Here is a 72,089-nt window from a genome sequence, read left to right as displayed (position 1 = left end):
GTGCCTGGAACATCCACTGTCCATGTAACATAAGTCATTACTATTCAAGGACTGTTCCTGCACATACATATAAAACAGAATTAGTTGGAATCTGAGTCACAAACTGCATCAGTTTGTAATTCAGTGTCAGGTGAAGATTCATCAGGAGTTGGAACTGGAACTGGAAATGGGTCTTCATACACAACTTCACATTCTTCTTCTGAGTCTGAATCTGACCCATTCTTCACAACTTGTGACTTGATTAATTCATCAGCTTGCTCAATCACATAGTTCTTCTTTTCAGTCACCTCCTTCTTAGTCTTCCATTGGAACCCTTTTGGTTCATATCCCTGCTTCATCAAAAATTTCTCATCCCCATTAAGAACACCAGGTCTAATATTTTCTTTTCCTTTGTCACTTGACCTTCTGTTCTTTGTAGGTTTGCTTGATATTCTTGCATCATCCTTGATCTTTAAGACTTGTTTCAGTCTCTTTTCTATCACTGACCTTTTCTCTTCATCATCTGAACTGCCTTTTTCTTCACTTAAGTATCTTTGATACATTTTCTTGTATCCTTTCATATCAAAGCCACATACCACATCAGGAACTTCAACTCTTCTTCTTCAAACCAGCAAGAGTCAGTGTGATGACCATAGGCATCACACTTCTTGCACCAGACCTTTGCATAGCTCCCCATATCTTCAAGAAGTTGCTTGTCTGTAATTTTGTCACTGGGTTTGGTGAGGTCAAAGCCTAGGGAGGTTTTGGGACATAAAGAATTGCTGAAGTCCATTTTGATTGGTTTGTTCAGATCAGGTTCCAGATGATATTTTTCTTTGATAAACACTACAGGCTTCAATTTGAATGAGGTTCTTGAACTGCTTCCTTTTCCTTCTCTAACAGATATTCTTATTGGCACATACTCCACATCTCCAATGTCAAATAGTTCATGGTTTGAGAAGACTAGATAGATTGGAGGATGTGACTGATCATAAGAAGATTTCATTGAAGCTTCATCTCTTTTCTTGATTTCAGACTATGGTCTAGCACAAATATCAAACACTACATGTTCTTTTCTCATTCTTTCATAGTGCTTCTTCAACTTTGGAGTCATCTTTGGTAGAAGAGGAATCCTTTCACTTTTCTTCTTGCTGGATCCCTTTTTCTTCCTTCCCTTTGATGATTTAGTGCTTCCACAGCTGCAATTACTGTCTTCACTTGAGTACTCACTCCACTTCTTTTTCTCACTTTCCATCTTATCAGTCTTCTTAATCTCTGATTCCTCACTCTGTCTTACTACAAACTCTCCATTCTTATCCACAAACACATCATCATATTGCTTCACAAACTCAGCTTTATCATCAAACACATTCTTGAATTGTTTCAGATATTCATTTCTGCTCTCCTTATCTACTTTCAGTGGGTAGCTATCACAGAAAGGTGGTGGCACCTTTTTGTACTTCTCTTCCTCAGTCATTTTATCCATATAACCCACTATATTTCCTGTAGAAACAAGGTCCTTCAAGAATTCCATCTGAATCAACAATTCAGCATTTTTCAATTTCTCTTCAGCATACATCTTCTTCAACCCCTCAATTTCAATTGTCATTTTTGATTGGGTTTGGTATGCCATCATACAATCCTCTTCAAGCCCCTTAATTTGATTTTCATAAGTTGCTTCACTGGCTTCATATGCATTCAAGATACTCAGTTTTCCATTTTCCAATCTCCTGATTTAGTTCATTAATGGTAATAAGAAGATCAGAAATTGAAATATCAGATTGTACCTGTGCATTTGAATATTCAGGCTTGTCCTGCACTTTTGCCATAAAAGCAACATTTTCCTTCTCAATCTCAGCTGCATGGTTGCTCCAATCAAAATCCCCATCCTGTGGCGCCCTTTTTACTGCAATATTTCCTTGATCTCTCAGCTGGTTCACATTATTCTGATTAGCTCTATTTTGATTAGTGTGAGCCTGCATTTGATTGTTTCTTTGGGGTTGAAAGGTTTGTTGCTGGGGTCTGTTTGGATTTAGATAGGAGTTTTGGTTGGTAATCTGATTTTTCTGGTGCTGGAAATTCTGATTCTAGTTCTGATAGAATTGGTTCTGATTCACTTGATTACCTACTTGCTTTGGCATGTTGCACTCTCTAGCAAAATATCCGGGTTGTTGACAATTATAACAGATGGCCTTTGATTTGTCAAATCCAATTCTTTCATTGGTCCATTAAAGCTTGTTCTTCCAGTTCTGTTATACAACCTTGTAAGGCCCCAAACCCCGGGAACCCCACAGTTGGTAATCATACAAAACACTTAAGAAAATAATTAAACTTGAAAACAGTTTCTCCCATTAAAACAAACATCTCAGAGTATAATTCAGCGGAAAACATAAATAATAAAATAAGTTCCCAAAACCCGGGAATTTTGCCCAAAATCAACATAGTTATCTTTAAATATAAACTTTTAATAATAAATGTTTAATAGTAAAACTTCAGTTCCCGTATGCCCTTCATCGTCCAAGTAGCTTCGTGCACGTCCAAGCGATAAGGCATCCTCTTCCTAACCTGAAACTCACACTAACATGCACACAAAATCAGCTTGAGCTGAGTGAGTTCAAGTTTTAAGTAAATAACATCAGTAGTAATAGTTAAGCTAGTCAAACCAAAAGTTTTAAAAAGTAAAAGGGTACATTCATCAAATCCTCATTACCGAAAACTAAACATCCTCATAGATACATATAAAAAATGTATATGTAAACATCCTTTCAATTACATCTCTATATATATCACAGTATATATATATAACATCCACGTATAACATCAGGGTTGAGCAAACTTACAACCCAAACACGTAACATCAGTGCATGCAAACACAAAGTAGGCATACACAACATCAGTAGTCGAAACGACTACAACATCGCCAGATATAGGCCAAGCAATAATGTATATACATATATATATATATATATATATATATAACATCCCAAGGCCTACCATATGCTAGCAAGCCTATATAAATCATTTAAAACATTTAATCCAGTAGGAAAACACTTAGGTGTGCATGCTAGCCCAAAAGTTAAAAGAGTTAAAAAGGGGCATCATGAACTCACCTGAAATCAAACGAACACCTACAACGAGCTAGGAAATTCCTAAGTGCATGATCACAAGCAAGGGTCTGTAAATTATACACAACACATTACTAGACTAGACCGTAAGAACACTCTTGCCTAATGGGCCGTTCAAGCCCAACAACTTGGCCCGAGGCCCAACCACTTGGCCCGAGGCCCAACCCTTGGCCCAAGGCCCAACAACTTGGCCCAAGGCCCAACCACATGGCCCAAGGCCCAACCACTTGGCCCAAGGCCCAACACTTGGCCCAAGGCCCAACCACTTATCAAATCGAGTCGAATACGCGCGTAATAAACCATAAAACCATTGGTTAAACGAATCAGCCCCGAATGGACCAAATTCCATTTTAAATCTTTTCATTCATCAAGATTATGTCACCCAAGTTGTAGGGTTGACGGTTCCTTTTTACAACTCTTACTTTAACGTTTAAACGAAAATTCGCGCACCGCCGACTCGATTGATGAAGCACTAACCACGACAGCCCCGAGCATCAAAAAATTAATTTTTCCACAGCCCTTAAACCCCCCCCCCCTAGGGCTGTACAAACTGATTCAGTCAGTCACCCGATCAATTAACGCATCAAACTCAACAATTTGCAATTCTACACCCGCTAAACCCTAGTTTTCGAACTAAAATCGATTGACCGACCTAAACAACTCCAATGACCACGAAATTTTAATATGATGTAAATGCCATACCTGGGGATCTTTCTACACTAGAAACTCTAATTTTTATCCACGGGAAGTGGGTCAATTGCACCTTGGCCGAAAATCTGTCCAACGAAGAGTTTCGGCAAAATTGAGCATCAAAACGATTAGGGGTGAACAAAAAGAGTGTTGTGGTTTGTAGTACATACCTTGAACTACTTCTAGGAGCTTGGAATCGATTAAAAAGTCGAAGCACGGAAGGGGGGGTGGCTGGAACCTGCCGATCACAAACAGCAGCAAAGGTTCCATCTTTTTTTTTTGTTTAATGTTATATCACAAATATGTTTCATCCAAGTCCCTTAAATTTGCAAGATTTGGTGACTTGAAAGGAAGGTTAAGTGTTTTAACGTAGCGGGGGTTACATAAAGGTCCTCGAGAAACGTCGGTTAAGTCCCGAGAGTTATACATATTTTACACGTGCTAAATCATTGAACCGGAAGTTTGATGGGCGTTACCAACCTTTTGCTCCTCACTGCTAACATAGCTGCCTGTCACTTTATGTCCATGTCTTCCAAGTCATAAGCATCGATTTGTTCAAGATCCTCCTGCACAATACTTGTGTTGATCAGGTTCTTGGCGACAAAGGCATGGTATGACTCAGTAAACATAGAGAACAATGCTTGATAGTCTATTCCTTGAGTATTGTTGTTATGCATAAATGTTGACTACCCATTTGTTGTAGAGGTAGTATCATCTTCAATCAGCTGAACATTAAACCTTGACTGGCCGCTACATGTTGAACTTGTTTCTGATGGCTCTTCAATAATCGGCTGCTGGTTCTTGATTGAGAGATTGCCTATTGGTGCTACAAGAGCATTGTTCACTTGAAAACATGGTTTGTCCTCTCTAATCATATGATTTTCGATCATCTCTTGTTCTGCAGCTTTAAGAAATGCAAACACATCATCCAGCTTAAAATTGGGGAAACTGACCTTCTCCTTAATAAACTTGCTGGTAGTGTACCATTCACCGGACAAGGATGTAAGAGCTTCTTGTTCAGCTCAATGTCAGAGATCTACAGATCTGTTGTTCTTATGTCATTTACAATCATCATAAACCTCTGCAATACTGATTTTAATCTCTCTCCGTCTTTAAACTTGAACCTGTCTAGCTGTTGCTTCAGTCTATCTTTCTTAATATCTCTTAGTTCAGTATTTCCTTCAAACATGTCGATGACCGCATCAAACATACCCTTTGCAGTTTTGTGATGATTGACAGTTGTCAAGATTTCCCAAGAAAGACCTAATTTCAGCATAGACAAAGCCTTATCGTCCCGCTTCTTCATTTTTAGCTCAACAGTGGTATTGTTGTTCGGAGCTGTTGAAGGAACATAGTTTCCTTCAGTGATGGAAGTCCAAAGCTCTGGGTCATTATAGTTTACAAATGCTTCGAAGAGCACCTTCCATTTGACGAAGTTTTCTTGTCCAAGCAATCTTGGAATCTTGTTGGTAGAGACTTCTTGGTCTTCTATTTCAGCAGATCTGGAGTTTGCAGTAGTGAAATAGAGTAAACCTTCAAGCTTTTTCACAAACCTTCTGTCCTGTGGCCTTTAGCGAGCTTCCAAAGCTTTGATACCACTTGTCAGGACCGTGAATCGGGTAAACATTCGAAAGGTTGACAAGAACACACCGACTCTGTAACCCAAAGGCCTGTTGAATATCCCGGCGGAATCAGGATATCCAACAAGTGGGAACGAAGGAGTGAAAATAACAAGCATGAAACGACAAAACATAATCAATAAAAGCACATTCAAAGACAAAGATTCACTGTATTAAATGAGTCTTTAATGAAACAGTGAAAGGAATGTCTAGGGTTTTGTGTATGATGGCGGCGGCTGTACATGGAAACAAATAGAATATTCCTTTAGAATGTTTCTCTATTCCGTGTGTGCCAACCTTATCTGAATCCGTCGCCTAAATGGAAACCTAGGATCCTATTTATAGACCTTGACATTTCTTCTAGAAATTCCTAATCATTACATAATGAAATACAAAATAATACAAGTGTTGAGTCCTTGAGCAAGGTAACAATCTTGCTTAAGCAGACTCACTATGCTAGGTATGCTCGATGAATGTCCTCGAGCATACTTTACTTAGAATATCTTCAGTGAAGATATTCTCCTCCAGCAGGCTTCATTCTCTTGACTAATCCATGCTTTGCTCGAACTCGTCCATCGAGCAGGCTTATTCTTCTTGATGTCTTCAATCTTCTTATTCAGCAATCTTTAGCACGCTCGAATGTAAATCTTGCTCGGGGAACTAAACTGTGCTTGAAGTCCTTGCTTTGATCACATGACATCTTCTTATTACGTACATGCTTGTCTCCATGTGCTCGATCATCCTGTGCTCGTAACACTTGGTTAAAACTTGTATGATCAAGCTGTTTGCTCGATTGGCAATCCTTTCTTGATAGAAGAACTCTCTTGCTCGTTGAAGTGTAGCTTGCTCGAAGCCTTAACACCTAGAAGAATCAACCATTTAAGGCTCTGAAGACCTTGCTCGAAGTAGTAAAACCATGCTCGATCGTCTAGGCTTGCTCGAAGTCCATACTTAGCCGTTTTCTGAGGAGGTTGAGAAGATTCCAATCTTCCTTATCAAAAATCCGACTCAACATCTCTTGAATGCTAACTTGTTCAATGAATCTCTATACCCCATCCTAAGCATACAGCCTTTTACCATCATCTCATCTAAATCAACAGGATCTGTTGATTCATCACCGAATTCCAAAACCTTCCTAATCAAAGCTTCATTTACTACAATCTTCTGCCCTTGTACAGTGGCCTGAATATCCGTACCAAACACTTTAGCAGTACTCCAGAACTCAGTCACAATGCTTTCGTAAGGATCAACAAAGTGTGTAATAGCCTTGTAAATTCTTGATCTTTTTAGAAACGGCATGATTACTTTGAACTTCTCTGCTTTAGGATCCTCTTCGTTCAAATAGTCACATATGTTGTGTTTTGGATATGTAATGTTTGTTTTCTTACCCATCTGCAAACACAAAACCAAAAATACATGTTAGTATCTTTGTTTCATCGTATATGTCCATTTCAACGTATATGTATACTAGCAACGTATATGTTCTATTAGCGGATAAGTCTAACACAACGTATAAGTATATCTCAACGTATATGTCCTGCACCGCGTATATGTCACATTAACGTATATTATTGGATTAACGGATAAGTTCTCTCAACGCATATGTCAAAAACCATTGACTAAAGTCAACGCATAGCATGTACTCCACATATGTCATAACATATGTGGCGTATATGTCCATGTTTTGACCAAAATCAATTATCAAGATCTACCACCAGATTTAACAATCTAACAAACACACAATCATCGTTAAAGTCTGTTTATTGCAAATTTGAATTCAATTTTAAGATTTATCAATGTTCAACAGGTCAAATATCATATTAAACACACGGATATGTTTGGCTTTTCAGATCTTGACACTATGAACCCATTATTATCTAATTAACACTCATCATTGAACTCGTATTATCAAATCTAATCTAGTACGATGATTATTTGGTTCAAACTTTGTGTATTCTAATCAAATATGACTTATATGTAAACTCAGCTACTATCGATCTGATATGAAACAATAATCTCACCTTTCAGATTTGAGTTGGTGTGTGAATCACCAAATCAAATATCCACAAACAATCGTAACATCAAGATTTTGTGTGAAAAGTGAATCAAGGCAGAGAGAATTTAGAAAGCCAGACGCATAAGTATAAACTTATGTGCCGTATATCCTCCTAAATATATACAGACTTATGAGGCGTATAAGTTAGTGAACTTATGCGGCGCATAAATTATGCGCCGTATAAGCTCAAAAACTTATACGTTGCATAAGTATTTCCTGCCTAAATCTTATAATTTGTCCATTTCACACCAACGTAATATAACAAGTACAACTTAATGTCCTTACACATTAAAATAATAAATTAAATAAGCTTAATTTTCAAAAATCACTATTTTACCAAGTCTAAATTAATGACCTCTGAGTAAAACAGATAAATTTTTGATCTTTTGTTCTTGATTTAGTAAACACAAGATTTGTTGCTTTCATGAAAACACCAGAGAGATAGTTTACCTGTACATCAAGAGTCAAAAACTAAATCAGAAAGAAAATCTTTTTGGTTTTTCAATAGAAACAAATATCAACTCAAAAACTAGAAATCAATACAGAAATCACATATTTTTGTGAGTCTAAGTAGGGAATCATATTGACCAAATTTTCCTTACATCACAGTTTTATTTTCAGCGATTATTATGACTAGTGTTAAGTCAGTCATTGGTATTGTTGTCCATCTAAATCTTTTGAACAAATGATTCAGGAATTTCTGTGATACTTTTAATTGGTTCAATTAAGCACAAAATATCAGGAAATTATTAGTTCTAATCTTGATTCAGGCTTAATTTGATTTTTACTTAGTCACCCCAACTTGGCTTAAACCTTAGAATAAGAAGATAAAAAGACTTTTAGTTATAAGCAAATCAGCAAGCAATCCTCACTACAAGACATACCCACGTTATCAAGCAATACCCTAAGGTCCTTTACCACGGATGAGTATGCACGATTTCATCTGTCGGCTTGCAAACGTTGTGTCCCTTGTGGCCCGTTTCTTAATGGTAATAAGACGCGAGCAAGGGGACAACGTGTGTCTAACAGCGGATTTTGATCAAGTCAGTAATGAGTTTAGTACATATGTACTTGTGCGATCAAGTTTAATGACTTATAAAGCAGTTTAGTCTGCAGGTTTGCTTTTTAAAGCTTGTTTAAATATTCATCGAAATGAATACCAAGATGATAAACCGCATAAAGACCCGATGGATCCAAGAACCTTAAAGCATCCCATTAATACAGGATTTAAGGTCATAAAACCATACATCATTGAAGCGTTAACCACTTACTGATAGCTATGTTTTATCAAATTTAAACAATCATTCTGATTAAAAGGCTTGAGTATGACCAGCTATTACATTTCTGTCATCATTATCAAGACTTTTGTTAGAAACTAACACCCCATCAATTAGGCAATTTTAGGTTTATATCACTTACTTTTCCCTACTTGTTTGTTTTAAAGGCCTACCAAGACACTAATTCAGTTAAGCACACAGCCTTTTATGCCTACTTTTTACTGGATTTGGGACCAGAAGATCAATGTACTATCATCTTCCCTTTTTTCTTCAAAAACTTATTTTCTGAGGGGCAACATTTTTTAATGTTTTTGAAATTTTTGAATTTTTACTGTTTTTGGCTTTTTCAAATTTTTCAATTTTTTTGGTTTTTCTTTAAAATTTTCTCCCGCTAAAATCTAAAACTATATGAAAAACTATTTACAAAAAGGAAATTTGACTCTGATGTTCAGGATCACAAGATATCCAACACACCTGTAATCTCTGTAACCCCCTTTTCAACACCGTCCAAAACTTTTAAACCAATTAGTTTTAATAAGTAATGAAATCTTGACTTATCAAAAGCTTTGGTGAAAAGAACTGCCTTATGTTCATCGGTGTGAATTTTGTCTACCGTGATCAACTTCTTTTCATAGCAATTACAAATGAAGTGATACCGTATTTCTATATGTTTAGTTTTAGAGTGGTTTACCGGATTCCTAGTTATAGAAATAGCTGCATTATTATCTACGAAGATAGGGTAATAAGAAAATTCAAACCGTAGTCCCGCATCTGTTGTTGTATCCAAAGAACCTGAGAGTAGCAACTGGAAGCAGCTACGTACTCAGCTTCACAGGTAGATAACGAAACTGTGGTTTGTTTCTTGCATTGCCAGGTGACAAGTCGCTTGCCAAAGAATGTGACACCCTGCCGTTGTAGATTTGGCATTCAGCTTACAGCTTCCATAATCTGAATCAGAATAAGCCCTTAACACAAACTCATCATATTTTGGATACCAGAGACCGACCCCTAGACATCCCTTTTGATAGTGTAGAATTCTTTTGACGATCATGAGATGTGAAACCTTCAGATTTGACTGATATCGGGTGCAAAAACAGGTAGCATACATGATTTAAGCAGTCAAATACATCAATGAGCCTATCATGAATCGGTATAAAGTTTGATCAACCTTCTCCCCGTTGGGATTAGGACCGTTACCATGATTCAATGGTATAGGAGTGCTGATAGCCAATGCATCAGTCATGTTGAACTTTGTCAAAACGTCATTGACATACTTTGTCTGATGGATAAAGATACCATCTGACAACTGTTCGACTTGAAGTCCAAGAAAGAACTTCATCTCCCACATGGCACTCATTTCAAATTTCTTCTTCATGACTTCTTCAAACTGCTTGCACAGAACATCATTTGTCGATCCAAAATTTATATCATCAACGTAAATTTGCACGATCAGTAGATATCCATCAACAAGCTTAGTGAAAAGTGTACAGTCGACAGTTCCTCTAATAAACTCGTTGTCCAAAAGATGTTGGGACAACGTCTCATACCAGGCTCTCGGGGCCTGATGAAGACCGTAAAGGGCTTTATCAAGTAAGTACACTTTGTCTTTGTGGATCGGATCGACAAACCCCGATGGTTGTCCCACATAGACTTCTTCACTAATCTTCCCGTTAAGGAATGCTGACTTCACATCCAACTGATAAACTTAAAGCCTTTCCAAGAAGCAAATGCTAGAAAGATCCGAATTGCTTCTAGCCTTGCAACTGGAGCATAAACCTCATTGTAGTCGACACCTTCTCTCTGATTAAATCCCAATACAACAAGTCTTGCTGTGTTTCTAACAATGATTCCATTCTCATCTCTTTTGCCTTTGAACACCCACTTGGTGTTAATCTGTTTCTTGTCTTCAGGTAAGTCAACCAATTTCCAGACCCCGAGCTTCTCAAACTGCATAAGCTCCTCTTGCATAGCATTCACCCAGCTTTCATCTGTTAGGGCCTCTTTATGCGTTTTGGATCAAACTGAGAAATAAAACATTTAAATTAGAACTGATTTTGTAAAGGGGAAACACGAGAGTAGAAACACTGGAGATTCTGTTCAATTTGACTTCTTGTTCGCACCCCAGTATTCAGATCTCCAATTATATTATCCTCGGGATGGTAGAATAATGTTCTCGGCACCACATCGGTAGGTACTAACACTTCATATTGGAGATTGTTCTCACACACTTCAGTAGCAACAGTGGATGGAGAAATAGCTTCAATAATCTCCTCATCTGATTCACCATCGTCATCAAAAACTGGATTAGTTTCTGGAACATCATCAGATTGCACATGGTCAGGTACATCCTAAGGAACAGACACAGGTTCTTCAGGCATAGGCACTTGATTTTCCGACAATTTTTTATTGTAAATCATCGTCAAAGTTTCTTCCGAAAAATCTTCCTCAAGGAGTTTAAAACTCTCCCAAAGACTCTCATAATCAAAGAGCCTAGAATCCTCTGGTCGTTGGATGGTAGGAATATATCGTTGACAATCGACATTTTAGACTTGAATGATCTTGTGGAGGCTAGGAATGTAGACACGTCTAAGTGGACTAGCATACCCCACAAAAAAACCTTTGACAAATTTGGGACCAAATTTCCCACTTGGGTCAAGAACGGTACACATTGATCCAAACAGTTCAAGCCACTTCAAATTTGGTTTTCGATGATTAAGTAGCTCAAAACACGTCTTGCCAAATTTCTTTATTCTAAGCACTCGGTTGAGTGTATAACAAGCTGTCGCCACTGCTTTGGATAAAAAATTAACTGGTAATTTTGAATCTAAAAGCATAATTCAAACTGTTTCAATCAAGGTTCGATTTTTTCGTTTAGCGACCCCATTTTGTTGTGGAGTGTAGGGCGCACTGAATTCATGAAGATTCCCCTGGTCATTATAGTACTCAAGCATCCTGTTATTCTTGAACTCCGTCCCATTGTCACTTCTTATTCGCCGGATTGGTAGATTATACAAATTCTCCAGCTTCTTGAATAGGATCATGAGGGAATCATATGTCTCATCTTTTGATTCCAAAAACATCACTCGTTAAAATCTTGAATAGTCATCAGTAACCACAAGACAGTAAAATTCTCCTGTGATACTTATGACATTCACTGGACCAAAAATATCCATATGAAGACGTTCAAAAGGTAAGTTGATGGAGTTGACAAGTTTCTTTGGATGAGATTTCTTTGTTTGCTTTCCCTTCTTACGGTCCAAGCATTCTTCGCTTAACTGAAAATTCCTCAATTTAACTCCTTCTACCGGATACTTGTGAACCAGATGGTTCATTTTCCTCAAACCTATATGTCCCATCCTCTACTGCCATAAAATGGATTCCCGTTCAGATGCTCTTGAGATGAAACACTGAGCAGATCATGAAGACGTTGATGCAGTGCTCATGTTCGTGACGTAAAGATCATTCACTCGAGGAGCACGCATAATGATCCATTCATCAGGCATTTTGAAACTCGGTTTCAAAATCAAACACTCTCGGTCCGTAAAGTGTGTAGAGAAGTGTTTATCACAAATTTGTGATATACTGAGCAAATTATTCTCCAACTCTGAAATGTAGTTGACATTTTCGAACGTAACCATTCCATTTGTTAATGTGCCCTCACCAACCATCTGTCCTCCTTGGTTTCCAGCAAAACCACATACCCTCCTCTTATTGATTTGACATCATTCAGCAAGTAGAGAGTACCTGTTATGTGCCTAGATGCTCCACTATTCATTATCCAACGAGAGTCGTGGGATCTTAGAAGCCCCTGCACATATAGTTAACGGATTAGTGAAACAAGAAAACCCAAGCTTTCTTGGTCTTGGGTTGTTTGAATTTCTTGTATAACAACTTAATTTCATCATTATCTGAATCACACGAGAAAGAATCTTCACTAGTTACATGTGTCTCAGACTCAGTATTTATCTTTTCAACAACCTCTGGTGGTTTAACAACAGTTTTTACCACCCAGTTTTGACCTGCAGCTTGCCTTATGTTGTAAAACGGTGTTTGAATTGATTTTGAAATTTTTGATTTTGAAACATCAGTTTTAACAACCTTTTCATCAATTTTAACCGGTTCATTTCGTCTTAAAATTTTCACATTTTCTGAAACACTCATTTGTTTCTTTTCATTCACATAACCTAAGCCAGGTCATAGCTCTGATACCACTTGAAATGACCTGGAATCTTGATGTAGATTGCAATTAGGATCTCTAGATATTACAGCCTATAACTCAATGTGCGCAATCCATTGAGAATGAACACATTCAAGTAAGCATTAAGCTCATATTCATTGATAAGTTGAAAGATTACAAGATATGATACTTTAGCTACTTTCTCTCTCTACTCTCTCACTCTGACAAATCACCAAAAGTCTCCTGAATAACGCATAAGTCCCCTATTTATAGGAAAGAACATGTAAGACCTCAAGCCACATATACGGCGCATAAGTTATGCGTCGCATAACATATGCGGTGCTTGTAGACTTATGCGTTAAACATAATACAAAACATACATTTGACATTTCTAGCCCTATACAATCATATCTAATACATCTAAGACCCTATCAATAGACATTATGCTCTAACAGACTCATCATCAGCAAACTTTGAATTATCAAGATGTGGAGTGTTAAGTTCCACATTCAGTGCCTTTTTGAAACCTTTTGGTTTCTTGGCAATATAAGCATTCCACATTGGTGGAGGCACAGCATGATAATCCTCTTTTATGTTCTCAATCTCATTATCTTTTGGTTTTGTTGATTGTTTTGGGATAATGTGATCAAGAACATATGATGATGAATCATAGCTCACTAATTTCAAATTCACCCTTTCCGTCTCAATCTTGAGTGTTTGAAGCTCAAGTTTGAGTGTTGCATTTTCATCTATGTGTCTGTTAATGGCAATTTGTTTATCTTCAACCGTGTGTTTTAACATTGAAATGGTTTTCTGATCTTGTAAAATCCTTTCCCATAAATTCTTTTCACACGATTTAAGTTTCAAATATGCCTCATTAACCACATTCAAATAAAATTATGCTTTGTCATAGTGTCTTTTCAACTCTTTATTTTCAAGAGTCTTAAAGTCACATTCATTACAAGGCAATTCACATTTTTCACAAAAATATGAGTTTAGAATTACCTCATTTGCCATAAATGCTTGTTCGGTTGGTTCATCACTTGAAATTTCTGATTCTTCATCAGTGATTTCTTTCACCACACCTTCAACAAACTTTTCCTCAACAATAGCTGATTTGTTGACTTCTGGAATTTCCTCATCCTCTTCCACTCTAAAGTCAATCTTACCTTGAGGTACATCTTCTTCATAGAACCATCCTGCAAAAATCTCTATAATATCAGGAGGAAATAATGAAATAAGATAGTCAGAAGGAACCTCATGAATCTTATCATATGTTCGAGGAAGTTCTTCATCGGAAGTATCAACTTCTTGCACGACCTTGTTGATTTATTCATCCTTCAACACCTTGTCCAAGCCCTCATCTTTAACCACTTCAACTTCAATCAAATCATCTATCATCTCATCAAACTCTTTAATCACAGTCACAATCTCAACCTTATCCTCAACCTCACTCTCATCAATATCCTTTTGTTTATCTTCATCAACCACATGAGCCACATTAGCTTGGAACACCGAGTTCCAATTGAAACCTTCATCAACTTGAGCTGTAGCTACCTTTTGTTGTGAAGTTGATGCTTCAGTAGGTTTCTTTCCCTTTGATGATTCTCCCTCTGGACGGTGATATATTTCCTGCTTGTAGTAATCCCGTCCAAAAGGATTAGCAGCATTATCCTCCACATTTTTGCTAGTGAATTCCCTCTTGAAATGTCCTTTCTCTTTGCAGCAAAAACATCTTACTTTAGACCTATCAAAGCCTAACTTTGATGTTGTACCATCAAGCATATTTCTATCAGTGATTTCTTTGAATCTCTGAGCTCGTCTTATGACACTTGCCATGCACAACCTTATGTCAATCATCTCCATCTCTTCTGGGTCGATCTAATCATAATCTTCTTTTGTCATATTGTAGTTGCCAATCCGTCCAGCAACCAAACATTCATAGGATTCTAGAACTGATCCCAGAAAAGCCATGTGTTCCTTGATAGTGCTAGTGGTCATGTTTCCCGTACTCTTCAGGTTCACAGCTATGTTACACTGTATAACATCAGAATCTTGTGTACTTGAAACTTGAGAAACTACTATTGTTCTTGAGTAACTATTGCTATAATGTGGAGTAGCAGAAGTAGTAGGTACACTGGTAACAAATGCTTAACCAGTTTGTTCAGCATAGAATGCAGTAGGAATCTTGGGATTTGAAGAAACATTCGATTGAGAACCCTTGTAATATAATCCCACATCTTGTGATACGGCTGTAGATTTCATCTTTTATTTCTTTCTTAATTCCAGATCATGAGCTTCCAACTTCTCGATAAAACTTGCAAGATTCAGACGGGCATAAGCAATAGGGTTTGATTGTTGAATCATGATAAAAGTACCCCCATTCTTCAGGTAAAGCATCAGCAAGCTTATCAATGTACTCATACTCTGGCTTATCAATCTTCAGTCTCTTCATTTCATTCACCAGATAGCAGTATCTTTCAATCAACTATGCGAAAGACTCACTCTTGACTTGAGTAAATATATCGAATTCTTTCTTGAGCAGTGCTATTTTACTCTTTCTCATGTCAGGGTTTCCACAATCTTTGTTCAACAATGCATTCCATATTGAATAACAAGAACCATTATGCTACAATAGTTGAAAGATCTTGGCATTGATTGCTTGTTGAAAGAGATTCAACATTTTCTTTTCTTTCAGAAACAAATTTTTATCTACCTCAGAAATTTGTGATAATCGGTATTTTCCCCATTCTCATTCTTGGGAATTATGTACTCTTCCTCCACGGCAGTCCATGTTTCGTAGTTCAAAGCTTGAACATACGTCTCAAACTTATCAGCCCATGAAGGATAATCTTCCATTCTAAGTAGCTTAGGAGGCTTGTTTGTTATCCCCATTTCATTTTCCAAATTAATGTTTTCAAGTAGGATAGACGGCTATGACACAAAAGCACTTAGGTTTTCCATTTTGGTCTAAGTCAACGTATATCTCTTCTGGTCAACGGATATGTATGAAAACAAGGTAATTCAACGTATAAGTTATGGTCCACAGATATGTTATGAGGTCAAATAATGGTCAACGTATAAGTATTGAAGTATGGTCAACGTATATGTAGATGGTCAACGTATAAGTGCTCACCTTATAACATATGTGGTGTATATGTTATACTCCGTATATGTTATACGTGAAGAACATATACGTTTCATGAACATATACGGTGAAAATCTCCATTTTGGTATTTTGGCAATTTGAGGCTTCAAATGATGATGAAATTTGATGTAAACTTGAAGGATTTGTCACGGATGTGTAAGGAAGGTCTTGTGAAAGTTTGAAGGACTTTTGACTGTTGAATTTGAATGTAGAGAGAAAACCTTAACAAACTTGAAGTATCCAAGCTAGTAATGAGCCATAAAGCTCTTATACCACTTGAAATGACCTGGAATCTTGATGTAGATTGCAATTAGAATCTCTAGATATTACAGCCTATAACTCAATGTGCGGAAGCCATTGAGAATGAACACATTCAAGTAAACATTAAGCTAATATTCATTGAGAAGTTGAAAGATTACAAGATATGACACTTTAGCTACTTTCTCTCTCTACTCTCTCACTCTGACAAATCACCAAAAGTCCCCTGAATAACGCATAAGTCCCCTATTTATAGGAAACAACATGTTAGACCTCAAGCTCGCATAACAAATGCGGTGCTTGTAGACTTATGCATTAAACATAATACAAAACATACATTTGACATTTCTAGCCCTATAAAATCATATCTATTACATCTAAGACCCTAGAAATAGACATTATGCTCTAACATGGCCAGGTGGTACTTCTGCATCATCCTCATCTATGTTCTGACTACTATCAATGTAACCGAATTTGGACCCGTTCTTCCTGTACTTGATCGCGTAACTCGCCTTTTTTTCAAATATCTCAATATGTGTCGTATTGCCATACAATGATAATCTCGTGGGCTTTGCATGTATCGACTAACATTACCCATGGAGTACGCCATATTCGGACGGGTGTGTAATAAATACCGTAAGCAACCCACCACCTTTTGGTACTCGGTTGCATTGAGTTCGACTTCATTCTCAGCTTTCAAGTATTTCACACCATGATCCATCGGGACTTTAGACGGATTACAGTTTTGCATACCGGTCTCCTTCAGAATTCTTTAGGCGTATCCTTCTTGTGTAATTACTAGCCCTTCCTCTCGTTGAAATACTTTGATTCCGAGATAGTAGATTAGCTTCCCGAAATCCGACATATCAAACTTGGTCTCCATACCCTTCTTGAGATCGGAAATTATACTCGAGGGTGTGTCTATCACAAACAAATCATCCGCATGCAGAAGTACAATCAAAAAATGTTTCTCATGCGTCTTTCAGTAAACCGATTGTTTCTTTGAACATTTTTGAAACTTCATATCTTGTAGGATGTTATCGAGCTATGTATTCCAAGCTCGGGGAGCTTTCCTTAACCTGTACAAGGCCTTTGACAACTTGTAAACTTTTGCCTCCTCGTCCTTTTTTCTCGTACCCTTCGGGTTGTGTAACAAACACAACTTCTTTCAATTCTTCATGCAAGAAAGCCACTTTTACATCAAGATGGTGGATTTCCCACTCGTTAGATACGGCTAAGGCGATTAGTAGCTGAATGGTCTTAACTCGGGCTACCGAAGCGAAAACATCGTCAAAGTCAATCTATGGCTGTTGCATGTAACCCTTTGCAACCAACCGAGTTTTGTACATGCTAATCATCCCATCTGCATTTTTTTTATTTTGAACACCCACTTCAACCTGATACATTTTGTACCCTTTGGAAGTTCGACTAACTTCCATGTTTCATTCTTATTTATTGAATCGATCTAGGTATTCATAGCACGGACCCATTCTTGGTTCAACTTAGCCTCAAAATAGCTACTTAGTTCACCACTTGTTGTAAAAAAGTAGTTGCTCTTAGCCAGAGTCAACATGTAACACATAATCTTCTTGTAATATTCTTGGTAAAACCGAGACTCGGGTTGAACGTCTTAGACCTGTTTGGGACTCATTTTCACCCGAATGGACATGTGCCTCATTACTCGTCGACTGAACTTGAGAGCAAGTTGAGGAATTAGGCCTGATATGACCCATTTGTCGATTCGTTGGACTTGGGTTGAATCGATGATGCAGGTTCGGAGCTTGGGCTTCCCGGGTTGCTTTCAAGTGTTTCTTCAATAGTGGGTTCGATTTGACCAGTTCCATTGTTAACCGCACCTCCCCAAACCATAGAAAACATACTCGGCTCGTATTCAGTCTTATCAACTTTCTCTACCCAATTTCACCCTTTATTTTCGTCCAACACAACGTCCCGACTAACAAGTATTTTTCGGGTGTTCAGATCGAAGATACGGTATGCTTTTGAACCCATCTCCGACCTCAGATAAACAAGTCGTCTTGACCTGTCATCTAGTTTCATTAGATGTACACTATCAACTTTACCATACACCATGCACCCAAATACTCGAGCGTGTTCAATAATCGGTTTCTTTTTTTTGAATCGTTCATACGGAGTTTTATCAACCAAAATCGTGCCATTATAATTCGATACCAGCATCGAATGTCGGACCACTTCTCCCCACATATAATTCGGTACCAGCATCGCCTTTAGAACACTCCGTGCCAACCCCATTAAAGTTCGGTTTCGCCTTTCTACCACACTATTTTGTTTTGGTGTACGGGGCGGTTAAATGCCGAATAATTTCACTTTCATCGCAGAACTGATTGAAATCACATGAAGTGAATTCTCCACCTTTATTGGTTCGGAGAGTTTTCATTGGTAAACCCGCCTCCATCTCGATTAGGGCTTTAACCTCTTAAAGCTTTCAAACGCTTCACCTTTTTCTGTCAATAAAAATGTCCACATATATCGTGAGTAATCGTCTATAATAACAAAGACATACCTATTACCAGAGGTAGTGGGTGGGGTTATTGGACCACATAAATTGCCATGAACCAACTCCAGAGGTTGTGTTGCTCTAAACTAGTTATGGTCAGAAGCGAACGCCTCGTTTGTTTACCCATCAAACACGATCCACACAACTGATTTTCGTGTTCAACATGTGGTAAACCTCGTACTAGATCCTTATTTTCCATTGATTTCATTAACTCGAAATTGATGTGCCCAATCCTTGCATGCCATCGCCATGCATCATCTTGGATCTTCAAGTGCAAACACACGAGAGCTCCAATCTTCATTCGTATTTTATAGAGTCGGTTTGCGGATCTTATGGACTTCATGAGTAACCTCCCGTTCTCATCGTGCATGATCAAAAGATTGTGTTTCATCCGAATGTCGCATCCAGACTCTGTTGCTTGACTGAGACTTACTATATTACTTTTTACTCTAGAGTATAATAAACCTCGGTTAGCAAGTCTTGTTCACCCAATTTTCCTTGGAAAAGAATTGAGCTTTCCCTTGATTTGAACAAATGACCCATCTCCAAACTTAACCCTCACTTTTATGTTCTCGTTTAATTTCAAAAAATATGACCGGTTTCCCGTCATGTGATTTTTCTCCCCATTATCCAAATACCATACATCATCTTCGACCCGCTCAGTCACATATTTCTTTGGTATTAGGTTTTGTTCATTTAAGAACATGGTCTAATGCACATATGCTGCATCATCAAAAGTTTCACGAGCTTCGGTTTTGTTTGCTTCTTGACCCTTTTGAACTCAGTCCGAGAAACCGGATGCAAAGTGACCAAATTGGTTACATCGGTAACATAAAATCTTTGACCGATCTTTCTTCACCTTTTATTTTCCCCAACTCAATGACCTTTGTTCGATACTAGGGGTTCAGTCTTGGCCATTAAATCGGCCTCGACCTCGACCTCTTTGTTCTCGTCATTGTCCCCTATTAGATTCAATTCTTCTATGACTTGATGAATCATATTTACCAAATAAAAGTTTAGCTTGATCGCCCCCTTGTATTTCATCTTCTCGGATTCGCTCCTCATAGGCTCGAAGTTAGCCTACAACATCTTCAAATCCCAATTTGAGATCCAACACTTGCTCAAACGAAGCAACCATCTGAATATACTTTGATCTTGGGAGACTTTTGAGAAACTTCTTTACCAACCATGCTTCACCTATAACTTCACGAGAGCCACGGACTTCGAATTAATTCTCGATAACTTGCCCGCAAAGTTATCTGTGGAATCTGACTAGTTCATCTTCATATTGTCAAATTCCATTGAAAAGGTTTGGTGACGTGCTTCCCTAACCCATTCAGTACCTAAGTTTCAGGTTTTAATCGAATGCCACATGGCTTTAGTAGTTTCTTGATCTCCAATTTGCATGATCAAGGTTTCGGCTATGGATTCAAACAACAAGGCCATAGCCATGTCATTTTTGTCTTCATCAGAGACACCCGGGTTGATGATGTCCCAAACTTTATGAACTCTTAAGATTACTTCCATCCTCATAGCCCACACGGAACAGTTAGTGGTAGTTAACATTGGGCATTGAATGAAAGACGACCCGTTCTCTTTCCCCTTTGGCGGCAGCCGTGGAGTCGAGTCACCCATGGCTACTTAAACCCAACTTATTTGAACAGAGCATCAACTGAACGAACCAAAATAAAACAAAAGTCAAACCCCACTAAAAGAGCTTTAGTAATTTCTAATCAAAATGATTCGGGAGATCAAACCAACTTGTTTGAGCGATAATGACAACAACTTCTTCGGGAGATCAAACCAACTTTTTCGATCGAAGCACCTTCTTTGTTGGCCGAAATTATCGCGTTCTTGAACCAGGCTCTGATACCAATTCAAGAATGGTAAATGATAATTAACAAAAAAAACTTGTAAATAACTGACTTATGTTATAACCATAAAAATATAGCAAAAAAAACTTATTACAATAGCTTTGGTAGTGATGGTGGTGATTGTTGTGTTGATTTCTAACACTAACTTTGTGCATGTGTTTATACTAGTAACCCAACTTGGTCACTAAGCATAATTATGTGTCAACCACTCAACTTGGCCAACAAGGTGAAGTTGATCACTAAGGAAATGGAAGAAAGTTTCGTAATACAACCTTAGACTTTAGCCGCCTTGTTAAAACCTCTTGGGCCTGGTTCACCGACTTGTGGCCTGGAATAAAAATTAATCCAACATTGTGTATTTTGTAGCAGTCACGGCATTTAAATGTCGTTCTCAAAAAAATAACATCATTTATAAATGCATTTAAATATAATAATGGTTTTGTTTAACCTGTGAATATTTAAACTGCAAAATGCTTGGAATATTAGATGTAAGTTGAGTTGTGTGACATGTATAATCTTAGCATCAACAAATATTGTCCTAAATGACAAAATGTTTAATCTTTTTAATGAATTTAGTAATTAGTAACTTTATATAAAATGAATAGTTGATTTTATATATATGGTTACTTTCAAAATACTTAATAAAAATATAAAGTGACGGGTTAGGTTCAAATAAGAAGTATTGTTTTGCAAGGAATGCTAGGAATACGGCATTTTTGTCCATCTAAATTTTTACCCCGCATATCAATATAACACCCAGCCACACCATCGCTCTCTCCATCCTCAACATCTTCCACCCAGCCACCCACCTCTGCCACCCGTTGCCACCACCTACAACCTAAACAACCGCCGCACCCAACCACCAATGTCCGATCATAACCCTAAGCATGACGGTCAGTCGGGAAATTGGTCAACGATGCAACACCTCCATAGTCTGAGTTGCAGGTTTCAACACCTCCTACAACCAAAAAACCCTAAAACGCAATAATCAATTCATATCGTCTGATTAAACAATGACACAACATATCAGTCAATTACCTCTATTTAAGTGGTGACTATGGCGGCGTTAACACCTACGTGCTCGTTGCGTTAATTGAATCCGTTAAATATCCGGTGATTGAATTGTGCCCTAGCCATGTATACTGTTTTGCTTTTTGGAATAAAGTTAGGTTTGTGGTGGTGAACGGTGACAGGGAAGGTTCAAATTGATTTGTTGCTATACTTGATCTGGTGTAATGGATCCATTGTGACCTTGCTTAAAACACAACGATGTGTGCCTACAATAGTGAGATTTTAAAACACGATAACGGGATGAAATAAAACACTATCATTAAAAACATAATAAGATTAATAACACAATGAAAATAACTATGCTAATAACACTATGCTAAAAACACAATTGTGTTTTTCGCATTAATCAAAAGACACAATAAATCACTATGAAAAAACACAATAAAAAACATAATGGAAAAACGTTATTTTGGTATTAATAAAAACACTATTGTTAAAACACAATGGGGAAAAAATAAAAAAAAATAAATAAAAGCACTACACTAAAAAATACTTGGGTAAAACATAATAAAGAAAAAACACCATGCTCATAACCTGTAACACAATGTATTAGAAAACCTACTAAATATTTTTAATTTTTTTATAATAATATGATACTCGTATTAAAGATATAAAAAACACTTGTTATTATCGTGATTTGTTTTTTAATTATGAAAATTGGTTTTTATTGGTCCCAACTATCCCATTTTGGTCGGCGCTCGTCCCAACTTTCATTTTGGCTGGCAACGGTCCCAACTTTCACATTCCTTTCTTCCATCAGTCCGCGACTAACCGAGTACTAACTTCATTATCTCATTGTTGGCATGTCCATCCTACTTGTCAAAAACATATGATATGGCAGCCTAAGTGGATATTAGTTTATACTTAACAATTTTTCATTCATAATCCCCAATTCTCCAACCGTTCATCCATAATTAAAATCCCGAACTCTCTCAAACCCTAATCACATCTCACTCCAATCAATCGAACGACAAACAAACCCTAGTCTTTACAGTGGATAATCAAATACGGATTTACTTCCACACTAATGGGGAATTTGAAGTTGCACCCCCCCCCCCCCCGATATTAAGGTATGTTGGTAGAAAAAAGCTTCATTAATGTTAGATGTTGACAAACTTTCATACTTTGAGCTACTAGATTATGTAAAGGAGTATGGTTCATACAAATCGAAAGATAGTCTTTGGTTGTATTGAAAGATTCCTGATAATGGCCGTTTAAAACTATTAGATAGTGATAAAGTCTTTGAGGTGTTGTCTTTGATTGGTTCCAATTCTAGGTCTGCACAATGTATGGTTTTATACGTTCAAATTGATAAGGTAACCCACAACCAATACCAGCAACCCTCAGCCCAGCCCATTATGTCTCAAGCCCAGTCTATTATCTCTCAAGCCCAGCCATTACCCAACCAGAATCTTTCTTGAGCCCTAGTTCAAAGGTTAAGAGGTACTCCAAGCTTACAGCTAGAAAAACAAGTTCCACTAGTTAAGGATATATGTACAAAACTTAAATCACCAGCTAAGGTTACTAGTTTATCACTTGGATCACCAGTTAAGGTTACAGACACAACACTTAATTTTCCACCAACTGTCACAAATTAAGATGAAATAGATAGTGGTTGGTTAGATTCAGAGAGTTCAGTAAATGAAGATTCTGATGATGAGTCTTATAAATATGATTTGGATGATGATGGATCTGACAAAGATGATGCAGAGTGGATGGGTTTAGTAGCTAACTTATAACAAGTGAATGTGCAAGATGTTGAATCAAAAAAGAAGTTACTTGAAGAGTGTCTAAAACAATTTGTTGATGCAATTAAAGAAGCATCTAGTAGTTATGAAGATTCTAATGCTGATGTTGACACACTTGAAGAGAGTGAAGATGATGACATAAGAGGGAAGAAGCACAAAAAAGATGTTTCAGTTGTAAGTGAAGAAACTAATTGGTCTAAGTTTAAATGGGTTGTTGGGATAGAGTTCCCCACTAGGGATGCTTTCAAAGAAGAGGTTAGAAATTATGCTGTCTCAAATGGTAAAAATGTTTACATTGCTATAAGTAACAAGAGTAGAAGAGGACATGTAGGTGTCAAATGTGTGGAAGGGTATCCATTTAGTCTGCATTGTTCATTTCACAAGGGCAAGAGTTTCTATATGGTTAAGACTGTTAATAGGAAGCATAACTATTAGAGAAACATGACAAAGAATAGACAATTGACTGCTAAGTTTATAGTTAAAGACTTCTTGCCTTTATTCAAAGCTTAACCTCTACGGAGTGGTAAAGAGATCCAAGATGCAGTTAAAGAGAAACATAAGGTGCTTATATGTAAATGGTTGGCTTACAATGCAAAAAATTGCACATTTAAGACGCTTCATGGGTCAATGAGGGAGCACTAAAGTAAAATTAGGTCTTACTTGGCAGCTTTGAAAAAAATAAATCCAACTTCAACCTTTGATTTGGTAACTACCCCACCAGGGTTCAATATCAAGGACCCAAATTCAAAGTTAGAGGCATTCTTTAGATTGTTTGTGTGTTTTGATGGGATGAAGAGAGGTTTTTTGGCTGGTTATAGGAAATTGTTGTGTTTGGATGGTTGTTTTCTGAAAACCTTTTAGGGGGTATGTTGCTGGCCACAATTGGGAGAGATGCTAATGACCAAATGTGCCCTGTGGCATGGTTGTTGTTGAAGGTAAGTCTAATGATAGTTGGAAATGGTTCATGGAAGAACTAAGAAAATGCCTAGAAGTTCAAGATAGTGGAAAGGGTTGGGCACTTATCTTTGACCAACAAAAGGTATGACTTTACTTTGTTAATATCTAAGTTATAAGTTGTAAGTTCTAGATGTCTAAAGTTTCTCTATTATTATATGACATGGATTAGTGAATGTTGTGTCTTTGATTTGGAAAAATGCAGAGCATAGAAACTGTGCAAGGCACATCTATGCAAACTGGAATAAGAAGTTCAAGGGTGAATAGTTAAAGATGTATTTTTGGCAGGCATGTAGGGTTTATAATGAGCCTGACTTCAATGATGCTATCAAGGATATGAGATCAATATCAACTGATACAGTGGAGGCTTTCATGAAACAGAATCCTAATTGCTTTGTAAGGTGCTTTCTTAAGGGTCATGCATGTTGTGATGTCATAGTGAATAACATGGCTGAGACTTTTAATGAAACCATAGTTGAGGCAAGATCTATGCATATTATAGACATATTAGAGGCAATCAAAGTCCAAACAATGACCAGGATAATTGCTAAGCATTCTGAAATGTTAGCTCAAGATGTGGTTGTGTGCCCAATATGCAAACTAAACTTGATAGAGCAAAAAAGTGGGTTCATAAATGTGCAGTGTTCCCATCAGCATAAAATGTGTTCCAAGTTAAAGATTTTGATGATGATCTTGCTGTGGACTTAAATAACAGAACATGTTCATGTAGAAAGTGGGACTTAGCAGGTATATTAACCATTAATTATTCAATAATTAAGTTACGTTGACAAGTCTTCCATCTGTGTATAACAAAAATTGTATTTTGACAGGTATACCATGTAAGCATGTTTGTTCAGTTGTTGGGTTTATTGGAAGAAATGTTGAACAGTTTGTTCATGATTGTTATCTTAAGGAGACATATTTAAGGTCATATTCATACACAATTCCACCCTTTCCTAGTGAAAGGTATTGGTCAAAAGTTAATTATCCTTTGGAACCTCCTCCTATCAAAAGTCAACCTATAAGACCAAAGACAAAAAGAAAGAAAGATCCCCATGAAATCCTAAGAAGCCAGGTAAATTGACAAAACATGGAGGAGAAATGAGTTGTAGAAACGGCAAAGAAACTTGTCATAACATTAGAAAGTGTACAAAACCTAAGAGTTCTAAGAATAAAACCACAACAAAAACTAGTGCAAGGGGAAGATTAACAAGTTCAACTCAAGCCGCACAGCAATCAGCAAGTTCTAAGAAGCCAAGGAGGATGACAAAAGAGATGTCAAGTCAACCAACACAACAATCAACAACTTCTAAGAGGCCAAGGGGAAACACAAAGGCAAATGGAAAGCTACTTGATGGTTTATGGCTAATGTTTAAGTATGTTAACAATGTATTTTGGAATGTTTAAGTATGTTAATGGTTAACTATGTTAAGAATGGATTATGGTTAATGGTTAATGTTGCAGACTTGTGTTTTTTATGTTTCATATGTACTGGTCAAACTAATGTATTTTGCAACATTTTTAATCTATGGAAATTTTTAGTGAATTTGTTAGTTCCAGGTTATAGACATTTGATTATCTTGTGAAGTCAATCTGATATAGGCAGTGGGCATTATTGATAACTAAAGGGTCTTTAGCTTTCCTTAATTATACTACACAACCTTGTTATTTTGTATAATCTGCCATGGGCATTATGGAAATTTTGACCAGTCAGTCTGTTCATTTGTTAAACTTGTGAAGCCAAACTTGTATCTATATGGAGTAGGTTAGTAGGTTCTTATGTTCATTTGGTCAATTAGTTTGGTCATTTTGTGATGTTAATCTGATTTGGGCATTATGGTCATATTGACCAATCAATTTGTTCATTTGATCAATCTGATATAGAGCCAATGTATTCATTTGGTCAATCTGATATATAGTCAATCTGATATAGAATATTGTGATGTTGATTTGGTCAATATGTCTGGTCTTTTATTTTGGTTATATTTTTTGGTTAATATGGATGTGCAGATAGACCATGTGCCCATTGATAAGCATGTCATTTTGGTCACACAAATAAAGTCCATATACTGAGAACAATAACATCGATTAACATTAACAGATTACATGAAATTGATAACATTAACATTACCATATTACACGAAATTGATAGCCAAGGGGTCCCAATGAAACATATTACATTCCATACACCATGTTCTTTAACCAACACAACATTTTCACACAAGTGAAGTCCACCATAGTGCTATGACAACAATTGCTAAACTTAAAACACTATTACTCTATCAATTGGACTTTTATAATGAGAGTTTAAGCTTCAAATTCTTGTTCTCTTCTTACAACACCATATTCTTTAACTTTAAATTTTCTATTTGCATCTCTTTTATTTCTTAATCTTTTCTTGAATTGCATTCCTTTAAGAAGTCATCAAAATCTTCTTTCCACATGATGAACTTGCAGTCTTGATTCTAGCCACAAAAGGAAAGAATACTTAGATACAAACTAAACTTGAAAACTAAAAAATGTACTTACAGGCAATAAAGGGCAACCGTAGAATTCATCCTCATTTCAAGAACTTCTATGACCAGCAACCCTACGAATTACAATTAAATCGTGGTTGCAGTAGACGTTGCCTGATAAATCAAGTCTGAAATTTTTAGGGTTTTTCTTACGAACAGATGTACAAGAGAATGATGAACTCATTGCGAGCAGAGTGTGATTAGGGCTTGAGACAGGATTCGATTATTCAATTAGGGCTTGAGAGAGAATTGGAGATTTTGAATAGTGAATGAACATTGGGAGAGATTAGGGCTTAAGTATAATCAACATACACAGGCATAATATCCACGTATGCTGTCACGTCATATGTTTTTGACAAGTAGGATGGGTATGTCAGCAATAAGATAACGAAGTTAGTACTCGGTTAGTCACGAACTGATGGAAGAAACAAATGTGAAAGTTGGGCCCATTGCTAGCCAAAATAAAAGATGATACCAGTGCCGACCAAAATGGGACATCTGGGACCAATAAAAACCAATTTTCCTTTAATAAAAGTACCATATAAAAAAGTTTATTGACATTTTACAATAATTGAGTAATTGACATGTGTCTTGTATGTATATAGAGAGTCAACAATTAAGTATTATTCTTTTTATGCCCTCCCCCTTTGTTTTATACTTAATTAATTTTTCACCAAACTAATCTCAACCTTTCAAATTCAAAATCAATGGTTTAAATTATTTCTTATTCTTCCTACAAAGATGATACTTCTTATTTTAACTTGACCCATAAAGTGATTACGATCTTGGTTACTGTTCAATGATTCTTATTTTCCAAATAAATTCGACGATACAATTACGTTTATGAATAGGTTTAACTGTCCAGTCTTTCAAATGAGAATCACAAAATCAATAAAACATGAATTATACTAAAGATACTCATATCATATTAGTTTATAATAAACTTAAAGCATTTCAACAGCTTTTCTTCTTCTAAACTTTTCCTATACCACAGACTATAAAATTCCCAACATTTTCTTCACAAATAGTCAGCAGCAGCAGCCCATTATAGCATTCATACCATCAACAAAATGTGGCCCCAAAATAGCTTAAATTAAAACTTACCTTCACTGTTGCTATGTCATCATCATCATCATCTCTGTTCACTAGTTCCACCTGTTGATTCAAAAATTAGATCCAGTGGAGTAGCTGCTGGATCAAGCTCAAGACAGTCTCTTGGAGCATTAGGGGCCTCCGAGCCCGTTAACACATACTTTGGGACTTGATGTGAGAATCTAAACATTTCTTCTTTTGGAATCATTTTCACTTCGGTTCCGTACGTATGCGGATGAAAAACAGTTCTAAATCCAGAATACTTAACGAGCGGGCTCACAGGCACACCTTGTTCTTCGTTGTAATCTTCAAGAACGTGCACCATGTCATACTTGTGAACCACGTCATCTGGAACACTCTCGTTCCAATCACGGGACCAGTTTCGGTAAAGGGCCCACACCTGCCCTTTTCTGGGGAGTATCAACACGCTCCCACGCGACGACTTTTTCCACTCGACTTTTTGAGAAAATGAGTTTAAATTTTTGTAGACTTCGTGTCTCCCAATTCTAAACTCACCTAAACTTTTGCGAAAACCGCAACCTAACCAGTCAAACAAGCCGAATTCGGCTGTGGTTTTTGAGTTTAACCAGCTAAGTTTCATCCTAAGAGGTTTTCTTGAAAGAACTTTATGAATTAACGCGTAGAAACGAGGCATTCCGTCATCATCGTCGTAAGCAGACCACACTTGGTTATCTTCAAACGAGTTTTCCGTTCGGTCGAGGTCAAATTCATGAAAATCGGGGTCAGGAACGTTCATTGCAGTTTGTTCATGGTCCTGCTCGTCTTTTATTTCACTAGTTGGACTTACTGGACTTTCGTTTGACCTTTCCATTGACTCCCATTCTTTTAACTTCTCAAGAATCTCGGTTCGAGCCTTTTTCGTCAGCATTTGTCGGATTTCAAAGTAGTTCAACTCTCGTCTTCTGTTTATTGCATTATTATTAGAAGCCATGTATCCACCTCCTATGTTATCTGGCGGCATGCCATTTGTTGACATCTGATACGGGATCTTCACACCAGAAGACTGAGATTGACTTTCATTATCAGATTTTAACATTTTTGCAGGCCACCCAGAATAAAACTCTTCACGTTCTCTTTTTAACCTGTCGTTAACTTTCTGAATCACACTTGCAGCTTTTGATGCAGTAGATGGGTCTGTGTTGACTCTAACAAGTGGTGGGCCAGGGTTTTGCATGGCAGCAGTGGTTCTTTGACTTTTTTCATGATTGTTTAAATTCTGATTATGTTTGTGAGCGGTTGACTTTGGAAGGTTTGAAGGCGGTGGCATTTCTTTAGCTAGAAAAGGCTGGCGGCAGTTGGGACATAAAAGGGTATGATTGAGATATAAGTTAAGATACTCATAATGCATCTTGCATCCATGACAAATGGTCCAAAAAGTATCAGTACGGCGAGAAACAACCGACGGTGGTGGCGGCGGTGCTGCAGGGCGGACCACCGGCGGCACGGATCCAGGACCATGACCATGATGATGACTCCTAATGTTTGGCTTTGTGGTCGCTCGTTTTGCAAAACTATGGACTCCATTGGCGGCTGGTGGTGGGCCGCTACTTTGAGTTGGCACTTTTAAATTATATCCTCTCATATTCCTCTTCTGGTTATAAGCTAATCTTTTGGATTTATCAGATAACAAACTCCATGCTTCTGAAAGGAGTTTAAACGCACCATCTGCACCGACTGTTTTGTTTTTATCAGGGTGTAACATAAGAGCCAACTTTCTGTAGTGTTTCTTGATTGTTTCATCATCATCACTAGGGTTTGCACCAAGAATGCCATACCAGTCTACTTCTCCACCTACTTTATTCTCCGAAGCAATATACACATCAAGAGTGGTTAACATTTGAGAGACACCATCGAGCCCAGGATATAGGGTTTGGGCTTTCAAGATAAACTTCTTCGAGCCTGCATAATCTTTATCAGATAATTTCTTCTCAGCAATTTCTTTTGCCCTAATCGCCTCATCTTTATTGCATTCCATTATTTTTAAACTTTCAATGTGAACTCTCAAGTAATGAAGTCTAAAAGTCAAAGTCTTTCCCTTGTGACAAGATTTGGTGACGTAAATCGGTCAAAATACCTGAGATAGACACAAAAATAGCGTTATGTGTATTTAGAGGTATGTGTAGGAGTGCAAACAAGCCAAGCCGCTTGCGAGCTACTCGAGATCCTATCAATACAAAGCTCAAAACAAGCCAAGCTTTTTCAAGCTCGGACTCGAATAAAGCTCATTCAGTTATGGAGCCTGAGCCGTCAAAAAAGCTGCTATTGAGCCTGAGCTCAAGCATTCTACAGGACTTTTATGTACTAATTTCATAGCACAGCCGAGCTCGACCCGATCTTTTGCTCCTTTAAGGTACTACACAAGCTCGAGCCGAGCTTAGGCTCGTTTAAGATTGTTCTCAAATATATAAAAAAGTTATTAAAAACATACAAAAATTATTCAAATTATAAACGATCGGAGCCCAGCCCGAGGTTGAAAAGGCAAGCCACAAGCCGAGCTCAAGGCTAATCAAGGTCGACTGGTTTACACCCCTAGAATTAAGAATGTGACACTGAAGTACCATTACATTTGAATACTAACACCACAATTGTACTAGCGGTAGACATGTGAAAAGATATGATTAATTAGGTCGGCATAATTCAATAATAATTGTAGATCAGTAGACCGAATCATCCCCAAATCATACAAACCCTAACTATTCAGATTCAATTTAGAACCGTCAGATCCAAATTAACAAAACCGCTAACGAAATTGAACACGGAACATAATCAAGACAAAAGCCCTAATTGAGCGAAACCCTAGATTCAAATTCAAAATTGATGAAATGCAAGTGAAATTGGAGTCGAGTAAATTACCGGTGGTTAATAAGCCAAGGGATTTGATTATTGTTTGACCTTGTGATTTGATTATTTTCCCACCAAGACCCAAGCGGTCAAAGTCAAAACCCCGCCTCACAGAACTCAAGAACAAACAGCCACCCAACCTTCTACTAAAACGAAATATCTTTCTTTCTTTTGTAAAATTACAACTCTACAAATATAAAGAAGAAGAAGAAGAACGATGAGTAACCCTAAATGTTATTAACTTAACCAGGGTTAGTTTTTTTACCATGGTTGAGTTAGGCTCTTCTTCCAAGAATTCTTTTTGATTAATTACTATCTTACCCTTTTAAATATTTTAAAAATCATTTATACATTATGTATTATCCGTGCCCGCGTGTATAACAGTTTTATTGGTTTGTAAAAATACTTGTCGTTGTATACGTTAGTTTTAGTTAAACATGTAACTATGACTATGAGTTTAATCTTTATCATATTAGTATCTCGTTTAATTTAGCATCACAGAACTGTATAAGTAAAGTTTTGTATATATATAGTGTTTTTTTTTTTAAATTATCTTTGTAATATGTTGAAGGAATGGTATTTTGATGATTAATAGACCAAGTCCTTGCTAGTTGCTACTCATTTCAATGTGTATCAAGTGGAATACCATATATTTTACAAGTTTAGTATATGATACTTTGCTAATCACTATGGTCATCTTGGCCTTGCTCAATTGGCCTTTACCAAACCATTTAACAACGTTAAAAAAATTTTGAAATCAGCCAAATCATTTAGAAAAAAAAAAACTCGGTTACTGAATTACGGTTTGGTGATCACTCGATTTAACAAACTGTACGCTATCGAGCATGAAACCAATCATTTAGTCTGATAGGATTTACTGTTTTATAAATACATAGAACTTAACCTAGAATTTTCATCAGAATCCAACATGTTTTAGCTCCAGTGGATTTATTAATACCGATCTAGTCGAGCCATAATTTTACGAAGTAATCTAAAAAGAAATGAATGAAAATGAAAATGTTCTGATTAATATAAAAATGTAAGATTTGAATGAAAACCAACAGATGGAAAATTTACAGAGTCAACACAAGTCTTCCTCCATGCACTTCAAGACCAGAATATGAGAACAAACACAGCCTATCAACACCTCAATAACACCCACATGTAACACAATCATTCACCCATCTGTTGGACCGGACCACTCTTGGCTACTGTTTCAGTCTGGCTTTCCTGTCCGGTTCTAGCTTCTGGTTCAGTTTCGGTTTTAGCTTCGGGTTCAGTTTCGGTTTGGGCTTCTGGTTCAGTCTCAGTTTGAGCTTCCAGTTTGGTTTCTGCTTCAGTTTCCATTTCAGGTTCGGTTATGGGCTCGGTTTGGGATTGCAAATCCATTTCAGTCTCAGTTTGGGTTTGGGTTACGGGTTGTGGTTTAGTTTCTGATTCATGGTAAAGCCTGACTACAATGCAGGTGATATTATCCGCACTTCCGCGGCTAAAAGCGGTTTCTGTCAACTTTCTAGCAGCCGACTCGGGTTCTTCTTCCAAAAGTGCTAGCGAGACAGCATCCTAGAAATGAGAAATTCAATTATGCAACTTCAAATAAATCGGACACCTAGATTGAAAGGGTTTTTGGTGAATAAATAATAAACTCAGGTTAACAAGTAGTATGATATCAATGATATTACCTCGTTAGGTACAACATCCCAGAGACCATCACTTGCAAGAATGAGCAGTTCAAATTCTTCATCGAGTACTTGTTCCTGAAAAAAAACATGAAGATTAAAAGAAATTATTTATTACACCCGGCCATTATGGCCCCCTCTTCAAGAAATAGTTTGGTTTGTGTGGAAAAGATTCTTATAGTTCAATTTGGGTCTACTTAAATTATGCAATGGGTCAAGTTTGGACTTGGTCTACTCAAATCACACAGCATGCTTAAGATTTATGTAGCGAACCCGAACCCATTTTGACCCGGTACCAGCCCGACCTTACTCACCTGTTTCATCAAAGTTAAAATTTATGTAGCGAGTATATGGTGCAAGATACAAGGATAACACCAAGGGGATGTGTTTTCACTTATTTAAAAGATATTTATATATGTGAGTATGAGGTGCGGCTCAACTATTTTGGTGGGCCAAAGTGAAGTAAAATTCCAGGGCCCTTTTCGAACAACATAAATTCGATTTTAATTTGACATGGAAAAAACATCAATGGGAATAATCAAGTCTCAAGTCTCAACTATGAACTAATTAATAAACATTGGGGGAGGGGTTAAAACATGTACTTCTAATGATAATAATAAAGAAATGAATCAACAATTTAACAAAACCTAATAAATCAGTTTAGCATTTTAAGAGTTGAGATGTTCATCTGTTAAAATGTTTAGACTGATTCGTTGCTCATTGTTAAATTGTTGATTCATTTCCTAATTATTATTATAATTAAAAGAACCTGTTCTAACCCAACCCCTCTGTGTTTACAAGGTACACTAAATAGTTCAGTAGTTGATTATTAATACTTTCTTATTCCTTTTATTATTTTTTTTCATGTCAGATCAAAATCAAAAGTATGTTGTTCGAAAAGGGGAGAAAAAAAATAGAAAAGGGCCCCAAAATTTTAGTTCACTTTGGGCCCCCAAAATGGTTGACCTGCCCCTCATATCTATGGTATGATCTCTATATGTATGTTTTGTGCACACATATATGCATGTATGAGGTGGGCAAATAAGCCGGTTAACCGAACCGACCCGAAAATTGAACCAAACCGAACCGGTTTTAAACTGATTATGTAGAAACTGGTTTGGAATCGATTGAAACCGTAGGTTCGTAACTAGTTTGTAATTTTTTCCACCAAAACTGGTTCCAAACCGGTTAACCGAACCGAAACCGGCCAAAACTGGACAAAAACCGCTCAAAACCAGGACCGAAACCAATCAAAACCCAAACTTAAACCAATTGTAACATGGTAAGAAACCGGTTTCAACCCGAACTGAACCCGATTATAAACCGGTTTTGACTTTTGTGACCAAACCAGACCGGATTCAACCCAAACCGGTTTTGAGTTTTAAACCAGTTTGTGCACCTCTAGTGATAAGTATCCGATGGGTCGGGTCAACCCATCTGTCACCCACATAACCAGTCAACTAGGGCTTAATGAGTGGCGAGTCAAGTCAATGAGTCGAAAGCTTAATTAGTGAAGAGTCAAGTCAAGAATCAAGAAGGGCTAAAATAATGGAGAAGTTTCAAATACTTATTTAGAATAAATAGGCTTAGAGTCATATCTTTTTCTTTGTCAATATCTTGTTTATTTTGATTATCAAGTTTATCTTGCAACTGGAGACTTGCCATCTTGAATTGGTTAATTCGAAGATTTGCCCCTCTCGAATCGGGCCATCTATCTTATTACTTCAATAAAATAAATTTGTCGTTTTTTGGGTTCTATCATTTGGTTCCATGGTCGGGAAACATGATTCAGTCGACCCGGAACGATGAAATCGCCGCTCAGTTAGCTGTCATCAATGCCAAGCTCGACACTATAATGTCGAATGTTGCAGAACTCAAGACCATGAGATTTGGAACACCCATCCGGTGCAGTAATCAAATGGAACCTGGTTCGGGAAGGAGTTCTAATGGAACTTATGGTACCAAACCGCCCGCACCATCTACACCTAACCTGGCACCAACAATAACACCAAAACAGGACATTGTTGCACCAACAACACCTGCACCGACACCAATAATAACACCAACACGTCCACTACCACCATATCTTATTCCTCCTTTGGCAGCTTCTGTCAAAGAACACCAAACAATCATCCTATTCACATCCATTGCCCCATTGTTGCTGTTCGTTCCAGAGTCATGTCTCAAAACTGTCGGGCATGGGTTAGAGCTCGCAGCAAGCACCCCAAGATAAATAGACTCTCCTTACGCAAAAGAATCGGTAGTCTCGAGGCACCGTTGCAAGTCAAAGGTGCCACAAGGAGACACGAGTGGTATCCACCATGGCATTATGTTGAGGCCACAGACCGCTCATAATGTCGTCGTATGCCTACAGTGGCAACCACCGTGGAAAGGTTATGCGGATCAACTTCCTCATCTTAATCACGATTGACACATTCTAGGAAGCTGACCAGTGAATGCCCCACTTCTCGACTAGAGGACAAGTCGTTTCTTCAGGTGGGAAGTATTGATAAGTATCCAATGGGTGGGTCAACCCATCTGTTACCCACATAACCAGCCGACTAGGGTTTAATTAGTGGAGAGTCAAGTCAATGAGTCAAAAACATAATTAGTGGAGAGTCAAGTCAATGAATCAAGAAGGGCTAAAATAATGGGGAAGTTTCAAATGCGTATTTAGAATAAATAGGCCTAGAGTCATACCTTTTTCTTTGTCTGTGTTGTTTATGTTCATTATCAAGTTTATCTTGTAACTGGAGACTTACCATGTCGATTGGTTAATTCGGAGATTAGCCCCTCACAAATCGGGTCAACTATCTTATTATTTTAATAAAATACATCTGTTGTTTTTGGGTTCTATAAATGTGTGTGCGTGCGCGCACAAGAATAGGGTAGAGCTATTGTAAGAGTACATAGTTTCCTAAGAAGCCTATGAATAGATCTTAGTGTCCTATATGAGATGTATAGTGTCCTATTTACATGGAAGGCTTTATTTTAAGCCTTCCTACACTTCCTAGGAAACTTTGATTTCTTATTTAAACACAAATTTATATATATACATACTCAGCGTATATGTATACATATGTATATATATATGTGTGTCCATATATATGAGTGTTATATATCCATATCTGACTATTTATTTATATACATGCGTATATATCTACATATGTATGTATATTTGTGTCCATATGTATGAGTGTTATATATCCGTATCTGACAATTTATCTATATACATATATATGTATGTATGTATCTATATACACGAGTATATATATACATATCTGTAATCAATTGCTCTCCCTTTATGCTACTTTTATCTAATGATAGCACATCAGATGATGGTAATTGGGAAATAAATAACTTTAACATGAAAACTTTCTTCAAAAGTGAGCATTACAATTTAAACTGTATTATTCCCAAAATGCACAACATAAATTATGATCCAAGTGAGCACACGTAAAATACATATTTAACTGAACCAACAATTTTGTCACAATTTACATTCATGTCAAACTATATCGATAAAAAGGAATAAAAGCTTTGATGATTACCTGAATTTCCGGTTCCGCCACAACAAATTGCTTCAGCATACGGTTTCCAAAAGCACGTGACATTGCTAAAACACCTCCAACCCTCCAAGTACCTAAAAAGAACACAAAAAAGATCGTCAGGTAGGCACAAATTAACGATAAAACACAAAACAGTGTTCAGTGAAAATATAATTAGCAACATTGGCATCTCACCTGCCCACATCACAACTCCACCAGCATTTTCAATTCTTTTCCTCTCATCACTTCTATTTGGTTTGTGATCCTCGGAGAGAGGGATAGCTGTCAGTTGAACAATATTAATATTCTTAAATAACATAAGTGGAATATTGAGCTCATTAAAAACATACAACAATAATCTAGAAACTACCTTTGCCTGACTTTGATATGACAGTCCTAGAATCTCCAACATTAGCAACATACAAATGATTGCCAACCAAAACTGCTGTTGAGGCGGTAGAACCGTCATCACGGAATGTATCCTTTCCGATCTCCAAAAAATCTGAGTCAGTTTGTTGATAAGTCTCACCTGTGAATTCATTCATTTTTTGGGTCAGTACTATTTACATTAAAAAGAAGTAGTAAGTTGCGATAACCAATAAGAACTCACTTATGGCCAATCTGGTGTTTGTTAAAAACTCAGGATGATTCATGAGATTCTTAAAAAGATTTTCCTTCAAATACTCAGCTGCACGTGAACCACCATGACCTACATAAAAGTTACCTTCTTCTAGTAAAAAATAAAGAAATTAACAATGCATTATTTAATATCTGGGGATAAACAAGATAAAGACTTTACTATATTAAGTACCTAAATATCTAATATTTATTTCATACAACTGCAAAAAATATACTACTTTGCATGTAAGTATGTTAGTAATTATTTTCCATGTTCGTCTCGCATGTTTTTTTTTTATTTCAGTTTAGGTATAGCTAATTACCTCATTAATCATGTGTGAACAAATAATTGATGCATGATCATAATTTAGTTTCTATTTTGAGAACAGAAACCTTTTCAAAAGTAGACAACTGATGTCGCATAAGCACAAATTTAGTCCCTGTCATGTTAAGTCATGTGAATTTGTTTTGTAAACCATTATTACCTAAACCTTGGTGTTTTTCTGTTTACATGATTCTAACTATTGATGCATGTGAATGAAAAATTTTGCATGATTATAATGCAAAAACATTTTGTCAAGATTGATGGTCCTAAAAGCGCATGTTCTTGAACATGAAACCAGCTAGATAATTAATGATCCGTGTACACGTGTCAAGTATATAAATATAACTCGAATGGTGGTTTCGTGGTGTTGGTGTATAGCATTATTTCAGCCTTTTATAAAATTTCTGAAGAAATGAAACCAACACAATAAAGAAAACAAAGGACAATTCAATCAGCATGCACATTTCCAGGAATTAGCCACCTCTTCCTCATAAAATAAAGGGCATATTGTATTGTAAAGATTGGTGGGAAAGAATATAACCATCAAATATCCCAAATAAGCAGACCGTCTGCCCATTTATCTTGCAAGTCTTGACGTCATAGAAATCCTCCATGCTAGCTCTTTTACCTCTGAAACTTGAATAACCGCAACTCAATTTTCCGTCTTCACTGTCATTAAGAGGCCACAAGGAAGACGTATAAGCAAACAATTGCAATCACAAGCAAATGGAACACACAAACATATCATAGATATATAGAAGCATTAAAGGCATGCTTTTCATTTATGGGATAGCACTTTCTTGTTTGAACGCTGAAACAACCTAACCAATCAGACAACACTTTTTAAAAAAAAAAGCTAGAAAGGATATGTGCTTATAGCTTTTATGGCTTGTGTTTTTAAAAAAATCTCTTTCTTGATAAACTCAAAATATTCCCCTACTCGGTTATCAGAATTAATGGGGGAAAGGAAAATATGCTATAAATGGTATTGGCATATTACTTAAAAGTCATTTGATGTTTTAGAAGGCATTACCAAAATTGAGAGATTCATTAAGCCAGCCAACTTAATAACATGGCAGCCATGTGTTCACTTGAGGAAATGCATCAGAGTATAAATTGATAGCAACTTTACAATGTCGGTAATAGAATTGCTTGTGTAGAAAAATCGAGACTAAGGTGTCAAATATTCATGAAGACATATCAATTGTTAAATATTATGTAGCCTTCTAACTGAGACATATAATGAACTGAAACGATAACCATCCCTTTTGTGCGTTGCTTTCACGTTTTCGCATATCCATGCATAGAATCACTTTCAAGTTCAACAATGGACAAATAGAAACAATAAAAGAAACAAAAAAGAATATACCAAGCATATAATGATAAAAGGAAAATCACCTCTTCCAACCGCCACTGGCATAGCCGCCATCATCAACCTTCTCTGGCGAACTGTTGGTAGCCATACCACGGTTTGCAGCTGCAGTTGTATCCACCATCATTTTCCGAACGGATGGAAATATTCGATCACAGGAAAACCTTACTGCAGAAATAGCCTTTGGACTTCTTCTTAAAGTTGCAAACTGCCCCAACCCTCTCGTAACCTTCTGAATATACTTGCCAGCTTGCAGAATCACCGTCTTCAGATAACTGCTGCATACCATTTAAGAGTCCACAAGCCGGTGTATCCTTATCAGCAAAATCCTGACCTTAACAAACAATTTAAAAAAAAATCACAAATCTATCATATTCCAGATAACCAGAAGCTATTTGTGTGCAGCAGCAATTCATGTGATTGCAATTTAGAGGCCTATATAGCAACAACATATTAATTTGTTAAACAAGAATGCAACTGGTAGAACTTGATGTGTGCAATAATGAACAATATAAGATGTTAAAATGAAGGCTAATACATGAGTCATAACCTGCATCCTATATCAACGATGAATAAATGAGGATCAAATTTTAAAGCTACATGTTGAGATAGATAATCAATCTATTCTGCAGCATGAGATGTTAGAACTCAATGAGTGATAAGTACATATCTAGAAAATGGATGATAATGTGAGTCAATGACTAAGATCAAATTCTACAATTATAAAATCCAACGAGATCCAGAAATCGAAATCGAAATCGAAATGAAAATGAAGTGAATCGGAAAAGAGTTACGGTTTAGAGTGAAGTGGTGGAGAAATCTAGCAGAAGCAGAAGCATGATTCGTCAATTCATGGTGAAGGAGAAGGAAGAGGATCCGATCGATCGGAATCTTATTTATAAAGAGAATCTGAAATCAAGCCCTAGAGTGTTTTATTCACTGTAATGTAGCAGACCAGCCTATTAGCGTCACCGAATGAATACCTTTGCCACATTCATCTCTTTCTCTATTCTACTCGGGTCCGGATCATTTCCATGGATACTCAAATTCATATTCATAACCTAACATTATTACTTTATATCTATCTATCTATCTATATCTATATGAGACAAAACCTTTAAAATCTCATATTGTCATGTTTGTAAATGTGGGCTTTTTCATCTATTTTACCCGAATTTATGGATTTTGGTCTAACCAAATCCAGATGGCTCTTAAACGGGTTATAGCATTTTATTAAATTAAAAATTAATCTTACCAAATATTTTATATGAAAAACCTATAAAATAAGGATATACTAAAAACTAATATCCAAACTTTTAAAAAAAAGATATTATTTATAATTAGAAAACAACTTTACAGTAAAAATAAGCAAGTCACGGGTCACCAAATCCAAATAGCTTTTAAACGGATTATAACATATTGTTTATTTGTGAAACCCTTTCATCATCAAACTCTAAGCATATTATTAACTTTTTTATAGTAAAGAAAATTAAAATCCAAAAAATAAATATTAAAAAACCAAAAATGTAAAACAACCCCCGTAATATTGGGGATAAACCTAGTATATATACATACATATATATATATATATATATATATAATTGTCAACATTTAAAGTCCTTACGTTGCTCCCCCTCTCATGCCACCACACTGCTCTATTTAAAAATGATGGCTTCTCATTGATTTAACCCGGTTTTGACTAGTTTATGCTTTAATTTTCGAGGGTCTCGTGGGTCACCAAACCCGGATACCCTTACACGAGTTATGCAGCTTCTTTTTCTTCTTCACCTACCTACCTCCACCATCACCACCCACCCCACACTACCATCATCCTCCTTCCACCACCATCTCCGGTGATTGATCTAATTGCCGACAGAACCTTTTCAGGTCTCGATCACCACCACCAACACTAAAATAACACAGGCTTGCTGGAGGAAGCCGATCAGGAACGGTGCTGTTTGGTTGTGATTCCGCTGACCGGCTACTGTAAGTGATGAAGAGCTACTTTCGTTCTTATGTGGCTGTTTTTCAATTTCCATTAGGTGATGATCGTTTTTGATCCCTCAAGTCCATAAGTTTAAATGGAGAGCTACTTTCGTTCTTGTGTGGGATTTTAACATGGGTTGTAATTTCATTGATGCTCAATCTCACCAGATAATCAGATTTGCAACCTAACCATAGGTTTTGAGTTGTGCAACCTCTTCTAATACAGTTATCCTGCATATTCAGGTATGCGCACAAGGTGTTTGATCATTTGTCAACAAGGGATTTGACTTCTTTATGTCATTAATCTCGTCCGTAGTTTAATTTTGGTCTTTAAAATCTGAATTTTGTTTTCCATTCTTGGTCATCGTTTTCTAATTTGTATTGGTCTATGTTCAACACAATTTTGATAAACGAGCTCGACTAAATTGTCGAATATTACACTATTTTCATCAAATTAATATTCTAATCTATAGGTCAAAAAGAACTCCCGAGTAGCTTCAAAGCCTACCGATATCAACAGCATCGTTTGTCATGTGGGCCCGCTAATTTGTTCAAAAAGATGTTCAAAGAAATCATCTTGTGTGAGGTATAACAGCATAACTAATGAATGAACCTTTTCTTTTTTCCTAATAACATTTAAAAATGATTAAACATGTCTACTCTATTATGCAAAGAGTGTCCTTTTATAACAACTTTCATGTCCTGTACACATTCTTCTCTGTAAGGAAGATAATAGCACACTCGGTCACCTTTTTCTTTTATTATGTGGTGATCCCAATAACCATCATGGTCCCAGAAGTCAAACTTCCAAAACCAGTAGCCATATATATTATCGTAACAATCACCATTCTGAACTCCGCATGCACCATGAGGTCATTGCATCTTATTATCACCTGGATGCTGTTTGAAAACGTGATGTTGTTTCATCGATCCAAAGCAGCAATTACATGTCTCCTTAGCGCCAACGGAGTCAACGAATGGGTCGTGACTGAAAAGCTTGGAAATTCAAGTAAACCACAAAGTAGTATCAACAGGCCACCAATTGCTACTGCTACTAGAACAACTCAGTCACATCTTGGAGAAAGGTAATTAAGTCACTATGAACAAACCTTTATAACGATTTAACAATAATAATTTGAAATGACAATCGGGCTTCACTTTGCGAAACTGATAATGGGAGTGTGCCTGGCGTATATAGCTTGCTATGACATGATATTTGGGAAGGATAATATGTGTAAAAGTGACTGTATGTTATTGGTAACTTGATTAATATACAAGAGAGAGCCACTCTATTTATAATGGTGGAGAGGGGGCTCTTGATAAATAATAATTACATAGGTAGGTGCCTAGTTTACATGCAAGGACCTGCATGTAAATACTAGTTTACATGCAAGGACTACTAACTAAAAATACTATTAACACTCCTCCTCAAGTTGAAGCATAGATGTTTATCATGCCTAAATTGTTACAAATGAACTCAATATGGGCTTTCCGGAGCGGTTTGGTAAGGATATCTGCAAGCTGGAATTTTGTCTTAACATGAATAGGCTGAATGGATGGAGGATCCTTTTTTGTGCCAGTTATCCGATCTCTGATGAGGTGACAATCTACCTCAATATGCTTTGTTCTTTCATGAAAGACTTGATTCTTTGCTATATGTATAGCTGATTGGTTGTCACAGTATAGCCGCATCAAGTCTTTAGAAACAATCCCGAGTTCCATGAGAAGACGACGAATCCATGTCATTTCCGATGTTACATCTGCCATGGCTCTATATTCCGATTCAGCACTCGATCTAGATACCGTGTGTTGTTTCTTACTTTTCCATGATACAAGATTTCCTCCGACGAACACACAATACCCGGTAGTAGAACGTCGTGAAATCGGACAACCTGCCCAATCTGCGTCTGAGAAACCCGATATTCGGCCATCTCCTTCTTCCGTGAAGGCTCCTACTCGACAATGACCCTCATCAGAATATAGGATGCCAAGGCCTGGTGCGGCCTTGAGATATCTTAAGACACGAAGAGCAGCATCCCAGTGACTGGTGTATGGTTCAGCCATGAATTGGCTCAGAACACTGACAGTAAAAGAAATATCCGGTCGCGTGACAGTTAAATAATTAAGTTTACCAACCAATCGTCTGTATCGCTCAGGATCCTTCATCGGATCCCCTTCTTTCGGGAGGAGCTTCTTTGTAGGAAGCATTGGGGTATCAACTGTCTTGCAACCTAGCAAGCCACATTCAGTTAACATATCAAGGACATACTTTCATTGAGAGATAAGTATTCCTTGTGGAGAGCGAGATACCTCTATGCCAAGGAAGTACCTCAACCGACCTAAGTCGCTTACCTGAAACTGAGACTGAAGAAACTATTTGAGTTCGGTGATCCCGGTCTTATCATCGCCTGTGATTATGATGTCATCCATATAAACAACTACAATAATTCTTTTCCCTTTTTGATGTCTAAAGAAGACAGAATGATCATATGCACTACGAGTCATCCCAAACTGTCCCAAAACACTAGAGAATCGACCAAACCATGCCCTGGGAGACTGTTTAAGACCATAGAGAGAACGGCGTAGTTTGCAAACTTTCGAGGCCTCCTCCTCAACAATAAACCCAGGTGGCTGCTCCATATATACCTCCTCCTCAAGAACACCATTAAGGAAGGCGTTCTTGACATCAAGCTGGTGGAGCGGCCAATGATTAATGGCAGCAAGGGCAATGCAAATACGGACAGATGGCATTTTAGCAACCGGCAAAAAAGTTTCATCATAATCAATGCCATATGCCTGAGAATAACCTTTGGCGACCAACCGCGCCTTTAAGCGATGTAACGAGCCATCCGGGTGTAGTTTAACTGTGAATACCCAACGACAACCAACAACACGCTTCCCAACAGGAAGCGTTTCAAGATCCCATGTATGATTGGATCTAAGAGCTCAAATTTCCTCCTCCATAGCCTGCCTCCATCCTGGATGAGCAAGAGCTGTCATCACATTCCTGGGAATCGGGTAGGAATCAAGGGTAGTGGTGTAGGCATGAGATTCAGGGGACAGGTGAGAATAGGCAACATAATCCTGAATCGGGTAACGGGTGCAACTTCGAGGTTCTTTGTGAAAGGCGATAGGTATATCGGGAAAAGGAGCATCTGGAGGATCATATGGTGTAGTGGAGGTCGGAGTGGGGTCGGAAGTGGGTGGTGAGGGTTCGGGCTGTGACGACATATCATGATCCGGATGGGAATCAGCAGGCTGTGACGAGTGATTAATATGTTGACGACTGTATATGAAAAGTAAGGGTGGAGGTTCTGTCGGTGAACCCGTGGGAGCAGGACCAGAAGCAGTGAAGACCGGGGGATCTGGTACACTGGGCATGGGAAAGGTGGGGATGAAGGTGGAGGTGGGTAAATCAAGGTCTGGGAAAGGGTCAGAAACAACAGGAGTGGAAGGCTCAAGAAAGTAGGGACATGACTCATGAAAGGTGACATCGGCACTAGTAAAGTACCGGTGAAGGGATGGGCTATAGCACCGATACTCCTTTTGAACCCGTGAGTAACCAAGAAAGACACAACAGATAGCTCAGGGGTCAAGTTTAGTGGCCTTCGGATGATGATCATGAACATAGGACACACAACCAAAGACTTTAGGTGCGAGAGGAAATGGAGTGCTTGTAGGAAAAAGGATAGAGAATTGTGTTTTACCATGAAGAACGGGTGTGGGCATGCAGTTTATCAGATATGTGGCAGTAAGAACGGCGTCCCCCAGAAGCGATGTGGAACACGAGATTGGATCATAATTGTGCGAGCAACATCCAATAGGTGACGATTCTTGCGTTCAGAGACACCATTTTGTTGGGATGTATACGCACACGAGGATTCATGAATAATGCCATAGGCATTTAAGTATGAAGAGAATTCGGCGGAAAAATATTCTTTTGCATTATCAGATCGTAGAGTCTTAATTGATGTGTTAAACTGGTTTTGAACATAAGCATGAAATTCACGAAAGGTGGAAAACACCTCACTACGAGATTTCAATAAATAAACCCAAGTAGCACGAGAATAGTAATGTAACAAAATATTCAAAACCCAATGTAGATTTAGTAAGGCAAGGACCCTATACATCAGAATGCAAAAGTTCAAAACAACAACTGACTTGATTAGACACTCTAGGGGGATAGGGCGGATAGGGCCGCCTGGTGTGTTTACCAAGTTGACACGACTCACAATGAAAATCATTAGGAATAGAAATATCTGGTCTCATTTTCCTTAGAACTGTTACAGAAGGATGGCCTAACCGACAGTGAGTCTCCCTAATAACGGAATCACATAAGTTTGCTGTAGGGTATGATAGTGGTGACATACGGTAGAGGCCTCCTGATTCAAAACCAGTACCAATTATCCGGTTTGTTCCTAGTTCCCGAAAGACACAGTGAGTTGGGTAAAAGGTTACAGAACAATTGTTTTGTTTGGCAATTTGACTAACGGAACAAAGGCTTGTAGGAAATGTAGGAACGAAAAGGATAGAAGACATGTTTAAGTTTTTCGAGTTACTAATGGATCCTATGCCATGTACGGGGCTTGAAGATCCATCGGCAAGACGAACCAGTGCATGAGAAACATGATGCAAGCTAGATAATATACCTCGATTCCCAGTCTTGTGATGTGTGGCTCCAGAATCGATTACCCACAAAAAGTCGAGGCATGAAAACTTACCCGAATGTGCCGAGTTGGTTTGAGCATGAGAAAATTGCGAGGCAAGAAACCGTTGAATCAAACAATTCTCTTCTTTGGTAAATGTATACGTGTGCTTATCTTCCATTATAAAATATGAAACTGGGAACAAACACAAGTGATGGTGAACTTGACAATACCTCAGATGTTTAATGAACATCACTTAACACAGATGGTGGCCGGAAATTGATTTCAGCGGTGGCAGATGGTGGCAGGTGGCTGTCGGAAGGTAGCTGCAGAGCAGGAGATCAATCGGAATGACTTTCCGATAGTTCCAAAAGAAATCCGGAAACCGGCAGTGGTCGGACGTGCTCTCACGCGCCGGCGAGTGGAAGTCCGACGGCAGAGAAAAGGCGGCGCGTGGTGGCGCGTCAGGCGGCGATTTGACAGTGTTTTTGCAGGACCATCTATTCGGAGGCCGGCGAGCACGATGGTGGTGGTGGTGAGTTGTAAAAGTTTTCAGAAAAAAGATTTATTGAACAACAAAACGGAGCTCAGACAGTCACCGGAACAGGACTCGAACAGATCTGGTATTGTGAGTTTGTAGCTGGAAATCTGGTTTGTACCGAGAGCCTTACCTCTGATACCATGTAAAAGTGACTGGTATGTTATTGATAACTTGATTAATATACAAGAAGAGAGCCACTCTATTTATAATGGTGAAGAGGGGGCTCTTGATAAATAATAGTTACATAGGTTGGTGCCTAGTTTACATGCAAGGACCTGCATGTAAATACTAGTTTACATGCAAGGACTACTAACTAAAAATACTATTAACAATATGTATATTTATCTGTTACTACAATCATGTGCTTTCTTTGTTGTATGGATTGGATATGTTGGTATATCCACCTCTAACTAATTAGTGTGTTTTCCTTATGAAGTTGTAGGCTATCTATGTATGGTACCAAAAAAGTATATAATATTTATATATTTACATTTATGGGAGAAGTGGTGCAGTACACCTTGTACTTTTTGTGTAGTGAGTTGTACCTATTGTTAGTCTCTTTCTGCTCTAGATGTTGTACTTGGGATTCTTTGGCAGTTGGCTTTGGTGCCACGCTTGCTTTAACTTTCTAGAACATGGTATACTCTCCATCTTCCCTCTTTATTCCGACCCACCATCGTCATCTATAATGAATCTCTCTATAGTGTCCATTAGTAAAACACCTACGGCACTAATTTTGGCAGCCATCATCGTGTCAAATATTGTTTAGTCCACGTTGTTGCCGGTGAGTGAAGAGTGGTTCAGCAACAGAGAAAGAAGAGAAACCGTAGTGTGTGTGGTTTCAACGTCTACACGTAAAATAGATAGAATGGCGGCAATGATGAGGGAAACCTATCTGGCTACCATCGCCGGCTAGATGGCAAATTGAATTTGAATGTTTCAGACCTAATTTTGCAACAATAATTATCATCAATTGAAAAGGGCATTTAGAGCTTTCTATGCATTGGCAGTTTAGGGTTTAATCCCAAAACATGCTGGTGGGAGATGGATTATGGTCATAATGACAGGTTTGTAGTATATTGATGTTGATGGGTAAACTGAAAGGGGCTATATGGTTCGAAACTCTAATGCTCTCTAATCAATGATTGTTTTACAAATTTGGGGAGAGTTTTTAGTTTTCAAACCCCTAAAAAAGTTATTTCCTTAGTTGTTTATGAATATTTTTGTATAGCATTTGAATTGAATGATTTATGGATTTTATGGTATGTAGTGGTTGAAGAAGACAAAGAGGAAGACCCATAGCTTCTTTAGAGGTGATAAAAGAAGTTCTTCAGAGAAGATAAAAGAAGATTAGTCACAACTTTGATTGATTTGAGTGCAACACTGTATTTTATTGTTTATAGTTAATTTAGTTATGTAATAAGACTTGATTTTTGGTTGAGTGAAAAGGTTAATCAAATGTAATATTGATTTTTTTGATAAGGGCCTTCGAGGTTGGTGGGAAACTAGTCGAAATGCAAATGTAGGACCCCTGTTAGTCAGGACCGTTCAGGACAATCACAACTGGTAAAAATTTATTTCAATTATTAGGGTTTGGGTTTTGTTGTGAGATTTAGGATGTCGTTGTTGCAATACATATTTATTTGGTAAAAGTATTTCATACCTAAATGAACATGGTTTATCTACAATTATGTGTACATGATTATTTGTTTGTGTTACAGGAATTCTGTGTTGGTGTGATCAATTGAGGCAACATATACTGATAAGTATTCTGCATTAATTAATTGTGATTTAACCTTTAAGTTTTTTTGTTTTGTTTTTGCATTCAGTTTCGATCTGCGTGTAGTTACAGGAATAGGTTTCATTTTCATTATATGTTTATGATCGCATCTGACAAATAAAAGTATAGTTCAGAATTCTATTTAATTTGTAGGTTTTACCCTTATATTTTTATTTGCTTTCGGTGACATCAATAGTTACAACGTAAGTCATTTCCAGGTTAGTTCTTTGTGCTTTGTGGGTCTATTGAAATTTTATTTAGTTACTTATTTATTTTTTGATCTTAATTTTAATGAAGATTTGAGTTCAATGGGATATTTTGAGATAATTATTTAACTAATGTTTTAAGATTAACATAAAACCCTAAATTTTTTACTTTTTTTTTATGTCGGTTAAACATTTGACATATTAGAGGTTTGGAATTGATTTCGTATTAAAATAAATCATAGTCATTAACATGTGCAGTCTCAAAAGTATTCGTATTCGGTTTGTTTCAGACCTAATTTTGATGCAATTTTCTTTTGCACGTTTAATTTTTATAATTGATTGTAATCACTTTATTGGTTTGTTGTAGGTGCGTTGTGGTATTCAATTTTTTCCAAACCTAATTTTGTGAGGAATCTGTTTTGCAGTTCCATTTTGGTTGTGTTTGTTACTTTTTTGGAATTTGTTTTGGTTTGTGCTTAGTTTTGTTTGTTAGTTTTTTGGAATTTGTTACTTTGTTGGTTTGTGTTTGCTCTTTTATTTCATTACTTATTTGGAATTTGTTAAGAAAATACATACAGTTTATATCACAATTCTTATAAAGTATTTTCAAAATTTGCTTGGTATGTAGTATCAAATATGTTATTTCACTGTCCGTCTTGAACGCAACAAGTAAAATTTTCACTTGCAAGATCAAAATGAAGATCACCAAAAGAAGATAAAGTTTGTCATCCTGGTTAAACGTCTGACAGGCTTTTGTGTGAAGGTTCAAGCCAAATCTTTTGGAAGACATCAAGTAGCTGGCATCGGAAACGTTTGGACTTCGTTATTTTGTTTGGACGCTGTTAGTTTCTTTGGTTAGAGCTTCACACCCCACCGCAACGCAACGAGTTATAGGATTATTACTCCAAAAGTAGCATAGGTTGGATGAATTTGGTCAATTAATATACTTAGGTATGAATGGTGATTGGTCTGAATACAATCAAAATGTAAATTAAGGTAAAACTAATAAATATGCATTAAATCAAAACAAAACTCGGTTGAAAATAAAACAAGTCATTAGAAAAATAAAATTGTAAAATAATAAAAAACAAAACGTGTTCGTTTATGTTTGTTTGTTAACAATCTAAAAAAACTACGCATCACAATTGAAATAACTCAAACATTAAAATATAATGAATATTACAAACTAATTATACTAAATCAAAATGAAATAAAACAAGTCACTACAAAAAATAAAATAGCAAAAAGATTAAAAACAAAAACCTAAATAAACCCCCGTAACAGGGGGAGGGGGGGCAATACCTAGTTATATATATATATATATATATATATATATATATATATATTAAACCAACATTTCTTCCTCTCACAAATCTCATTGTTTGTCAACTTTCAATAATAGCCACATCTTCCTTTCAATATTCATTCAGCTTTCAATAATTGCCACACAATATATAATATGATTATGAACCACATACGTATTACTCCATTATCTGTTATTGTTGAAACTGCTTTTGATTTATGGCTGCCTGTAGACAGACGCTTCTACACAGGTTAAAAAACTTGTTGTTGGGTTGAAAATGGAATATTAAGTTAAATAAATAAATCAAACCTAACAAAATCAAACCAATAGTAAAAAAATAACAAATAAAATAAAATAAGGATTTTAATGAGTTTATTTAAGGTTTATTTGAAACTATGTTATGTTATCTTCTTTAGATGAAGTTGTATGAGATTGTAGGATTGTTAAGTTGAGAAAGTAGACTTAGAATTGGAAATTATTGTGGGAATTCGCATACGTTTTGTATGCAAGTCTTTGACTTAGTGCATGAACTCTAAGGCAGAGCGAACGATGTAGGTGATGATCAAAAAGGCAGATTTCTGAAAATTGGATAAGGAAATCAAGTTAATGGAGTTATCATGTCACCCCATTAGTAAGTAATACTATTTGGTATAAATCTATAATTTGTGGTTCATTCAAGATAGGAAATGCCTACCTGAGTGCGTAACATAGTTAAGAGCCATAAAAGTCGTTCTCAAAAAGATATGTGTGTATGTGTGTGTGGGGGTTTTTAGATACATAGGTACATTCATGTTAAAAAATTATTTTAGTGGGAAAAATTTGATTTGATCGAATATTTTGACCTAAATAGGACTTCTTCTTCTTCTCTATTATTTATTTATTTATTTATTTATTTATTATTATTATTATTATTACTAGTATAGTGCCCGCACGATGCAGCGGTAACAAATATTTAAAGGTTGTTAACGAGCTAATCTGATCCAAACCAAGACTAGCTCGAATTGGACTCGAACTTCATTCAAAGCTGGCTTGGGTAGGCTCCAAATTAAACTTGAGATTGTTTGCTTGCACAATTTGGCTCAACTTTACAATTTATTATCATAAATATCAAACATATAACTTAATCGTGTCGATGGATTAATTCTAAAACTTTATTCAACCAAAGAGTTGAGTAAGTCAGTTGCTTGTTATAAAGACTTAACTTATATTTATAGAGTATGTAATCTCTCCCATATTGTTTCTCCATTCATGTGACATATATAGAAACAATAATAAATGTTTAACGTTAAACAAAAAGATAATTATTTATAATATTTCTAATGTGTTTTAACACTTGTAATTATTTAAACCATTGAATTTTATGTGCATTTCTCCTCCTTATACGAGAACCTACATTAAGCACAATTCTTTCACTTTTAAAGCACTGATAACTTTTCTAAACGGAATTATCATATAAAAAAAACACCATGAAATCAAGCATTTTTTTAAAAAACTATATACGTATTTTTTCCCTAAAAAAACAAAGTACTCTTTTTTTGCTATACTACTTTTTTTTTCAAAGAAATAAAAATGATTTTCTTTAAACCTAGGTGTGTTGTGCGTATATAGTCATGCTTAATTATGAAAATATGTTGCGTAATTATTATATAAGGTGTTTAATTATTTTTGTTTATGCGTAATTATGTACGTGCAATATTACAAACATATATTGCGTTATTATGTACGTGTCAAAATGGGTTGGTGCTATTTTTCAAACGGGTTAGAATTAAGTGGTGTTATTTTCCAAATGATCAGAATAGGTTGATATGGCTCGCACAACCCGACATTAGTAGGCACGTAATGTGACATGGAACACTTAATCGACCCGCTATGAATAAAACACAACATTGGAACGCGTAATAGGGTCGCTATGCGCGTAAGCCAACATTGGAACGCACACAAACCCACATCGATCGCATAAAGCGATATCAAACTTGTAACTGATGTCGATAAACATGTAACTCAACATCAGCCACATAGCCGGTACCGGTACGAGAGTAACTTGACGACAATAAACGCATAACGCATCATCGGATGCGTAACTGGATTCGGTACACGGGTAACCCGTGCTTGACTGTACGAAATCTAGCGTCGGTACGTGTGTAACGTGGCATCGGACTCGTAACATATGTCAGTACGCATGTAACCCGACATCGAACACTTAACCGGTGTCGATGTAATCCGACGATGTTAAACGCCTGGCCAAAACCTGGCTGTCGGTCCTAACTCGTATTCGCGTAACATGTGAATTTTTTAAAATTACAAAGCATAGCAATACTATACTCAAATTAAAGAGAATAAAATTCTCGCTTTTATGGTGTAGTTTATATTTTTAAATATTAGCGTATACAATAGTTATGATCGTTTAAAATCATGAGGGGTAGTTGGTTTAACTTAAGGGGCCAAAAATGTAATCGTTGTTTATATAGTTAAAGTTGAATACAATGGAGGGGTCAAAGATGTAACTATTGTTAGAAAGACATTTTTATCTCCAAAAATAAGTTAAAACATGCATTAAGACTCGTAAAGTTTGCAATGTTTGTTGGACCTCTTAAAAATTAAGAGGTACTTGGGATTCTCTTAATATATAGTATAGATTATTATTATTATTATTATTAGTATTATTTTGCGCGTCAGGGGAGGGGGTGTTATTGACGGGGAGAGTGTTATAAATATTACTAATATAATGTTTGAATTGAATAAAGAATTTGTGTTAATAAATAAAAACATGAAAAACCATTAAACCTCATCCGCTTAACTTATTTGAAAATATTGATTTTGTGAACAAACGGATTGACAACAAATATAGGTTATTGGGATGGGAATCATATGAGTTGAATAACCTAGATGGGTAAATTAAGGTTAGACTAATGGAACACAAATTCTTGGTAAAATGAGTTATAAACAAGTTAAAACGGGTAACTTGGGAGTTAATCCAACATAGTTGTTAAAATGCTAGTCATTGATTATAACATCTTGTATAGACATTTCTAAGGATGGGCATGCATGCAACGAGTTAATTTGAACAATGGCATTGTTTATTTCATAATTTCTTGGCAACAAATTCTAATCATCGTCATATTACACCGCACCAAACGCAAATTTGAACCACCATCATCCCTCAATTCTGTTTCTTCTTATTCTTCACCATTTCTTGTATATCCTCAAATCTTTGAAGGGTTTTATGTGGAAAGATTCTTCTCCTAGAATCTCTTGATTACGTATTGGGTTTGTTCTAGGTTGATAAACTTGGCATTGTCGAAAAGAGACCCAATATATATATATATAGGATTAAGTTCATTCGAGAAGTGTTTTTAGAGCGAGAAGTCATTTAAACCAATCAAAAATTTTCTTTTTATTTTTTCTTTAAAATATGCACAAGGGTATATTAGTAACATCTCCAAACATTTTATTTGATATCTATCAAATAAAGGAAGTTTCAAATCATATTATTCTTTATTATTTGTTTATAATTCAGTAAAAAAGAGCGTTCACATTGTCAACAATGGCTAATTAAGTTATAATTCAATTCAAACCCACATCCCAGTTATTTGAAATTTATATTTCTTCTCCAAATTCAGTTTTATTTAATAGAAATGGTTGAATTAACACAACTCATTGTTCATATTACACCGATTTGTGATGACTATTATTATCGAAATATTTGATTTTAAAATATGTAAAGCCATAAACACATACACAACATATATGTATAAAATCAGGAAAAGATTTATAAGTAATAATGTTTAAACACTCTGTTAACCATCAAAATCATGCTATATGGATTTTACAATCATTAAATAAAAAATGAATAACGTTAACAAGAAACTAAAACGACTGATAATTTTCACTGTGGAATGTGAATAATAATTTTTTAATGTCATTGTCCTTCAGTGTTCGTATCTTTGCTTTTTTAACCAAAGTTAAGCCTCTACTTGCATTGAAATCTTTAAACGCCAAATGTCTCGAACTCTATACAAAACAAAACAAAATTTAAAGAAATCAAAACAAACCAAATAATAAAATTGAAAACATACACGTCTAATTCATGTAGTATTTAAAATAATGTATACTTACCCAAGCCAAAGACACAATCAACAATAATCAATAAGATTCCATAAACCCTTTAACTAATATACACATTTCAATAAAATGACCTTACATACAACAATTTCAAAAACAGTAAAAAATCAATCATTTCGACATTATTATTATTAAATAATTGCATTTACATAAGTTGTTGTTACCTACACACAATAGTATTTACCCTTAAAAAAACAATATTAAGTTACATAAACAGTTACATATTTATATTTGTTCGTACACTGCGTTATCCCCTACACACTCTACATGATTCTTACATTGTCGAATAACATGCCTACATAACTTACACAATTTGCAAATAAACCTTACAAGGCATAAACAACTTACAAATAAACCTTACACAACCTACACATAATATAATGTATACAAAAATTAACACCTACACAATTTGCAGATTAGCCCTACACATCCTACACAATTTGCAGATAAACGCTACACAGTCTACCTACACAAGATACAAAATTTGAAAAACCTTACACAACCTACACATAACAGAATGTATACTCAAGTTAATACCTACACAGCCTATACAATTTGCAGTTAAAACCTACACAACCTACTTACGCGGCATACACAATTTGTAGATAAACCTTACACGACCTACACATAACAGAATGTATACTCAAATTAACACATACAAAACCTCCATAATTTGCAAATAAACCCTACACATATAAACATACATACCATTACACTAACCAAAATTGTTGACTATTCTCTTAATTTTACACAGGTTGAACATATACATGTGCTGGTGATTACACTAACCAAACAGTAGTGTAGCTTTATATATTAAAAAAAAATCCTAAACAATGTTTCATAAAAATAATTATCAAACTAAAAATCAAAGAAATCAACACCATAAATGATTGTGTTTACTAGTGTAGTTTCAGATGAAAAACCTAGAAATTACCCCAACTATTTTTATTTAAAAAACGTAGTTTTCCCCCAACTCAATTATGCATCAGGGAATTTCATGCTCAAATCATGAATCTAGTATATTGATTCCTAAAGACTGAGGTGTATTCTGTTAATACAAAAATAAAATAAAATAATTATATGATACTAACCTTAGATATATAACCAATTAGTGTATTGGAGATTGAGATTATGAAAATCGATCGATGGATTAGAGATTAAAAGTTGTTGAATTTCAATTAGGGGTGTAAAAAGAAGGAGCTTCACTGGAAATCGACAATGACAATGGGTGTAGATTATAATGATTAGGGCATGAGAAAGGGAAATTGCTGCTGCTAATGTACGTTACAATTGTTAACCTGCATCCAAAAGACTAGTATACCCTTTTTTCTTAAACAAACTGTCTTGATAATTACAATTATACCACTATTAATCCATACCAATGATTGCAATAATCAAAGGTCCAGATCTATTTCTCGCACTTCTCGCTATAATATCACTTCTCGCATGATCCATACCCTATATATATATATATATATATATATATATATAGAGAGAGAGAGAGAGAGAGAAAGATCATATACAAACAGAAAACCATGCTAATGGTGCGAACCAAGTGAAATCAGGGTGGCAAATTCGTAACTAATATACAAAACCAAAGAAGTGAATGAAACGCATAAATTAAGCAATGGCAAAATCTAATTTATAACTAATCGTTCTTTGTTGGATAATATCAATCAAATCATAATCGACCAATTCATATTTGTTTATCTAACACAATCAGTCATCGAATGAAATCGATCAAATCATATTCGCATAGTTAACCTACTCAATCAGATTTGATGCACTGGAGATTTTGGTTGATGAATTGAAGCTTGCAAATCATATTTGATTATTTAGTCCAACCTTACGAATTAGAATAAACTATCAATAAGTAGTTACAGAGTGAATTTTGAAGGAGATTGAGCAACAAAAGCTTTTAGCAAATGGAATTAATTAATGATTTGAAACTTGCAAATAAGATTTTCTAAAACAACCAAAAAAAAAGACAGAGTATGATATGTTGTTAGTTATTACACTTCAAAGGTTTTCAAATGCTAACTAGAGTAATTATTTTCCCAAGTAGAGTAATTATACAATTGGATATTATAACCAAAACATATAACTAGAGTAACTTATGCCATAAGTAGAATAATTATGTTATTGGTATTGTGAGTAAACATAAAATTAGAGTAATTTTTAATTTCAAATAACGTAATTTTTTTACAAATAGAACAATTTTCAATTTCAAGTAGTGTAATTTTATATTAAAAGTAGAGTAACAAACATTTCTAAGTAGAGTAATTTGTGAAACATGGGTTTCTATTGGTGGTTTGTTCATCAATTCTATTAGTTAATGATAATTTTTTTGATTTTATAATTACTTTACTTATATATATAATTACTCTAGCAGAGTAATTATTCTATCTTCTTCTACACCTGAACGTCATTTAAAAATCCTAATAACTTCAGAATATTTAATTTTGAACTAACAGAGTGTTTTCAAAGATTTCAAATAATAACATATGCTTTCAATAATTACTCTATCAAATCAACAACTTGCCGATTTGTAAATAGCATATGTCTAGAAAATTGGTGGATTTAATTGTCTAAAAGTGAGTTTCTAGAATGAAATTGAAGGTTTAGATCGATTATGGAGAAGCTGGATGTGATTGAAATGATTGAAAAAGTGATTATGTGAGAGATGGGGTTTTCTTGTTATTTACGATAGTGCCACCGCCATTTTTTTGGGATTTCTTTGATTCACACGATTAGTACCAAATTGTTACTTGTATGTTAACTTCGCCATATATATATAATTGTCTACATAAAAATCCTATTTATCGCGATTTGGTTGCCCCCTACCCCTTCTCGGGTCACCAAATTGCTTCATTCTTGAATGATGGCTTCTTATGCGTTTAACCTGAATTCGTGGGTATGGGTTTTACTAAATCCGGATAATCCTGAAACGGCATCTCATTATTTAAAAAACCTTTCATCATCAAACAATAATTTTCGCGGGTCATGGGTCTCACCAAACCCGGATAATCCTTAAACGGGTTATAACATCTCAATTATTTGTGAAACCCCTTAATCATCAGAACAATAATTTTCACGGGTCATGGGTCTCACCAAACCAGGATGACCCTTAAACGTGTTATAAGCTCTCATTCATTTATGAAACCCTTTTAACATCAAACCTTAATATAAGTTCTTTCATCTACATATTCCTTGCGTCAGTCTATCCTCTACCGGTTTACTTATAATTACCATCCACCATCATCAACCTCCCTTCTCATGCGTCAACCACCATCGTAACTTACATTAACCGCCCCTTTTTCATAAGACAAATATTTGTGTTCATCTTTGTTCGTTTAAAAAAGAATCAACATATTCGTGTTTGTTTATGTTTGTTCGTTAAAAATTTAAGAAACCTGCACATCTCAATTGAAAGAGCCATAACGTTAAATAAATATAATTAACGTAACAAACTACTATATACGTATTAAATTAAAGAGTAAAGTGCCAAAATCGTCCCTGAGATTTGTTTGGTTATACGACTTCCGTCCAAAATTTTGTTTTTGTGCAAATGGACCATCGAGGTTTGCCAGTTGTTGTCAATATCGTCCAAATTGCTAACTCCGTTAGAATTTCAAGGTTAAGTAAAAGGCAAAACCGTCTTCAATCATTTTCTTTATTTTGTTTAAATTATTTTAATAGATACCATCATAATCAATATCATGTATGTATACCATCATCATTATCTGGCCATCATCAATTCATTATCCTGTTTACCCTACACCCACCACCATCACCACCACAAAATAATCAACATTTGAGTCCTTAACATCACTCCGTTACTCGCTACTACCAGCTCACCGCCAGCAACCGGCCACCACCTACCATTATTCATCTTCATCAATCTATAGTCTCCAACACCCACCGTAACCTCAACCGGACCACCCTTCTTCTCCAACCACCACTGCCTCCACTCTTCATATTACCCTAATTTCAAAACCCTCAAGTTTAAAATCCAAAAATCGATTCAAGCGACTGGAAATGACAACCGATCGAAGATCTTGTCAATCGTTTATCCGGAGATGCCATAAATACAAATCAATCCTTGCTAATCGTTTTTCCGGCGTGGTGAATGCGTGTGTGGCGGGGATGGTGGTGGTGGTAGTGCACTAACCGTAAAATCGGAGAGAAACACGGGTCGCCCAGATATGGAGATGGTGAGGGCGATGGTTGGATTAGATTGTGACATTAGATTTGGTAGCAGCGGTAAGGTACAATCATGGTGGTCTCCGATATCTTTCGTGAATGTGGTGCTCTTCGGTGATGGTTTTTGATGGTTGCCGGAGAATGGTCGTGGTGGTGGTGGTCTTCGATGGTAGCCTGAGAACGGTCAGGGAGAATGGCTGGGATGGTGGCAAGAGAGAGTGAGAACTGCGAAGGGTTTTGTTTGATTTTTTACCAGTTTATATTTGTTATTAGCTTTATTGGTTTTTTAAAGACTTAAATATTTTCAAAACAATGATTTATTAAAAAATAAGGATATTTTGGTCTTTTTAAAAAAAGTTAACGGAAAGTTTGGATGGAGTTGGTGCTTTGGATGATATTGGCAATAACTGAAAAACCTCAATGGTCCAGTTGCAAAAAGAAACCTTTTTGGATGAAAGTTGCATTATTAATCAAACCTTAGGGACGATTTTGGCACTTTACTCTAAATTAAATCAAAGCTACGCTAAAAAATAAAAAAAACATTATCAAATATAAAAATAGTAAAACGATTAAAAACCAAAACCTAAATAAAATCCCTCGTAACACGCGGGGGGGGGGGGGGGTTAGCACCTAGTGTGTGTGTGTGTGTATCTTAAATATATATATAAACAAAACCTCCCTAAATTTATCAAGCCACTAGATTGTTTTATTTGTAAATGAAGGCTTGTTATGCATTTGACCTAAATTCATAGGTATGGGCCTCACCATACCCAGATAGCTCTTAAACGGGTTATAACGCCTCATTATATTAAAACTAAATCTCATCAAATATTTGATATGAAAATCCTATAAAATAGGGATAATACTAAAAATTAATATCTGATTTAAAAAAAAAAGATATTATTTTTAATTAAGAAACAATTTAATAATAAAAAACGGGTCATGGGTTTCATCAAACCCAGATAACTTTTAAACCGGGTTATAATATCTTATTTATTTGTAAAACTCTTTCATCATCAAATCCTAAGGATATTATTAATTTCCTTACAATAAATAAAATTAAAATCCTAAAAAATATATAAATATTAGAAACGAATAATGTAAAACAACCCCGTAAAATGGGGGATAAAAGCTAGTGCTCGCGCACGTGTGTGTGACTTATTTTTTTTTAGAACCACTTTGAGTTTTAAGAAATCGAAAGAACTCAACGTAACAATTTTTTTTTCAAATTTTTACATATATGTAGGTTATATGTACGTAAAAAATTACAATATTTTTTACGCACCAAATCGACTTTTTTACATAGGTGTAACGGCCGTTTAAATTAATGTAATCGCTGTACATCTTTATTCTCTCACCTACTTAATTTTTTAATCAGATTTAATCTCAGCCACATAATCTAACCCTATTTAATTAAATGTGTGGTTAAGAATGAGGTTATTAAAGTTTTTAAAACTCAACAAGGTTCTCAAATTAACCATCTCCTCTGTCTATATATAAAGCAAAGCATGGTTTCATAAAATGTTTTTAAGGTTATTATTTTTACTCTTTTATATAATTACTTTCAATCATATCAAATCAACCTATTTGGTTCAATGACTTTGATTAACTTTTCCAACTCTTTTGAATAAGAGCATTGTTATCCGGTTCCCTAAAATGTTGTGAGAGGGTTCGTAATTTATAGGGTGGGGTTTTGAGTGGTTGTGAGTGTAAAATATAGGATGGATAGAGAAAATGTAGTGATTTTTTGTAAATTTAAAGAAAATGTAGTTTTATAAATTATAGAGCGCAAAGAGAAAACTGTAATGATTTAAGTACAAAAAAAATATTATTTAATTAAACATAAGAGAGAAATATAAATGTTTTTTAGTGTAATTATAGAGATAAAGATAAAGATAAAGAATCAGATGAGAATGCTCTAAGTCTACCCAAATTGAACTCTCTATGGTAACAACTTAATTTTATTTCTTTTTGGTTAGTACCTCAATGTGTGTTGTGATAGGTTTTTAATTACGTTTTTTTTTCATGTACATTTTATTTCTTTTTCTTTTCTTTTTTTTTTGGTTTAAATATATATGATAATCTAACAAAATTATTTTTTAAGTTTGGTTCTCATACCCGTAATAAACCTAATAGATACTAATGGAATTTGGGTCGACTCGTCGTCGTAGCGCCTGGGTTTTTGTTTTAAATATGTTATCTTGACGAAACTATTTTTTGGGTTTAGTTCCGAACCATAACAAATATATCTGATGCTGAAAAAATTCACGTCGACTCGTCGCTGCAATGACCAGGTTTTACTGTATATATATATATATATATATATATATATATATATATATATATATATATATGTGAGATATAGTGAAAACTCCTCTTAAAAAGAAAACTTAAAAACTCCTAAAAAACTATTTTTAACTTAAAAAAAATTTTTTTTTGAAGTTTCTTTTTTTTTTACATTCTTATATGTTGTTATTGGTTCAAAAAAAAAACACTTGTCGGTAACCTCGTCGGTATAGTGCGCATGTGTAATAGTGTGTATTGCATATATGCAAAAGTATTTGTATTGCATAGAATACAACACTATTGCACATATTTGATACACACTATGGTATATATGTAATATAAGACTAATACACACATTAATACACATTAGTACGTATGTGTAATACAACATTAACGCACATGTGCACCACATTGACTTTTATTTTATTATTATTTTTTTTCCATATAATACAACACTGCTACACATATACAATACACAAATATTGAATATAAGCAATAAAACACTATTAAACTCAAAAATACATAGTAATCCACATGTGTAATACAACGGTATCGCACAGTAATACGTATATGCATCACAGCGGTTTTTTTTTATTATTTTTTATTTTTTTCGAGTGAAGTATAAGAAAATATAAGAATAATGGCTAAAATAGAATTTTGAAAATATTTTTTTATTTTTAATTAAAAATAATTCTTTAGGAGTTTTTAAGTTTTCTCTCTAAAGATGAGTTTTCTCTTGATCCTCTCCCTACATATATATATATATATATATATATATTGTTTTGTATTATATGCCATAACAGTCACTACTATTCTGGGTGTTTAATAATTTGTGTTTTATGTTTAACGTCTGTACGTTACGAACCTAACTGATAACCGAATTCGTGCCAGCCGCCGTAACGCGACGGGTTGCCACATAGTTTGTTTTAAAGAAGAGGCACATCAACGCATTAGCAAGATAATAAAAAAGTGCATTCACAAGTTTTTATTCGATAAGTGATAGTGGTCACAAATAACACAAAAGGGAAATCATAATGAAACGTTATTCATCTGCATAATAAATAATTAAAAAGTTTTAATCATAAACACCGGACTATTTATTTTTGTACAAAATTTGTCGTCTAACTCCAATGAAATATTCTCCATTTTTATGTGTGGAATTATGCACATACAGTAGAAACTCTACAAAATAATACATTTGGGACCACCAAAATTTATTAATTAAAAGAGATATTAATTAATCGATAAATTAATAATTATTAATTTATATATAAAGATGATATCGATGAAGAAGATGATGAAAGTTCTACATTGGAGCCCCCTTCGCGAAACGAAGCTATTAAAGCGGCAATCACATTGAACAATTTCTTGTTGAGCTATGAGAAAACAACACCAGAAGTTCTTACCATGCTAAGGAAAATTAGAGACGCGATTCAAGAGGAAATTGATTTCAACAAAAAATAAAAGGGAGTCATTTTTCAAGAAACCTTCATAAATCATTCATGTAATATGCTATATATAAGAAATTATTAATTTATATTTTATATGGGGTCTAAAGAAATTATCAAAAATGTATTATCTTATAATTTTAGCGAATTATTAATTTAGCACCCTATCCCCGAGTCGGGACCGGCAAAAAATATTATCTTAGAGAGTTTATTAAATAATCGAGTATTAATTTATCAAATTTCTACTGTAGTTAGATCATGGTTCCTAAACGTGAAGATGGGTGATGGTTGGAATTCACTCTCGGAGTTACCGTTGTAGCGTGTGTAATTTTATTTATGGACCGATATAAACTTTACTCAAAACGAAGTCAGGTCAAAGTTATATGAAATGTTTCGATTTAAATTTGACCTGGCTCGGGTTGAAAGAAATTTGGAGGGGACGCCTAGTTTGAATGGGCCATTTTCGGAATTTGAAAAAATGTGATGTCATTTTTGGAAACTCTCTCCTAACATGGGTTATTATTGGAATTTTTTCTAAATTGATTTGTATGATCTTATGTTTATTTTCTTTGTCATTTTTTCATTTCATTGTTACATGTGTTATGTTAAGTGAGCAAGTGACTAGGGCTGGCAGTTTAGACACGATACACGAACCTACGACACGAACCTACATGACTTTAGCAAGTATCAGGTATTGCCTTAGCAGGTTTCGTGTACTAAACATGTAGACACGAATCAAATTGTTAATTTTCATGTCTAAACAGGTAAAATACCCATTTACCTATAAAGTACCCGTTAGTACATGAGAGATTTTTCTATAAATAAAAATCTATCTATGCTATTAAAACAAAATTATTATTCCACGTATCATTCAACTAGAGTAAACAACTAATACTATTACTATTTATATAATTACTAACAAAGTTACAAATGCAACACTAAATGCTGTATTAAATGAGATTTTTAGATATATTTATGAATTATAAAACTTTATTTATCATTATTTATGTCTTATGAATTCATAAGGTATGCTATCATGCATATTATTAAAGTTAACTTTTTTGTTATATTTTTTTAACCAACCATACATTACACTGGCTATATCCTAGTATACAATTATAAATATGCTATATACCTCTTAAAAATTTTTATACCAAACCATTAAACATGGCGCATATCATTCCAATCCAACATCAAGCAGATGAAGCACAAACCTTATCCCTCTCCGGATCTCGGGTAGTCCGGTGGTTTCCCTCCATATTTCCGGTGGTCGCAGCCCATTGATTCTTTGATCTACCTCTCCACATCTCCGATTCTCCAGCAGTTCGGCCTCCTCGCAGTTGCAACGGCGCCACCAGTATTAGCAGGTTAGCGTCTTCTGTCTCGGTAGGACATGTATCTCTATTACTATGAATTTCATAAATGAAGTAGTTAATGGTGGGGTTACCATTATCCTTTTTGTAGTTATTGTGTATACATGGTATTAACAATTTCATATTCGGGTTTTGGATACAGATACATGATAAGTTTTCATGTCGTGTACAGGTTAATCGAAGATGAAAAGGAAGACCCACAATTTTGTGAACGATGCGAAGTCAAGTTTGTTGATTCTCAGATACAAAGATATCAAATAGGCTACATCAAGCACGCATACCGGGTAATGCATGTGTGGTATTTGAAACGTCTTCTTGGTTATATGTGAATCTTTTAGATAAACCTCTTGACGAATTAGAAGACCCAGTATACCACGGTGTGTGATTTAATCAAAATTCTGATTTTACAGATTTGAAATGAGAATATGTCATCCCATTTCAGATGACCTTAGAAATTGAGAAACTACTACTAGCAAGACAAAACCATCGTCCTCATCAACTAGAAAGACCAATAACCTCTATTCCACAAAGTATTAAAAGGTATAGAGTTTACATAAAGTTTAACTTAAAAGAACTATACCTAGATAAATGATTCAAAATTACCATGGTAACAGTTTACAACCAAAGAACCTTGGTTAATGCTCGAGTCCTAAAGTGAGCATTGTCCATTGTTCTGAGCCAAATGGACCACAATAAAAAAAGAACAATGTGGTTCCAAAAGCTATGACAGTACTATTATTTAGAACCGTTGGATTCAATACACATGTTATCATCCAGTTGAACTCAAACCATTTGACCCAATGTTTTGGTCAATCATTCAGCATGACCCACCAATCCTCATTCATGCTTTACTATAGTTGTTTGTCCCTTTGTTCAATAAAGCATAACTAAACCAGAAACAAAGTAAAAAACAGACACATGTCCTTATCAACCATAACATTCCAGACAAAAATAAATCACCAAATCTTGTCAAAAATCCAACATTATTCAAATAACCAAATTCCAAACATATCACACACATGAATGATTCTCAAAGACATTTCACCTCCTTCCTCACAAATGGTGGCAATGCGAATGCATCTTTATGCATCTGTCAATATTAAAAGTAAATAAATAATTAATTAATGTTCCAAACATCATTAAAAAAAAACTGTAGAGTGGCAATAGCCTAACCTCGGAGTTGTAGAACTTGAGTTCTCTGTAATGGTTAACCGCACCCTCTAACTTCTCAATAGGGTTCACAGGGTTCCTAAAATCAACAGGCGGTCCCTCGGTTGAACACAGTATAAATCCAATAACACCACTGCATAATAAACAAACTGTCATCACACTGAATACCTTAAAAAAAACTAGTCTAAAAGATGATAAAATGAAAGTAATTGCACCTTGGGTATGTGGGGACACTTGTCCATGCATAATGAACAGACCCTTTGAATATTTTCTGGCAAACCAAAACTATATCCTCAATAAGATGTGCGTGCAGCCACATGCTCTCCGCCATGTTACACAGAACGCCACCTGGCCTTAAAGCGCGAGCCATCATCTCAAAGAAAGGCCTCTCCACAAGCTCTTGAGCTGGACCTGTACTCGATACAATGCACAAATTGGCATTCATGTATAAAATAATACGAGAAAATTGCACAAATGGTCGCTGTGGTTTGACCATATTGCAGGTTTGTTTGGTCCCCAGGTTCTAAAAATTGCAAGCTTAGTTCAGACGTGTATGAGAGGGTTGCGCGCTTAGGCTTCACTTAATCCCAGTTAGTTTTTAACTGAAAAGCAAAGTCATGCGAGGGCAATTGTGTATTTTCAAATTTGGAACCCGAACCCTTGGTTAAGGCTCTTTCCTTAAGGTGATAATGTCAACATTGAAAACTAACTGGAAATAACGGTATCAACTAAACATGCAACAGTTTCACAAATGTTCTGACTAAAATTGCAAATTTTAAAATCTGGAGACCAAACTTACAATATGGTCAGGCCACAGGGACCATTTTGCAATTTTCTCAAATAATAATATTGAGATTTGGTAGTAAGAACATACCAACTGGATCTGAAGAATCAACAATAATGGCATCATATTTCCCTTCGGGTGTATTTCTTATAAACTCAACAGCTGTTCAATATAAAAATAAAGATTTAACAAAAATTTAAAAATAGATAAGTTTTTGGAGTAAAAAAACTATGACACTTGAATATTACCATCGCCAACATGAAGATGAACACGACGATCTTCAAAACCAACAGCTAATTCAGGGAAGAACTTCTTACTGACCTATATAGAACAAAGATTAATAATATCAAACCAGAAATGGAAGTTAATAATAGGATATGGTTTTCACCACATACATCTATGACCATTTTATCTATTTCACATATGTCAATTAATTCTACGGAGCTGTGACGGGAAATTTCCCTCAGGACGCCACCATCACCTCCGCCAAGCACCAGAACCTATGGACAGACAATATACAGTTAGTTTTTAAGTATAATAAATGGTATAAAAGCAAAAAATAACAATAAGGGTAAAGATGCTTGCTTTTTTGGGTGATTTGATTGAACAAAGAGGAAGATGGGCTATCATCTCCTGATAGGCACATTCGTCTTTCTCAGTAAGTTGAAGAATGCCATCAAGAACAAGCACCTTTCCATATGCTGCAGACTGCGTACCAAATAAATGATCAATATGTATGCGTGCATGTACGTGTGTGAACGTGTGTGTGTGACACGGCATACCTGGAAAACCAGGACCTCTTGATAGTCTGATTTCTCCTTGAACAAAATCTTTTCTACAGCCAAAGAATGTGCTTCTCCTGCACACATAAAGACACTAAATTATCGCAACGCATTCTTTAACGTGTATGCCAAGTCATAATGTTCAAATCTTCATGCAGCCGATAAAGTAATAGTTAGTTTTTTTAAAGGAAGTAACAACATTTTAAACATTAGAACTGCAACAATTGATTTTATATACATATTGACAAAATCATATTGTTAAAAGTCAATTGTATACAACACCCTTTAATCTTAAAAGAATGAAGGCATGTGTTTCAAACCAAGATCTGGTTTTTAATAAAAGTAGATCTTCTAGATCAAACTAAAACGACAAACACATTTAGTACTAACAAGTGGAAAAAATAGCTGAAACACTTGATAAAGAAAGTCTCAAAAACGATATCACTGCAAGTTTTATGGGACGTAATGTGTAAAAGTTTTCAAGAAAATATAACAAAGAAATAACTTGCAATTTTTCAAGAAAAGCGCATACTTGTTTCAGAAGAATATAAATCCATTTTTGTAGTTGCTCGTTCAACAAGTACTAACAGTGATATGACTAGGTTCTACTTTTCTGTGATTTTTAATCAATGAAACCTTTTAGACAAATTAACTCTCTTCTAGGATCAGTAAGTTTAATTTAAACAACAGACGAACAATGTAAATGACTTGGGGCCATCAATGCAACCATTGCAACATTTATTTTAAATTATAAAGCTCGAGTTACAATAACCATACTGCATAACCACTCAATGTGATTCCGCCTACATACCTGGCCACATGGGGTTGTTAAAGTACACTCGTTTGGCCCCATCATCTGCAGTTAATAACACAACAATGAGAAGGGGTCAATAATCGGGATCAGAAGCAATGAATAAAGTAATCCAATTTTTTATGTTTTCCTCACATAAACCAATCATTTTAATATGAAATACAACTGAAACGTATGCAAAGAAGTGTAAAAAGAAAGAAAATGACCAGAAGACCGAGTTTCAGAAAACCATCCAGAAACAACTGTCGCGTGACAGTTGGCTTCAAGCTCAGGGTCAGGAGCGCATGCCTAGGCCTTGAGACAACAAGAAGGGATATCACGCTCATTCACCTTCCCATCCATAGTCTTCAGGCATCCCAAATCTCTTCCTGCGTCTCCCTCCATATATTCTCCTTTTATTCTCCAGCTCCAGTCTCTAAACCACAATAAAGCAAACCCATCACAAAAATAATACCTTTAACCAATAATATAACATGAATAAAAAACGAACGACACATCAGTGAAACAAGGCCCAAGATGGCATAAAACCAACTGTTTCAAACTTTTTACTTTCATGTTGGAAGAGAAAACTGGCGCTAAAGCTAAAAAGAATCCTAAGTAAGATTAGGGTTTTAGGTCCACTTTGAATACAGAATAGACAAATCATGTTATCTTCTTTAGAAACCTGCAGCACTTTGCCCTACAAGCATAAGAAGACAATTCCCCTATTATAAATTATTTTCCTATAATTAGTATTACTATGATAACTTAAGATGTCTATGTTTATAGTTGTTCCCTTTCTACGTTTCTTTGTCACATTATCTCATTAAAGGCCCTGCTTTTACACAAAATTAGACTAAATAATAAAAAAAGGTGTGGAGTTATGACGTCTGAATCGAATAAGTATGCCTATGGGGAGGGATATTTTGAGAACCATTGTGAGTTTTAAGAACTTAAGAACTCAATTCTAGGCCACACATTTAATTAATTGGATTGAAATATGTGGTTGAGATTAAATCTGAAAAAAAAGTCAAAGTATGAGAGAATAAAGATGTAAGTTGTTACACTAACTTTTACGTCCGTTACACATGTGTAAAAAGTCGACTCGGTGCGTAAAAAATTCTGTAATTTTTTTACGTATATGTAACCTACACATATTACGCATATCTAAAAAAAATTTCAAAAAAACAAATCATTACACTGAGTTCTTTTGATTTCTTAAAACTCACAGGGGTTCTCATTTAAAATCTCACCGTATGCCTATTACATAAATTTCCTAAATATGACAACATTAATTCCCCAAATTCAAATAATGCATCATTGCCATTAAACCTAGAGATCAAGCATATCGCTAACCAAAACCACCATTGGAGACAGAGAAACAAACAAACAATTTGTAGGTATTTAAACAGTGAGCGGGAAATTAAGCACAACAAAACAAACAATAATCAACGAAAAAACGTATCTGAAACCGGAAACCCTAACATTCAATCAAAAAAGGAAACGCGTAGAATGGAAGCTATGTTAAAGGCGTACCTGTGATAATAAGAGTTCTGATAATCCAAATGCGTATGTATGTATGTATGTATGTATGTTTGTATGTAAGGCTAAGGGGTGTGGGGGGCTCTAATGGGGGCTCTAGTGGGGGCTCCAGCCAATAATATTATGACGTGTGGCAGAGAGAGAAACTGGATAAGGGGGGTGTTGGAGCCCCCGTTGGAGCCCCTGGCCCTGGTGTGGAGGGGCTCCAGCTAATATATATTTTTTAATTAATTCCATACCCCTCAACGGCTCTTTTTCGAACTCCAAGACACCTTTTATCTCTCTTCTCCCGCGACCAGCCTCACGCCTGCCTGGATTTCCGCGCTCGCGCCCCGCTCGCGCCCCTGCTCGCGCCCCGGTGGTGTGGGGTTAGCGCCCCGGGGCGCGAGCGGAGGGGCTCTAGCGCCCCGGTTAGCGCCCCACACCCCTCAGCCTAAGTATTTATGCTTGGTTTAAAATTAGGCTGAGGGGTGTGGGGGGCGCGAGAGGGGGCGTGAGTGGGGGCGCGAGAGGGGGCGTGAGTGGGGGCGCCAGCCAATAATATTGTGACGTGTGGCAGAGAGAGAAACTTGATAAGATGGGTATTGGTTGTGGTGCTCGCGCCCCGGGACATGGTGTGGAGGGGCGCGAGAGGGGGCGCGAGCGGTTTTTTTTTTATTTTTTTATAAATGTATTAAAAAAACGTATTATTAAAAAAACTCATAAATTATTTAAAAAAACACACATTAATTAAAAAAACACATTAATATCTAAAAAAAAAATTAAAGTACTAAAAAAAAACATTATTCTTATTCTTCGGCTTGGTCTTCTTCGATCAACCTCTTCCGGATACGTTCCTTTTGTTTTTCCATCAGCATTTGGTCGACCCGATTTAGGTTACTGAAGTCTCTTGTAAGGAATTCCAAATCTCTCATTCTTTTTTTTTTCCTTTTTGTCATTAGAGACCACCTCCATGGTTTTGTTGAATTTATTGAGGGATTCAACAAGATCGTTGATGTTTACGGCTTCCCCCTCAGCCGGTTTTTTGCCCCTGGCGTCCCTTCCCAATGGCTGCCTCCTCGGCGGTGAAGACGTTTCCTCCCCCGCAACGTTTAGGTCGAATCCAACCCGGCAATCCGACCCGGCGGAAGTGCTGTACGCTCCAGACGAACTAGTTTTAGTCCGTTTCGGCCCTACTTCCGCATCACTGCCACTTGGTCTCATACGACCGGCGTTCCTGTTGAACAGATTAGTAAACAAGCCGACAAATTTTCTGATTTCGGTCCACCGACCCGAAATCATATCGGCGTTCCGCTCTGTACTCCCAACGAGCGAATAGAACGTCTCCCTAACCTTTGTCCAAAAGACCTTGCTCTTTTGGTAGTCCGCTGCAAAATGCATAAATAAATTTGTAAGTCATTTAACTTTTTTATTTAACTTTTTTATTAAAAATCATTTTTAAAAACGTTAAAACAATTACCGCAACGCCGATCCTCAGAAATGACTATCCAAGCCCGACACAGGGCTTCCTTCTCATCCGATGACCACGGAGTGGTTTTCCGTTTCGTCCTTCCAGTCGAAGCCGAACCCGACCCGTCCGTTGCAACTTGTTTTTTCCGGTGGACGCGTCTTCTTTGTCCCGCAGCTTCACCTTCTGCTTCTTGTGTCTCCGGAACTACAAAGTTAGGAGACGGTTGTATGTTGGATGGTTGAAAGCCGGATGGTTGTTGCGACCCCGAATAAAACATCGCTTGGTCCGGTGCCGACCATAAATCGTCGTAACTGTAATCTGAATCTAGGTTTGGGTACCAATTTCCAGCCATGTTTTTAAAAAAAGGTTTAGAAGATGGGGTGATTTTGGGTTTTGGGTATGGTATGTGATATTGGTGTTGGTTTGGGTTTGATATAGGTTTAATAGAGAGAAAAGATTGTATGTTATATTGTTGTGGGTTTGTGTTGGATATAGGTTAATATATAGAGAAAAATTGTATGAAAATTTTTTTTTTTTAATAAAAAACGAGCCCAAACGGCTCTATTCACGCAACCCAAGAAACCTTCACGCCATTCTCAGCCGCTAGCCCATCCGCGCCTGCCTCTTTTTCCGCGCTCGCGCCCCTCTCGCGCCTCGGTGGTGTGGTGCTCGCGCCCCGGGGCGCGAGCGGCTGTCCTCTTGCGCCCTTTCTCACGCTCCACACCCCTCAGCCTTAGGGATGGAAAGAGCATAAATGCGCACTGTTGGGGTTTGGGGACGACGGATGAATTGGAGAAGAGCGAGGAAAGGAAAGGAAAGGAAGATTGTGGAACACGATGCACGCATGAGTCAGAATCAATATTATTATTAATTAATAATGGAAACAGAATGATTACCAAATTACCCACGTGGAATCTTTTGGTTTCATAATAATAATAATAATAAAATTATTATTACTGTGTGGATCTTTTTAAATTATTATGTTGTTAGTTTTAAAACCCTTGTCACACACAGAATAATTCAAATTATAAAATTATAAGTAAAATAAATAATTATATAGTGTACATGAAAAAAATATATTGCATCTATGCTTGTATCTATACAATACGTATATAAATTGATTTTATTTATATCACAAAATGATTTTTTTAATGAACTTAATAAAAAAATGTCCGTGCAAAATCGTATCAGATAATGCTTCTTTTTATTGAAAAATTCATTCTCAGTGTCATATATGCATAATTGAAAGAATTTTGGTTATGAACCAATTTCGAAAGTAAGACTTCTCATACGATGATAGTTCTAACCACTCAGCCTAAATATAAAAGAGGTGTTACCTTTATTGATATATTTATCAATTTGCCACCCAACAGGGGCCATTATGCCCCGTTCTCCCACATTTCTGACAGATTAACGGCCTGCACCTACCCACATGATGAAAACTACATTTATCACATTTTTGCCATGGTCCCTTGTACCTGTCTCGTTTCACCTCAGAACTACTCATGGCATAATTTTGTATTGTCGGGCGTGCACGTTTACTTGCTGGCCTTCCTTGTGACCCCGATCCATAATTAGTTCACTTCATACTCGATGATTCCCCGGCCATTCTTAACACTCCGCTTCTTACCAAGTCAAAAGTTACGATGCCGGCTTGAGTCACGGCATTCTCAAATGATGTATGGCCAACAGAGTTCACCAAACTCCTCACTTCTGGGGCTAAACCCCAGATATAACGTTCAACTCGTTAGTCCTCGGGAGTTACTAACCATGGTGCTAGGCGAGCCAGTTCGTTGAAGCGGTTGGTATACTCCAGATGATCCGCTCCTTTCATTTCTAAACTCCAGAGTTCATGTTCTAATCTTTGAATTTCGTTCTTTGGGCAGAAATGTTCCAGCATCAGTGTTTTGAGTTCAGCCCATGTCATGCGATTAACCGTATCTTTACCTTTTATCTGCACCGTAGCTTTCCACCACATTAATACGTGATCAGTTAATGTAGAGGCAACATACTTGACAATGTTTTCGGGTGGACAATTGCTGATATTGAGGACAGATTCAGTTTGCTCGATCCACTTGATTAACCCGTTTGGCCCTTCAGTGCTCTTGAAATCAATCGGTTCACAGGCCATAAAGTTTTTGATCGAATATTCCCTTCGAGGGGGATTAGGGTTGTTATTGTTATTGTTTGGGTTCGGTGGGGGATTATTGTTGTTGACATTATTTGCATCAGGTGGGGGATTATTATTTGTAACTGTTTCAGTGTTGGTTGGGGGAGCATTATTGATTGGTTGTTGGTTTGTTTGCATATTTGCGTTTACACCGGCAGTCACCTGTGTTACAATAAGTGGAATTACTGCCTGCATTTGCCGAGCAATCATCTCGGCTATTTCTGCCTCAGTCATGGGGGTTGCTTTCTGGGGCCATTCTATAATGATAAACAAATATAAGCCAATTAATACTAATTCCAGTATACGGCATTGTGTAATAATAATCACAATAAATGTTGTACAGGTAAACTAGATAACATACTGACATTTCACAAATTGTTCCGTACATTGATATTAAAAGGTACATAGACTTAGCCTGATAAAGGCCAGTGCTTGCATGTATATATCAAGATCTGTCACTAAGTGACTGTTAGACTTAACCCTATAAGGGTCAGTGCTTGTAATAATGTACAAAATTGTGCCCCATATTAACATAACATACTACTATATATATACATGGAGTATCAAAGATTACGTACACATATTTTTAATATTCCGCATCTATCCATACAGACGATAGGCTAGCCACAAACATAAAAACAACAACACTGTAATCATCCAATAACAGTTCCACATCCGAACTGTCACCCTATCCAAACACCAGTGGTGGTAGGTATCTGACTGCTGCAAGTTCAGTACTATCTGATGTAACGTCGATAAGCACTGGGTCACATCCCTCTTCTCCTGGTTAATGTTAGCTATGGCTATCGAGTGGTTTATCACACGGTCAGTCAGGACAGCCATCCAAGAGTTGTTTCCTGCGTTTGGGAGGTCAGGGCGAGGGGTAGGTATACTCAATAAACAGGAAGATGAAGTATCCGCCCTAGGACGTGAAGGTCCTCCCCGGTCGTGGGTAGATCTGAATGGAATCGAGGTAGGGTCAA

General features: G+C 36.2%; 3 protein-coding genes across 3 annotated transcripts; all 3 read right to left on the bottom strand.

Annotated features, from left to right (window-relative positions):
* Positions 1-27,965: 27,965 nt before the first annotated feature.
* On the bottom strand, positions 27,966-31,087 carry LOC143632198 (uncharacterized). Its single transcript, XM_077100769.1, has 2 exons — positions 30,995-31,087; positions 27,966-30,215 (listed from the first exon to the last, which is right to left on the bottom strand). The coding sequence occupies exon 2, from the start codon at positions 30,114-30,116 to the stop codon at positions 28,161-28,163; it is 1,956 nt and encodes a 651-aa protein (XP_076956884.1). The 5' UTR covers positions 30,117-30,215; positions 30,995-31,087; the 3' UTR covers positions 27,966-28,160.
* An 897-nt stretch (positions 31,088-31,984) lies between these two features.
* Positions 31,985-38,855, bottom strand: LOC143632197 (putative protein phosphatase 2C member 13, mitochondrial). The gene is made up of 8 exons (XM_077100768.1): positions 38,551-38,855; positions 37,694-37,821; positions 36,820-36,918; positions 36,580-36,738; positions 36,405-36,491; positions 36,213-36,304; positions 32,665-32,739; positions 31,985-32,545 (listed from the first exon to the last, which is right to left on the bottom strand). Exons 1-8 carry the CDS (start codon positions 38,811-38,813, stop codon positions 32,156-32,158), a joined length of 1,293 nt encoding a protein of 430 aa, XP_076956883.1. The 5' UTR covers positions 38,814-38,855; the 3' UTR covers positions 31,985-32,155.
* Positions 38,856-63,366: 24,511 nt separating this feature from the next.
* LOC143632175 (spermine synthase-like) lies at positions 63,367-67,518 on the bottom strand. The gene is made up of 11 exons (XM_077100750.1): positions 67,481-67,518; positions 66,172-66,380; positions 65,966-66,010; positions 65,155-65,231; positions 64,958-65,080; positions 64,768-64,872; positions 64,621-64,693; positions 64,463-64,534; positions 63,804-63,999; positions 63,592-63,721; positions 63,367-63,508 (listed from the first exon to the last, which is right to left on the bottom strand). The coding sequence occupies exons 3-11, from the start codon at positions 65,973-65,975 to the stop codon at positions 63,449-63,451; spliced, it is 846 nt and encodes a 281-aa protein (XP_076956865.1). The 5' UTR covers positions 65,976-66,010; positions 66,172-66,380; positions 67,481-67,518; the 3' UTR covers positions 63,367-63,448.
* Between the last annotated feature and the right edge of the window lie 4,571 nt (positions 67,519-72,089).

Source organism: Bidens hawaiensis, unplaced genomic scaffold (assembly GCF_021521415.1).
Source record: "Bidens hawaiensis isolate Kalapana, Puna unplaced genomic scaffold, B.hawaiensis_p1.1 tig00006368_1, whole genome shotgun sequence".
NCBI lineage: Eukaryota > Viridiplantae > Streptophyta > Magnoliopsida > Asterales > Asteraceae > Bidens > Bidens hawaiensis.
This window is presented reverse-complemented; position numbering and strand designations above follow the sequence as displayed.

Bases quoted from the DNA above. Each gene is read 5' to 3' on its own strand.
- LOC143632198 (XM_077100769.1), bottom strand. From the start codon at position 30,116: ATGGAATGCAATAAAGATGAGGCGATTAGGGCAAAAGAAATTGCTGAG.
- LOC143632197 (XM_077100768.1), bottom strand. From the start codon at position 38,813: ATGGTATGCAGCAGTTATCTGAAGACGGTGATTCTGCAAGCTGGCAAG. The intron at 36,305-36,404 runs GTGAGATGCCAA...TGTTCTTTTTAG, and splicing joins TGGAGTTGTGATGTGGGCAG to GTACTTGGAGGGTTGGAGGT. The intron at 32,546-32,664 runs GTAATATCATTG...TCTCATTTCTAG, and splicing joins GGGATGTTGTACCTAACGAG to GATGCTGTCTCGCTAGCACT.
- LOC143632175 (XM_077100750.1), bottom strand. The intron at 65,081-65,154 runs GTATGCCGTGTC...TTTGGTACGCAG, and splicing joins AAGAGGTCCTGGTTTTCCAG to TCTGCAGCATATGGAAAGGT. The intron at 64,535-64,620 runs GTAATATTCAAG...TATATTGAACAG, and splicing joins TCATCTTCATGTTGGCGATG to CTGTTGAGTTTATAAGAAAT.